General features: G+C 51.0%; 1 protein-coding gene across 1 annotated transcript; it reads right to left on the bottom strand.

The window, feature by feature from the left end:
- Window positions 1–3,628: 3,628 nt before the first annotated feature.
- On the bottom strand, window positions 3,629–57,448 carry Abcg1 (ATP binding cassette subfamily G member 1). The gene is made up of 15 exons (XM_005360310.2): window positions 57,280–57,448; window positions 50,773–51,016; window positions 23,885–24,002; window positions 21,322–21,454; window positions 19,594–19,644; window positions 14,488–14,633; window positions 13,046–13,169; window positions 12,533–12,647; window positions 10,847–10,995; window positions 10,629–10,730; window positions 9,659–9,827; window positions 8,392–8,492; window positions 8,043–8,201; window positions 6,363–6,481; window positions 3,629–5,332 (listed from the first exon to the last, which is right to left on the bottom strand). Exons 1-15 carry the CDS (start codon window positions 57,319–57,321, stop codon window positions 5,104–5,106), a joined length of 2,001 nt encoding a protein of 666 aa, XP_005360367.1. The 5' UTR covers window positions 57,322–57,448; the 3' UTR covers window positions 3,629–5,103.
- Between the last annotated feature and the right edge of the window lie 13,798 nt (window positions 57,449–71,246).

Here is a 71,246-nt window from a genome sequence, read left to right on the forward strand (position 1 = left end):
AAGACATGCAGTTAGTTTGATGCTAGGGGACAGGTACTGAGGATGCAAAGGCATGAGGCTCTAAAGCCTGGCCTGTGTCCCTTGGAATCAGTCATGCAAACTGCACATAGCATTGACTTCCTTGCTGCCCCCAGCACACTGCAGAGGCTGCAAAGATCTGCACAGATACAATGAAAGTGGAGCTCAAACTCTCTTCTTCCCAGGAAGCAAGCCAGAAGGGGCAGAGCCCTGAATGGTCACGGGAAAGCTTAAGACTCGCACAGCATCGGGGTGGGTCATCTCTGTGTGGGATATTGAGTACCTTCACCCAACCAGTCCAGTTTCAGTTATCCATGGTCAACCATGATCAGAAAATGTTGAAGCTACTTTGAAAGACTAGAAGGGAGACCATATTTGCCCGACCACTCTAATTTTGGTGGCTAATGCTGTCAATCTCTTGCAGTCTCTAATTTGGAAATAACTTTGTCATGGGCACATCAGAGTACGTCTAGGGCATCTGCAGTGGCACTGAGATCCAGGCATCCCATCAGGGTCCTGAGTGTATTCTCTTAGATGCTTTATTTCAGAACTACCAGAAGGCTCAACCCGGTATTGCGAGGTGGCTTCAGGAGGACAGGTGGCCTAGTGAAGCAAGAGGACACTGGGAGACATAACAGAAGCACATCATGCTCAACAATGGGCAAGACAGCATGTGAATGCCCAGGCCATGCTCACTGTGCTCACTTATCACCCTTCCTCCTATACTGCAGGTCCCTGCAGAGACCAGTGAAGTGTACCTTTCTGACCTCTGCTCTGTGTCCTAGAGATGGGAGCAAGGTGGAGTTTGAAACTTGACTTTAGCCACCACTGTTCTTCAAAGATGAATTCCAGCAGGTCACCTGGTTGAGAGCTCAGGGAATCCAGATCTCAAGGGGACCCCACCCAGTCATGTGAGAGCTGCTTCCCAGAACCCAAGCCTAGATGGAAACCTATCTGCTGCAGAATCAGAGCCCCGAGCAGGGCACTCCTTGAAGCGGTTGCCCCAATCCTGAGGAGGAGCAATGGGCAGGGCTGTCTTGGCTATGCCTATGGGGTTGCGGTGGGGGCAGCCTTCATGTTCCAGTGGTTCATGCCTCATCTGGTGCTGCTGGTGCATGAGCACATGATCACAGCAGAGGACATGGGTCAGGTATTTAGGGGAACACAACCTAGAGATAGGTTCATAGAAAGCGCTGGAGAGAACAGGCCAACTCTACAGTGGATCAGACCAGGCAGCCAATCAGAACCCTTACCAGGCAGACACATGCATCTTCAGAAGGCGCAAACGTGGATTTGACACCGAAAACACGTAAAACTTATATATAAAATATTTTATTAGCAGTCTTTATTTCTTCCAAGTATCTAACTTTATACTGACACAGTCCACTCCTCGAGCTCCCCTGCTGGGTTCTGCTTGCCTTTCCGTCACATTCTCATTCAGCTGGTGTTTCTCAATAGTCTCGATTGATGTTCCACGGGACGTTCCTCTGCGCCACAGGCATGGATGAATTTTGTCTTTCCTCCATGCAGTAACATGATGGGGAAGGACCTGGAGGCTGGTGTGCTACTGACACTCAGGGAGAGCCATAGAATAACACTATCCAACATGTGGGGGGGGCAGGCCTGCATGTGTGCACATGCGTGTATGTGCAAACTCATGTATCGACATGCAAGCCGAAGCACATGGACGCCAGTCTCTCTGACCTGAAGTGGCCCGCTAGTGTTGCCTTGGGAAGCTCAGACAGGAAAGAACAGGTCTATTGCCACTAAGACACAGGCGAGGTCAGCCCCTGGGCCGGCTAGAACAATTCATCACGGGCACTTGGATGTGAGTCCCTCAGACAAAGAGCAGACCGGCCTCTCGTCTTGGCCTTCTCTCAGCGGTAGAATGGCCGAGGAGACAGCCACTGCAAAGGTGCTGCACTGTGCACGAGTCTAAGCACTTCCCGACTGTTTGCACCGTTGGAACAATGACAGCTGGGAAAGCCAGACAGCGTGGACGCTGGTGTGTGACACGGACTCTGATGCCCCTCAGCATCGTGCCAGCACCTCCCCGCCTCAGTCCTACCTGGATAAGGAGAGGGAAGCAGCTGCCCACTGGGGCAAGGCCTGAGGAAGGTCCCTGCCCTGCCCGAGGGCTTGAAACAACCTGGGGAAAGCAGATCAGTGAGGGAGTGACGGAGGAACACAATGTGGAGAAGCAGAAGGCACTGCGCAGTGCCCAGACACTCCCAAGGCTAAGAGGGTCTCACCTCCACACTGGTTTTCTGTCCTCACAGACATACCCAGAGGCATTTTCTGATTTGTGGATGTTGTCTGTCCCTGGCCTCAGGCTGATAAAAATGATCTTTCTTTAGGCTTCTAAGACGGGTTTTTACTAAAAAGTTGTAAGCTCCATTTTCTGGTCCTAATGGTGCAGCTCCCCACCCCCAGGTGAGGAAAGGAGAGTCTGGCTCCTATTTTGTATGTGGTTCTCATAGGCTCATCTTCTCCCCTCCCCCCAGAGTTCAACTCTCTCTTGACAAAGGGTATAATAGGAAGCAGGAGAGGCTGGGGTGGGGGAGGTGGGACAGGATGGTCAAAGGAGGGGGGCTGGACAGAGGATGGCAGCTCCACCCTTGCATCCAGCCTTTCCTGAACCCCAGCGTGGCAGGGCCCCACAAGCCTCTCTCTCTGATGAGGTCTCTGCAAATGCAGTCTTTGAACTTTGGTTTTTTACCTCTGCTAACATGAGGAGAGAGTACGGCCTTTAACCTGATGGAATCTTCCGTTCAATTGAAGGAACTTAGCCAGAGATAAAGGAAGGCCCTGGTCCTCAGAGCCACATGGAACCCAACTGCAAGGGAAGTCTAACTCGAACATCAGTGTCAGGAAGGACATACTGCCAGACACCTCCGGATACCTCCTACCATGACAGAGACAAGCAGGAAGAGGAAGAAGTTCAGACTGCATCTCTGGAATCCAAGTTATGTATGGTGGTAAGAAAAGCCACACATCAGGGCGCCTGTGGACACTGGATGAGGGACAAGGATGTAGCTTCCCCTAGAATGGCTGTCAGCCTTCCTCAAGTCTGCAGAACAAGTGAGCAATGCTGTCCTGTGGGGTGACTTCTGACCTCTTGCCCATTCTGGTCAACATTCTTTAGCAACTACGCTCATCACCCTGCCCATCAGCAGGGAACCAGCTCTTGTAGCATCAGCTCAGACTCTGCTCTATGAAGGGACCCCAACGTACCCTCACTGACTTAGGGGTGGTGACAAGCCGCTCACAGTGGCAAGGAGAAACATGGACACGCAAGAACTCTTCCAGAGGGCGAGACACTCTTCCAGACATGAGACATGGACCACTCTGCCTCTTTGATTGATAGCAGAGCAGTCTAGTGCAGGAACCCAGCCCCTGGCACATCTTGCCAAGCATGGGCCATTACACTGAGCCGTCGGTGGAGACGGGAGGAAAGGGTTCCTTGGCACTGACTTTGAAGTGACCACCCGACTCCCATTCCTTTAAACTTGCACTTCGCCAGCTGACAGCCCGCAGTTCCCCTCTGGAGTCAATGCAGTGCCCCCCACAGTTCCCCACGGGAGTCAATGCAATGCCTAACATCTTGAAATTAAATCAAGACTTTTTTTTTTAATGAAGACATTTTATAAAGGCGAATCGTGTCCCTGGTTAAAAGCTGAATCTAGAAGGCAGTGCCATGTTTGTATAGAACGAGCAAACTGAAAATTACATTGTAATATGCATTTCATTTGTCTTCTCTATAAAAGATCTAGGAGTGAAAAAAATAAAAAGAATCTCTAAATATTTTCAAAGCACATCCATGCGTTTAAGTAAAATTCGGACCCTTATCATTCTCTACGAGGAAGATAAGAAAGCTTCAAGGCCACAACCGAGGCATCTCAGGACCTGTCAGAACACGACCTAGTGCAATTACTTACAGGTGTGGAAACCAAGGTTCACGGGGTAAATGGGCCTACCCACAAAATATAGGCTTTTGCAGGAGACTCCATCGTAGGACGGCGGTGCTCCAGAAGCAAGCAGCTGCGTGTCCTAAAGGGGACATCATGGCACCTCCCCTTCCACTTAGCCGGCCTGCCCCTCACTGACACCCTCACTGCACATGCCCTCGTATTTCAAGGGCCACACCCAATGTGTCCCCAGGCCAGCTTCCCAGGCTCAGTGGAGGTAGTTAACGTGATTCATGAAGAAAGGGGAAAGTGTTCTTTAAAAACCGACAAGGTCGATCTATGTACTTCTTGGGCAAAATGAAAGTGGCCAGAAAACTATAGAAGAAATCATCTATTTTGCTTAAAATAGAAGCATGTGAAAAAGAAAGGTCTGGAAAGAGCCTGCCAACATCCCGCTCCATACTGTTGGCATGGCTCTTTGTTCCTGCTGGCCCAGCACAGCTGGTGTAGGGGGGTCTCCCTCGCCTGGAGCCCACGTTTGACCTTCGGTGGTTGTGGCTGTGAGCCTCACTCGGTGGCTAGGTGGGACTCCTCTATTTCTAAGCAAAACACACCTTTCCTACCCTGAACCAGTCCTGAAGAAGCACTGGAAAAGGTACAGTCTCTCAAAATGAATGAAATTTATCGACTTTGGCTCGGAAAGTGACTTCATCAGAAAGGAGACGAACTTTAGAAAAGAAGAAACGACAGCCATCAAGTAGAGTCCACCATCTGTGGACTTTCCCCCCCCACAAGATATCCACCTCTCTGGGGACCAATGTGGCCAGCACTCCTCCTCCAGGGCCAAGGTGTCCTGGACTGCAGCGGGAACCTACTGAGGAAGCCTCTTGTCCCCAGCTGGATCACAGGATGACATTCTGTGTCAGCTGTGTTTTAAATCCTGCATATAAAAAAAAAAAATCCCAACCGTCCTACATCTTCCTAGTTAAAGCTAGAAAAGGAAACGAACAGTTCCAACCCGGTGGGCAGAGGTGCTGAGCACTGGTCGCCATCGACCTGCGTGGCCTCCAGGTTGGGTTGGGAGAGTCTGTGTCACCAGGAGCAGGCACATCGCTGTCTCCCAGCAGTGCCCTTGGTCACAATGTCTGCTTTGCCTCCTTGCTGGCCTGCAGGTGTTTTACCTCTCGGCCCGGATTTTGTATCTCAGGACAAAATAGGCAATGAGCCGCAGGGAGACGAAGAAGATCCCTAAGACAATGAAGTCCAGGTACAGTTTGGCGTTCTCCACATCCAGCTCCCGCAGGATGGCCTCTGACTTCTGGAAGTGGCAGGTCTCAGCAATGTCACAGTGCAGGTCCTCCCGGTCCAAGCCATAGATAGAGAGGATGACCCCCTCGAAGCCATATCTAGGGGAGAGGAGCACCGGGTGAGAAGGGCATCCTTGGCGGAAGGTCCCTCTGCTGGCTCGCCACTCTCAGTACCCGCCCTGCACTGCTTCCTGACCTCACAGCCATCTCCCTAAGACAACACTCTAGCACCCCCTACCTTTGCTTCCAATCCTGTTTCTTCCAAGGCCACAGAGAAAATGTAAAACAGAATGAACCATATTTAATCCACTGGTGCAATAAATAATAAAAGAAACATATTTGGCTTCCTTCCAATCCTGCACACCTTTTCACTGTCGGGTCTAGTTATGGGTTGGATATCCTGGCAAGAACCCCGGAGCATTTAAATAAAGCCCTTTGGGTCCAGCCTTGTCTTACAAAACAAAAGCACCAATCTTCAGAAGAAAGGCGCTGGGCTCCAGTTTCCCAGGATTGGCAAGCGCACGGGCAGCTGAAACTCTGTACAAGGGCTTTGTGTCTTCCTTGGTCTCTGGAACAATGTAGTGGGGCCTAAGCAGCACTTGTTCTCAGCATGGACCTTTGTGATGCAGGGGAATGGCTGCGGCTGGGGGTGGGGATGAGGATGCAGGCCAAGTACTAAGGATGGACACTGACTGCCCAGGGAATGGCTAGTGTGAGAGCCACTCAACAGAGGGGAGGAACTCTGATAGACCCTGGACCCGAATAGTCAGAAAACTCCTGCTGGAAGGGAAGGCGCTGGGATGTTTCAGAGAGGGCACAATGCGCCTCTGTTGTGCCTTGTTTAGATTTTGTAATCAGAATTTCATTGGGGATTTTTTAAATATAAAATATGGACACACCCTTGGAAATGCCCAGCATGTGAGGGCATGCCACAGCATCTACAGAGGCAGTCTGTGTGTATCTATGTGCACTGGAAGGGTGAGGCCCAAAACTAAGGGAAACATAAAGGCATATTCTTGGTGCCGGGATGCAGATGCAGTGGACAGCCAGGGAGTGGCTTCCAGGAGTCCCTCCTTCCAGGGCCACCCATTCCGTTCCTGGGCCTGCCCCGGCCACTGCCCACACGCACCTGACATAGGAGATGTAGGACATCCACTGCAAGTAGGCTGGGATCGTGTCAAAACTGACGAAGAATCCCGAGAAGAGCAGGACGGGGATGGCAGTCACGGGACCCACGAACGTGGCGACCTGGAATGAGACAGGACGGGGACATGAAGAGCACTCACAGGAGGAGGGAGAGGACATCCACCCACTCAACTGACCCCGAGGACATCCCCAGTGGTCAGAAAGGAGGATTCTCAAAGGGCCAGAGTCTTTCTGGACTGGCCAAGACCAGGATGGTGGCTAAAAATAGAATGCCCTCTGGGAGGGCCAGAAGCTAATCTTCTGAAGAGGGACCCCGAAACCCCAGTTGAGGAAGGGGATTGAATGAAAAATCAAAATAAACTATTTCCTGAGGACAGAGGTCAACAATTTCCAGGAATGGTCTCCGAGGGGCTGCAGTGAACAATTTCTAGCTGTCCCTGGAGCTAACAACTGGCTAGGACCACCTCTCTGGGGGTCCCACCCAGAGGTAGAGATGTTGTTGCCCACCAGCAATGGCACCAAATGCCAGAGCCAGGTTTCAAGGAGCCCATGGGACCCCTTGGAAGCCCCCTCCTCTCGGGTCTTGCTGTCCATGAGAGCTAAGGACTGACAAGAAGCTGTTCCCACTGGCCAGGCTCGGAGGGAAAGATTCTAGGGTGTCAGCATGTGTGCATATTGTGTGCGGTGTGAGTGTTGTATGTACATGAGCTTAAAGAACATGCAGTACCCAGTCAGATATACCCTCTGGGGTCCAGAGCTCTCAGGGGAGGGGTGGAGAAGGGTCTGAGAAGGTGAAATGGGTCAGGGGGCGTTTAACACAGGGGATAAAGTCATCTATGCAAACAGTACGGATCTGATGTGTGGGCGGGACTGGCAGGAGGTTCACATGGGGGTGACAGATGTTCTGCGGGCCTGATTTGGGGCTGGTGTGTCCCAGGCTCTTCAGAGTGTTGTTTTCTTGTGACAACGTTATGAGAAGGACACCATGGCTACTCCCATCTCTCCGTGAGGAACCTGGACCCTGGAGGCCAGGAAGCCCTTGTTGAGGACACTCGAGAGGAACTGGGAAGTATGTGGTACCCAGGAGTTGACATGGAACCTCAAGAGCCTCAGGTGACTTGGGTTTGTAAGGACAGGGAGGCAACTGGGGGCTGGAGATGAGACCAAGCTCAAGGAGACTGAGTAGGGCTACATGAAGCTCCCAGCGAGGTGAAGAGTGGGTACCCACCATTGGTGTGCCAAAGAGTGGTCAAGTGGACCTACAGAGGCAAGCATAGAGATATGGAGAGCTCGGCCTCTAAGAACACTGTGTAATGCCAACCAATCCAGGCATCTCTGGTCCTTAGTCTTCCCTGCCTGTAAAGTAGAGTCCTGGGCTGTGCTTGGTACTACATATGCTGACATTAGAAAGCACCGTAGAGTTCTCATGTCTGGGCATGCGCAGTGTGTAGGCACAGCCACTCTGCAAGTCTCTTCCTTCTCAGTAAGAATGTCGTCCTGATCACAGAGGGCACTAGAACTTTTTCCCTATGAGAATAGCTTTGTGAAGACACCTGGAAATTCAGGACAGAATTAGGATCACCGAGCCCCACATGGGAGCAGCCTCGTTAGAGCAAGGAGGCAGAGGGAAGCCCAGTGCAGCTCAGCACCTCCTTGGCTGTACCTGCAGAGATGTGGAGGCAGCTCCAATCAGCAGGCCTAAAGACTGGGCCACCAGTGAGGTCATGGTGCCAAGGGCAGCGAACAGCACAAAGCGCACGGCGTCTGATGGCTGTGACGTCATCCAGTACACGATGCTGCAGTAGGCCACGGGAAACATGATCTGCAAGTACAGAGCCTGTGTCCCTGGGGGCTCCGCTTGTCCCATCAGTGGACAGTTGTCCCCCCCCCCACAGATCCCACCAAATCCTGCTTTGCCTCTCAACAGGACACTAGCAGAAACCAGTCCCACCCGGCTCTGTGGGCGTGGAGATTTCCTGCCCCCTACTGCCAGTCACCTGCGGCTCATGTACCTGGAAGGGGACGTCAGCCATGGTCTTGGCCAGGTAGTAGGCCTTCAGGCTGTACCAGTAGTTCAGGTGCTCTCGGAGGAAGACGCTCATCTCCAGGGGAACTAGGGCAAGAAGGGAGAAGGGAGTGACTGGGTGGACACAGCCAGCGACTCACATACACGCACGAGTAGCCTTAGGCCCCATCCTAGCAGTTCTGGCCTATGTCACAGTGTGGACCAACACTCCAATACTTTCACTGTAAACAAAAGATGGAACCAGATTCATTGGTCTGGAAAAAGAAAATCACCAGCCATTTCTCTAAGCTAAAAACTTATGTGGTGGTTTAAATAAGAAATGTCCCTCATGGGCTCATGTATGTGAACACTTGGTCCCCAGTTGGAGCTGTTTGGGGAGGCTATGGAACCTTTAGGAGTTGGAGCTTTGCTGGGGGAAGTGCATCCCTGGAGGGTGGGACTTAAGGGTCTATAGCCTCAACCTATTTCCTGTTTTCACCTGCTGCTTCCTGTGTGCAGATGTGTGCCAGCAAGCATGCCATGCCTTCCCCACCAGCAGCAAGAAAGAAACTGATCCAAGTGGTCACATGAAGACCTAGAGTGGACCACATCCCTGAGAACACCAAGTGTTCCCGTGGTGGCTAGTGGGACCATTCTGATCAGCCTTGTCCCTGCTGGGTTCATCAGCTCTCTAACCACTAGGTTTCTGCTTTGTACCTAGCGGCCCAGAATGGCCAGGGTTGGCCACCCTTGGCTGTTTGAATAGCTGAACTCCACTGGTCAGGTGGGGACAGCCAGCAAGCTGGATCTGAGGGTCTCTTGAGCAGCAAACTTTGGGGACTTTCTCTCCATTGCCTTCTGCCATGCTTAGCTGGCTTTCATTGAGATGGGATCATCTGTTCTAAACACAGCATTTTCTTGTATATGTGCAAATGTGAGTATATGCCACCTGCGGGCAGGTACCCACAGAGACCAGAGGCATCGGAGCCTCTGGAGCTAAAGTTCATAGGTGGTTGTGAGTCATTTGACATAGGTGATAGGAACCAAGTCCTGGACCTATAGAAGGGCAGTATGGGCTCTTAGCCATCTTCCCAACCCACTACACAATACCTTCTTATGCAACAGTAAATACAATACAACCTGTTTGGTCAACGTAGAAAGGCTGAATCTGAAGCATCGAGGCATTGTATGCTGTAAAAGTCATGCCTGGTCAAGACAAGGCCTCAGCCCCCACGCCTTGGTAGGAGTCCTGGCTAGTGGGAAGGGACACTCACAGGTCAGAACAGTGGGCATGAGGGCGGCAAACATGAGGAAAAGCATCGAGAAGAACAGGAAGCCGGAGTTGCTCAGGACCTTCTTGGCTTCGTTCCCAATCCCCAGGTACAGCAGGCCAATGAGGAGGCCAATCCCGATGTGTGAGGTGATTCGCAGGTGTGTCAGGACCTAAGGGCAGGCACAGCTCACATTCAGTGCACAGGTGTGAGGGAACAGGCTCGAGACCCCTGGAGGTATCAGATCCTGACTCCCATGACGACAGATCATATGAGCCACCTTTCCTTTCCTTCAGGGAAATACTCAGAGCCTTACCAAGGCAGTCACACATGCACACACACACATGTATACATGTACATGCGCATGCGTGGGTACACACACACACACACACACACATGTCAAGCTCATGTACTACTGAGGCAGAATCACTACACTTTTGTTGATCCTTTTCAAAGCAGGCAAACAAGGCTGGTCTCCCTCCCAAAGAGACAAAGCCATGGTGGGGACGGCGCTACTGGAGACCCTCGTCCTGAGCTGCAGCTTGGGTTGCTGTGAGCATGAGCCCATGGTAAGCTACAGGTCCTCCAGCTCAGGACCCTGAGGTTACACCGGACTTCAGCCTCCCCAGGCAGGCTGCCTGGTACCCACTGGACAGGTGGTCCATCATCCCCTGTCTCCTTCCTGAATGATCCCAATCCTTTGCCTTCCTCTAGGACTTTATGCACGCCCATATGGAGGTTATCCTTTGTTGGGCTTGGAGTGAGAAGACAGATGGGGCCAAGCCCGTCTTGACCCACAGCAAATATATGACAGCAGTCAAGACACACATGGGGTCTTGCGGATACAGGTATCTTGGGGCCTTTTGTTACTGCGACACAGCGGTAATAGCCGACTGATACAAGCTGAGGCACAGCAACTTAAAAGTGTGCTTGGGTGTGTGTGTGTATGTGTGAGCATTGAGGACACCCTTACCGAGTCCCGCATGATGCTGAGGAAGGTCCTCTTGAAGAGGATGCAGAATTGGGTGAGGCAGCTGGCTGAGAAGCTGTGACAGCCTTCCATGGAGGCGGAGTCCTGAGGACACACAGTGCAGGGGGTGAGTTAGTCTCCTGTCTGCCACGCCCCCCTTGCTCAGGAAGGGCTCTGCAGGACCCATCTCCAGACCACTCCAATCCCTTCATCTCCATCACCTCCTCAGCAGGCCGGTGCCAAAGAAATGGGTTCACGTCCGTGTCGCCTCCGAGATCCCTCTTATAGTCCGAGTCACACATGCCCTCCCGCACAGCTCTCACCAGGCGGCTGTTCTGGTCACCGTATTCGCCTGACGCCACTTCCATGACTGCAGGAGATACAGAAGGTAAAGTGAGAGAGGGGCTGCTGGGAACTGAGGGTCTCTGTCACTTGGTGACAGCAAGGTCTATACGGTAATGAGAATGCTTTCAAGTGAACGATGGTGGTGCCCGAGAGCCACGGCAGCGGCTTGCTGATTGACTAATGTTCGCTCAGAAACCCCAGTAAGCCATTCACGGTACCAGGTGACCAGAGATGCAAACACACAAACGTGCGTCATGCTGTCAGCTCACCTAGGGGCCAGGAACTCATGCATCTACGCCACGACCATCCGTACAGCGTACACTGAATGCCTGCTCTGTCTGGACCAGCAGGGCCTAGAGTGTAGGATCAGCAGGAGGAAGCTGGCCTCCTTGCTCAAGTGCTGAGTAAAAGGGGCGCTGCATGGTCCACAGGGAAGGACTCCCCACAGCACACAGGGTCCACTGCTCCGAGGCTGGGGACCATGGGCCACACCCTTCATTTCCCAACAAGCAGCTGCTCTCCTAGTTTTCCTCACTTGCTCTACTTGCGTCCTCTATCCTCCCTGGACCCCATCAGGTTCCCTCTTCCTAGACTACTTCTGTGACTGCTGAGTGGTCCTCATTCACTCCATGGTAACGACAGTGTGTTGCTGTCTAGAGACCTCTGGGACCTGTTCCCCTTCCCTGTGCACACACCCCTAATCTCTGTACCATGCGACTGATTCCCCTCCTCCCCTGTACCCCTCAGCAAACTGGCAAAGCCGTTTCTAAGTGGCACATCGAGCTGAAGTCGGGACACCCTGGGCCCCTCTGGGAAAGCATCACTTGCAGCATCGAGCAAGTCCCCAGAACTGCCTGGTCCATTTCTCAACTCCTTGGGGGGTGTTCCCAGCACTCTTAAGTGCCACAGTCCCCACCTTCCCCTCCAGAGGACCATCAGAGGAGAGAAACCCCTGGGAAGGGACATCCTCATCATCCGCTCTCTCCTCTCTCTCTCTCTCTCTCTCACTCATGAGGGAATAAGCCAAACAAGATCTTTCCCTTGGCTTTTAAATATGCCCTTCACGGAGCACCTTCCCTCCCCCGTCTCCTCCCATCCCTTCCCCACTTTGTGGCAGTATGCCTCCTGTGGGTAAGGACCATTTCCAGGATCAAGGACTCCTGGAGACAACTTGGGAAATGACATAAGGAGCCCTGAGGGCTGAGGGGTCAGACATTTGAAAGAAACATTTGTGGGAGAAAGGCCACAAAGGGGGGCTGTCCAGCTGGGATCTCAGAGTGGCCTCGAGTAGTAGGGTTCTTATAGAGAAGAAGTCATGGATGCAGAGTTGGTCCTACATCTAGTCATAGAGGCGATGACTAAGAGGACAAGCAAAGATGGGTGGAGTCTGGTCATTAGACAAGTCCTCCTAGGGAGAGGTCTGCCTGAGGTTCCACCATAGGACGGTCCTGTCCCATTGGTGAGACAAGGCAGTGACTCCAGACTGCAGGCATCATATCACAGCGGAACACACAAGACGGGGCGGGGGTCCTTTCCCTTTCCTCTGGGTGGGTTCTACTCACCAAAGTCTGCAGGGTTGTGGTAGGTAGGGCAGTTCAGACCCAAATCCCTCAAATACGGCACGAGATTCGAGACCTTTCCCCGGTACACGCACTGTCCTTGACTCAGGACGTAAAGCTGAGGGGAAGGAAAAGAGAAAGGCATCAACCACAGCCTTCACCTCTGGAAAGCAATGGAGGCTCTCATTCAGTCAATCCTTCATCAGTTGGTCAGTCAGTCGACCAGCCTACCCATTGGTCCGTCAGTCAGCTTGTCAGTCAACCAGTCAGCCTGCCCACTAGTCAGTCAGCTTGTCAGTCAGCTAGTCAACCAGTTGTTCAATCAGCCAGTCATTAATCAGTCAGTCAACCAGCTAGTTAACCAACCAGCCAGCTAATTACCCTGAAAAGCAGTAGAAAGAATAAGGACTCAGGGTCTAATTTCCCCAGGCTATCTCAGTCCCATCAGAGATCTTGGGATGGACTCTGGGGAGGAGATTTAGGTCAAGGTCCCGGACAAGGGTGGGGCCTACGTACCTGGTCAAAGAGCTCAAAGAGCTTGGCGCTGGGCTGGTGGATGGTGCAGACGATGGATCGGCCACCCTGGGCCAGGCCTTTCATCAGTGACACCACCTGGAAGCAGGAGGCGCTGTCCAGGCCACTGCAAGTCAAAGACACCTTGAGAAGCTGAGAATATGAGGGAGAAGCCCAGGGCCCCAGGTCACTACTGAGAGAGGGCCTGTCACAGGGCCTGTAGCTGTACCCCAAGGTCCTGCTCTTCTCGGCCTGTGTAACTGTTCAAGGGTGACACTTCGGTGGGGGCTGCGTGTGCTGTATGTCACTTCTGGCAAGAATGCAGGAGCCCAGCAGATTCCTGAAGGACTGGCTGTGGAGTGGGGGAGAGAATCCCCACTTGCCTTGGCCAGAGACATCAGAACTGTCTGGGTAAATAGCTGGACTCCAAATTGAGCAAAAAGGCCTGGCAGTCAGTATCCCAATGCCATCCTCTTTGGCCCACTTGGGGAATGTTAGAGGGGGTGGGCTGGGCTGTGGCTGAACTCCTTCTGATGGTCTATGGATCACATTGATGCCTTTTGCGGGGAGGTATCCTGAGGTATGCAGGGTTTGACCAGGGTCTGGCACTCTGGGGGAACTCTCTTCATTCCTGTTTGAACACTCCCAAACCCGGCTCACTTCTATGCCACTCCCCACAAGGGAGCGAGACACAGTGGGTACCCTGACTGCTCGCTTCCCCCAGGGCAGTGAGCCTACAAGAGGCAATTTTAAGGGTCCTGCAGTTGTCTTTTGGGCCCTCCTAAGTACCACCCAGTGTGGCCTCGGCACTTGGCTGGGCTAAGGTGGATGTGACCGTTCCTAGGATGCTAGAGACAGCTCTCAGGTTCAGTGGGCATCCACGAGATGAGCACACGGTGGGGAGGAGATGACGAAATCGAGAGGGTCAGTTAGGACAAGCCCTGTGTGGCCAGGCTACCCTGTCGGGAATGCCTGAATACAACATGCTCAGAAGAAAGGCTGGATGACTAACTAGTGACCAGGGTTCTCCAGAGCCAGGACTCGAGGCCAGGATAGGAGTCAAGATTCACATGGTCACACAAAGGCAGTGAGCCCCTTAAAACTGGAAGGGCTGTTTAAAATACAAGACACCAAGCCCCTTCCTCAGAATGCCCCAGAACACTAGCCTTTAGGGAACTATACCACTGGGAGAGACAAGCACTATGAAGCTGTTTCCAAACTCCAACAGTATCTCCACATTCAGTACCCCACGTCCCCAAGTACACACAAGCCTCTGGGCTGGTGGCTTTGTCCTGCCATCCCACAGACAGGGAAACCTTTTGCATCTCCTCCAAGGCCATACCAAGACGTTGGGACCGCCTCTAGGAACCTCAGAATAGACTCTAGAAGGAACTCTTCCCTGTCCCTTCTCTGGTCACCAGTCCAGACACCAGCCACAGGCTTACCTGGTGGGCTCATCGAAGAACATGACAGGAGGGTTATTGACCAGCTCCAGAGCAATGGCCAGGCGCTTCCGCTGGCCTCCTGATAGGCTCCCCGTCCGTGTATTGGCACAGGGCAGCAAGCCCAGCGCTGTCAAGATCTCCTTGACCTGTGGGCAACAAACCCAGAGTCTCTATTAGGAAACAGCCTTCCAGCACCAAGGCTATAAGGAACATATGCTGAGCTCTGTGGGATGCTCTCCCCTGCTGGGCTCAACCTCACTAGTCCATACACAGATGTCTTCACTGCTGGGCGGTCCAGGCCATCCCAAGCCGAGGGGCAGGTTCTGCCTCTAAACCCGTGGCCCTGACTAGAGAGACAGGAAGAGCTGTTGAGAGGCAAGAAGTGGCGTTGGGAGTTCAAGTCAAGGGCTATAGTCTTCTCTCAGCCTCTGGCTGGTGACCTCATGTCATCCCCACTTCTAAGCTGAACCTAATGTCTGGCACAAAGAAATGTCCTGTAAATATTTGATGAACAGATGGATTAATAAACACGCGAGTGGATGGACAATCAGGTCTGTGACTAGCACAAAGGGTCACTGGCCATCTAATGTAGTCATGCAAAGTGCCCTGTTGGAACACTGGGCGCACAGTAAGTACCCCTGACAGCTATCATCCATGTTTCTCATCCCACATAAAGAATGCCACCAAGTCCCCTGACATCCACCCCTCCCCCTCAAGCCAGCCCTTTCAGGAGGCCACCTGAAAAGGTGAGTGGCTCAAGGCAGCATGCAGATCTGTACTCTAAGTGGCACTGTGGCCACCCTGTGCTCAGGGCTATGGGATGAAGGCTGAGAACAGAGACAGGCACAGTTGGCTGTGTGCAGAGCCCTCTGACTGGCCCAGGATGGTGACCTAGTGTTGGCTCCGGGAACAAACAGGTCAGCAGGCTCTTGGGAAGGAAAGGCTCATCCAGGTGCCACATCCCTGCCAGGCTCCTCTCCAGGGGGCTCAGAGATTCCCTCTAGAGTCTGCCCAGAGGTGGGATAGCTCTGAGGCAGCCAGTCCCTGGTGGCCATACCAGGAGGACTTTGGCCAGTGGCTTCTCTAGGGAGATGAGGTCATCCCAAGAGGAGAACTTACAAAGAAGAAAACTTTCCACTCTGGCCTTCTCAATTATTTACACATGGTCAGTAAAGACTGAAACTTTGGGGGCAGAACCACTCGGGATCCAGTGCTGAGGGGCTGGGAGCAGGAGCAGAACGGGGCCAGGGACCCAGGATCAAGTCCTGCTCTGCCTATTCTTGCTGATGCTCTCAAGCCAGCACCACGGTCTCCTTCTGGGATGCCATGCCTTTGAGAGATGGATGCCAGTTAGGAAGAGCTTCAGTGTGGCTGTCCGGGCAGGACCAGGAGGTAGCACCACAGTGGACAGGTATTTCTTTTTGGCATTTTTGCTTCTTGTCACAATGTCCTTATCTTCCCTGCGCAAGGCTTCTGGGCTCTTCCAGACAGGTGCCTGATTTGGCAACATGCTTGGGGTCTTTCCTCTGTGGGGGCATTCCATACACTAAGTACACCCTTCTTGTTTACTTTTATGCCAGAGAAGTGGAAATAGAGGCCACCACTGGTGGTTGTCCTTCTGCCCACATGACCATGTTTCTACAACCATAAGGCCTGGTCCGTTCTCTCTAGTCTGGTCTTAGAAGTAAGTAACACTACCTGGCTTGGTTTTGGTTTAAAAGTAGTCAGAAAGAAAAAAAAAACAACATTGTCACTTTTTAAAAATTATGTTTCCCTTCTCTAAATAAGCAAACCAACAAAACAAAACGAAACAAAAAGTTCCCACTGTCACTTGTAATTCAAAACCTCCTGGGGCCTCACTGGGTAGGGATGGTCTCAGCAGCCCCAGACTGGCCCATAGCAACCTCCCTCTCCAGGAAGCCGCTGTACCAGAGGGCTCCTCAGGGCCAAGGTGCCTTTTCTGGGAAACAAGGGAGTCTGCGAACAACATACTCCATGATGTACGAGAACATTCCATTCCATTGTTCTTCCACACGCTACCCACAGCATGCACTGAGGTACTGTGGGGGCTGCTGGGAAATGAGTCAGGAAGTGTCCAGCCGTAAATCTGCCCTTCAGACGCCTGTGATGGGTTCTTGGAAGAGCCAGGAACTGTGTTCAGCTGAGAAGAGGGCCGTCGTCGCAAGTAAGATCTCTAGTAAACAAACACATGCAGGACACACCTATCCCTCAGTCCTATGAGGCTGGCTTACTATGACACTCAACACAAAGACCATGACTGGAGGAAATTTTAGGCTTGGCACTCTCGGGGACATTTCTTGGATCAGGGTGATGGAGCTTGTGCACATGTAAGAGTCCTGTCGGTCTGAGGCCTAGCTATGACTCCCAGAAGGCTCCAGGCTTCTCCAAAGAAAGCTATCTTCTCCAGCATCAGAGTGGGCTCCTGAGGCCCTCCCAACCACCCAGAAGAGAGGCTGGAAGCCAGACTCAGACAGTACCAAACAGCATCACAGGCAAAGATGGGAGGCCAATTGCCTGCCTCACTGTGGTCACTTGCTCAGAGACCTGGGTCATGTGATGTCTACTTCTTCAGCTACACATGTAAGGCTGGCCACAGAGCCACAGCTGTGGAGAAACAGCCCCGCCTCCATCTCTCCACCCTACACTTACATTGATCTTAGTGGCGTAAAGACTTGAGCCTGAGAGGCTGGTGGATGGGAGGTGGTCCCAGGGCTATCTCAGTCTTCTGATCAGTCCTCAGGTGCCATGTGGATGCTCCAAACGAAAGAGCTCCACCTGGACTCACTTCCAGCTTCTGCCTGTCCCACGGCTGTCCCAGTGCCTTCTCACCAGTGGCAGGTGGAATGCAGGGACAGGGAGCAGGAGCAGGTACAGATGAAGATGGAGGACCCTGTTCCTTGTCCATTGGTGCAGGTCATCTCCAGGCTCACCTTGGCACACTGTGTTCTGAGGCTTGGCTTCCCCTCTTTCCTTCTTCCTTTCCAGAGCTTTCCTTTGTCATCCCCATAGTTGCTTGACTTGTGCCAACTCAGGCTGCCATGACAAAGTGTCCCAAACTGAGGGCCACCTCAGAGTCTGATAGCTGGTTGGTCAAGCTCAAGGCACGGTGGCGCTGGCTCTTCCCAGCCCCTCCTGACTCCTCTCTGCTGGGTTTGCTGGTGGTGTTTTCTCCTCAGGTCCTCAACAGCTGTCCCGAGTGTGCTTGTGTCCTGACTTCCTCTTCTTGTAAGGGCACAGTGAGATTGGATCAGAGCCATCCCAATGACCTCCTGTTATCTTAATCATCTCTGCAAACAGCCAGTTAATTCTGAAGGACTGGGGTTAGAATTTTAGCATATCCCCTTGGTGGGGGAGGGTCAGCCACTGGGCCTGTCTCTTCTAGCTTTCACTCTCAGGGACAGTGGCGGTAGGTTTGAGGATGGGAGTCCAAGGAGGTGTGGGGGGATGGGTGGTGGCCCTAAGTCACATTATTCAGAAAAGGCCAGTGGTGTAGGAGGTGCTTCTGTCTATGTGTTGCTTTCATTGGTTTAATAAAGAAACTGCCTTGACCATTTGATAGGGCAGAACTTAGATTAGTTCGGAGTAGACCCAACTGAATGCTGGGAAGAAGGGAGAGAGAGAGAGAGCCGCCATGGAGTTGCCAGGTCAGACATGCTGAATGTTTCCCGGTAAGCCACGACCTCTTGGTGACATGCAGATTATTAGAAATGGGTTGAATCAAGATGTGAGAGTTAGCCAATAAGAGGCTAGAACTAATGGGCCAAGAAGTGATTTAATTAATACAGTTTCTGTGTGATTACTTTGGGTGTAACCTAGCCGGGCGGCCGGGACCAAAAGCAGGCGGTCGTTCCCTACAACAGGCCAGCGACTAGAGAGGCTCTTGAAGCCCACCCGACATGACAAGGTCCCAAGCCCCATTCTGTTGCCCACAGGTGACCCCTGAATTTTTCACAGGGTACAAAGGGTCCAGTTTCTTCCCCTCAATCTCAGAATAAGAGAATTCCCCAGGAAACATTTTCAGTAGTAGCTGTTTTCATCTCAGAAATGAATTCTTCCTCTCTGCACTGCACACCCCACTGCCATGAGAGAGAACCCCAAGACTGTGAGGGTGCTGTAAGAAAGGGGAAGGGGGAACCCTCAGGCTGCCCGGAGCTGCTTTTCCATGCCAGCCTCAATCTACGCCCTAGGAGGATGCACGTGAACAGAATTATAAAAACACTTCCTTAGGTAAGCATTTAATAATGTCCATCTAAATGGTGCGTCTCACACCACACTCTCAATGTCCCCAGAAACTGCACCACCCCCACTGGCTGGCCTTGGAACAGATAACACCATGAAGGGGGGCTTCTGCTACAGTTATCTTCTACAGAGCATCCCAGTAGCACTGGGGACAGAAAGGAGGAGGCAAGCTGAGCTTCCCTCTTGTAGCCCATGAAGAAGGATTGATCAGCACTCCTTACCTCTGCCCCCCACGACCTCCTAGGGCTCCTGCTGGGCCCTGCTTGCTTCCTTCCCTGATCCTTAAGGGCTCAGGGAGCCAGGAAGACTGATAAAAGGGAGGAGAAAAGTCTCAAATAGGCTGGGAATGTTTTTCTTTTCTTTTCTTGAAAGACTGGTTAATAACATGCAAGAGCCCACTTTCTCGTTGCAAAGGTATGTGGGTGGAGGGGGTTATTTTTAAACCAATGACTAAACCATCTCCAATGTCAGCATTTCATAAAAATTTATTTTAATCTAAAGTGTATTAAGCACCCAAGGGGGTGGAGCCCTTGGCCAGGCCCTGAGGTTAGCATCTTCTGCCCGTGGGTGGGTGGGATGGGGGTTGTGAGGCTAAGGCAGCAGACTGCTGAATCTATATGTCAATCTAGCCCCAGAATCATCCTTCCTGGACACCAGCCACTGCACCCCACCACACACTTTCTGATGCCCCCATCTCTAACATACACACCCAAGAAGAGGCAAAGAAAATCAACAACAACAACAACAACAAATCTAGAAGAGGAATAAGCCCTCCCCGCCAGGCTCCCTCATGCATGTGCTTCCATCACATTCTGGACCACGTGTGGCTTGGAGCATCACACTTACCATCTCCCGTCTGCCTTCATCCTTCTCCTGCAGCTTCAGATGTGCAGACACCTGCAGGCGACAAGGGCAACAGTGAGGCGGCTTCTGGAAGAACAAGTCTTACGGGATCCAAGCATGGTCCAGGGGTCATGCCCTGGCCAAAGCCAGCACGGCCCAGAGTCCCATCAGCTTTGTAAGCTGCTTGACGGATTCATAGGACACTTTCCCACTCCAACAGCCTGATGGGTGCGGTCTTGGGAAAGCCATAGGGGCTGCTATGCTTCTGCTTATCTCAGGTGTCCAGGAGACGTCTCTGGCCCAGCACAGAGACAAGGAAACCTTAGGCAGCAGGGTGTGAAGACCGCCAGGGAGGGGACCCATTCAGGACCTCCACAGATCAGGAGATAAACCATTGCTGACTTGAGGTTGTCACCCTGGAAGGATCTGCAGATAGCAGGTGTGGGATAGCAGGGTGAACTTCCTGGCTTGTTTACCAGGATAGGATGAGGTCCTCAGCCTTGCAGTATAATATGGGGTCCCTAGCCTTACCTGGTGAAACCCAGAGCCTGAATTACCCAATCCAGGTTCAGCCCTGTTTCAGTTATACCAGACTCTGTGTTCTTGGGGACACCTGGCCCTCAGTTTCCTTACCAGCATGAAAATAAGCTTAAAATCTACCTCATTAATTGATGAAGTTGCTGAAGGGGTCAGGTTAGAGACTGAGAGGCAAGGGAGGGGACTGAAGAGGCCCCAGACCTCAGAGTGGGACAAGGGTAGGCCTACATCACCTCTGTAAGACTAGCTGCCTGTCTTGTGACACTGGGTGTCACAAGTACCTGTCACAGTGGACATGAGGCAAAACAAAACAAAAAACACATAAAAATGTACAATGCCTGTAGGTCAGTAGCTGGCGGTCAAGAAGTGGAGATCATGGAAGACAGGATCTCGAGGGACAGAAGATTAACGAGAAACGGTACCGTGAAAGCCCTCAACTGAGGATCTAACCATATGTGTTTCTGAAAGCAGATATATTTCACAGCAAGACCTAGAAGACATACAGTTACTCCAGAACAGAAAAGACCTAGAAGACAGACAGTTACCCCAGAACAGAAAAGACCTAGAAGACAGACAGTTACCCCAGAACAGAAAAGACCTAGAAGACAGACAGTTACCCCAGAACAGAAAAGACCTAGATTATACCAGCTTGACATAGGCAAGCGTCATTTGGAAAGAGGGAACCTCAATTGAGAAAATGGCCCTACCAGACTGGCCTGTGGGCAAGTTCCAGCCCTGGGCTGGTGGTCCTGTGTGCTATAAGAAAGCAGGCTGAGCAAGCCAAGAAGAGCAAGCCAGTAAGCAGTATTCTTCCACGGCCTTGCTTCCAGTTTCCTGCCCCACCCTAGATGATGGGCTACAATTATAAGCTGAAATACCTCCCCCCATCATGCTTTTGGTCATGGTGTTTTATTATAACAATAGAAACCTTAATTAAGAAGAGGGGAAGTTGCTTAGCCCAAGGGTAAATAGGAAGTTGGTTACCATGGAAACAATCATTCAACCAGGTGATCGATAATCTCAGAAACTTGATTGTGACTCTGCCAAATGAGAGCTATTAAAACTTCTAGTCTGGGGAATTATGTTCCACAAAGCTGTGTAAGCAGCAAGCCTGGGGCAGCATCTCAGAGGGAGCGAACTGGACGTGGCCAGGTGCAGCAAGCCTGTGTTGTCCCGAGGGCAGGGGTGGCTCACCATCATGGCCTCCTGAACGGTGAGGTGAGGCAGCAGCATGTCATCCTGCATGATGTAGCATGAGACCTTCCGGAAGCAGCGCAAGTCCCGGGGCATGCCATTAATGAGGACTGCCCCCTTCATGCCGGTCTCCCTGCAAAGACAAGCAGAGAAGTGGCTGCCAACCAGCTCCTTCAGCATCCCACCTTCGGGTGGCTCGGAGAGGCAAGCAAGAGAGGGGGCCTCCCTCCCTCGTGGGCGCCTTCTCAGCAGAACCATTCACCATGGCAACAGGATGGGGCAGAGGGACCAGAGACCCAGAGAACCACACTAGTACTCTGCCGGGAGCAAGTGGCCATCAGGGAGACAAGCCACACACCAGGCCTTTCCCAAATGGCATGTTTATCACACCAGAAGGAAATGGCTTCTCTTTGCCTGCTACACAAGCATGCCTGGGAATGTCCCTCGATACAGCTACAGGGCAAGGATGTACACCAATGGCTACTCTATTTGCAGCCCAGACGACACCAACTGTTCCAGGATCACAGGTGCACACAGCGGATGCCTTGGGTTGCTCAGAGACAGCATCCCAGGCACGGCAGTTCAGACCCATGACTGGTCCTAATGCAAGGGGAGAACCTTCTGACTGCAGGTGAGAGGTTGGGAGCCTCCTTGTCCTAATAGGGTCAGAGGACACTGCTCTAGTAGCCACCTGTCAGCTCCTCAGGCATGTACACACTGGGCCTTTCTTCCCAATGACACATCTTCTCAGCTCTGCCTCCCTGTGCCATGGAGAACTGTAGTGTTATGGAACCTGTGGGGACTGATGGAACCATTCTGAGTTCCAACTTCCTGTGGCCCACTGTCAAGGCAGAGGGCACTCCCAGGCAATGGGCAGCTCCCCTGGCTTCCTCTGGGTATCCAGCCTGGCAGGGCTGCCTCTGCACCTCTGGAATGCATAAGCACCCTTGGTCTTCTAGGAACTGCTGTGCTGTTCTCAAAAACAGCCAGCCCCCTAAAAATACCCGACTAGGCTCCCTCCCTGCCTTGACTCAGGGAGTAGAGACTTTAGCTTTGATCTTTTGATGTGAATGTAATGGACAAGAACTTGTCATGGTGATTATTTTGAAAATCAGAACCTCTGATATTAAGAAGCAATTCAGAACTCTAAGGAACAGTGAGGTTTATCTTTCACCTCCCATCCCAGTTACTGAAATAATTAGTATTATGGGTGTCCATTATTAGTCTCAGGGGTTATAGTATGTTCAGGCTTGTATCTGAAATGTCCCCCCACCAGATCCCCAGTTTGTGGTACTGAAATGGGGGTTGTGAGGCCTGGGTGGTAGAGGTGAGTCACTAAGGACAGGCCTTTAAAGGCTGAAGCCTGGCTCTGCCTGTTTCAACTGCTGTGCCTTCTTTCCCATGACTGTTCCCTCCGAGACCGAGAGCCAGAACAAACCCTTGCTCCCTTAAGCTGCCTCTGCTACAGGAATTCGGCCACAGTAACAGGAAGGCAAGTGATACATTCTAGCAGATACTGAAACCATGCAGAGTTTTGTACTCTATATGACCATGACTTTTCCTATGTTGTGTGTGCTAACACACAAATTAAGCATGGTAAAAATTAATAATAACAACTAATAGGACAGTTAGAATGTGTTGTAATGAAATTGTCAACATGTCTGTTCTTGTACTTTGGGGACGTTATTAAGAAAAGCAAGGGTTCCTTGAACAAAATCCCACATCTCTCCACCAATCTGGTAGCCTAGGCAGTTAACAGGCATGAAGTGTGGCTACACCAATCCATGTCCTGGATGGAACAAAAGCGGCATCAGGTCGCATCATATTTCTTTTTAAAAGATGTGTGCAAGTAAAAGTATGAACTCTTTAGGCTGGAGTTTTAATTTTTTTGGTCCATGGTTAACTGTGGATCATTGTTGCTGCCATTTCTTGCTCTGTGAAAACAGAAGAGCAGGATTTTAGAAAGCCTTTCTTAATCACTTCAAAAGGTTCCACTTTAGAATCATTCACCAATGAATGACCTTGGTGTGACCTTGGGAATGGTGATTCCCTAAAGCCCTGAACAACCATGGACACCACAGGCCTTGGACACAGCAGCTCCTCATTCTCTTCTGCCATGCCTCATGTAACTGTCCAGCATGCCGCCCTACTGGCTCTCTGTCTTCTGACCACTGCTCTTCCAGATCTTGACCTTCATGCATGTTCCTGTCCAGAGGATATACTGAGAGGCCAAAGCTAACTAGGAAACTGCCTTGTCCATCTGCCAGGGGGTCTCTTCTTCATGGCCTGTGCAGCCATCAGCAGGTACAGGCTTTCATCACTGTCTTCTCTGCAAGACTTCCCGCCTCGACTCTCAAGCTCTGGAGACAGCATGCACCACACACAAACACACACACACACACACTCACACAGGCACACATGCACACATATGCTCGGTTTCCCAGGAGTCCATGTGAGCACAGCTTCCGGTAGCAAATGCTATACATGATGGAATGCTTTCAGGGACGACAGCCCTGAAGTGGCTCCGCCCCTGACACAGCTTTCTCTGCTGGCATCTGCTCACCTGTATCCCGCCAGAATGTTCATGAGTGTGGACTTCCCAGCTCCAGAAGGACCCATGATGGCCACCAGCTCTCCACTGTTGAATTTCCCAGAGATCCCTTTCAAAAGGGTCTTGTATCCTGCAAAATGCAGAGTGGATTCATTTTTCTAATTGTTGCATGCTCTGTTTGGCCCCAACGCTGAGCTGCTTGGCTGCAGCCAAAGGCAGAGTCTCCCACAGTGAATGCAGTATGAAAGATATGAAAGACTTAAGGTGCATTCTACGCTGGAAGCAGACCTGGGTCTGTTTCATGATACTCTCTTCCAAGAATGACCTCATTCTGTATACCCACGTTCACAGCACGTATACATTGCTTAGGGTGTTCAGAGCACGTGTTCAAGTGGAATCTAAGTCTAGGAAGATCCACCAACCTCATGTCAAAAGGGCAGGTGGACAGAGCCTATTCAGCACTGGACCAAAGACCGTTTCCTCCTCCTGATGTGGTACACAGGTCCCTGTACTGACAAGCAATTATCTCAGCATTTCATTTGCGAGTTTTTTTCCTTACCCCTCCTAGACTTACAGAAACACAAATAATTTGTACACAATTCACAAGCAATTGCTTTATGATTAAATAATATAATCAATGCATTGTTAATCCCCCTATGAATGATTAAAAGGGCTTATTGTCACACAGTCACATCAAATGTCTAGGGAAGGTCTGCCAAGTGTCTTCTGCCAGGATCTTTGGGAGGGGGGGACACATCCGAAACAAAGTCAGAGCCCTGTAGTTTTCAAGTAGACTGTGGAAGTGTGCTATAAATGACAAACAGAAGCCAGCGGTTCAGAGATAAAGATGCCAGCTCAGACATGTCCCTTGGCATGGTGTCAGGTAAGAGCCCACCCTCGCATGGCAGGCTCCTTACATTTTAGCTCTTGTTCATAATGGCTAAAGAGACCTCCTGAGCCAGGGACATGTGGGGAACTTGCCTGGTCTCCCCAGGCTCCAGCAAACACCCAGACCTGCAGGCTGAAGAGAACTCCACCCCACGGGGAAGGCTTATCCACACGCTCACTGTCTCTCACAGATGGGACACTTGGACATTCCAACCTGTCACCAGGTGCCACCTTAATTTGGAAGAGGAGTCCCTGGAGCCTTGTTTAAGCAAGGCAGAGAGAAGCGGAAGCTAGAGCCAGGAAGCCAGCCGCTCTGAGACTGAATCATTAAGAAGAGGAGGTTGGTTGTCAGCTGCTGCTCCAGAGGGCTGAGAATCATCCCAGTGGGAGAAGGGGCCCAGGAACAAAAGGGAGGGGCGCAGAAGGAAGCTCAAGCTGTGGAGGAACCCGGTTTCCCTACATGATGGCACTGGAGAGCAGAAGGGGATGCGTGAAGGGGGAAGTGCAGGAACTGTGTCTGTCTTCAGTGGACAGACAGACGAGCAGGTGGGTAGACAGACGTACAGAAGAGCCAGGGACACTTTCTGCACAAAGCCAAGTGGCCTGTCCTGCAGGCTCGTCAGACAGAGTTCTGCCACTTGGGGACAGATGTGGACCTTCAGGGGCCCTGAGTGACATCACCAAGGGAGCGCTAAATATTCGGGTGCCTGCACATTACCATGCTTATCTATCTAGGCTGCAGCTGGGGTTACTGTCGAGCAAACAGTGTTTCAGGCTGCTTCTATTCCAAGACAAACACTCAGACCCTGCTGAGCTCCCATGAGCTGGAAGCTGCTCAAAGCTGGAGACAGGTCACTGTGATAGCCACAGGCTGACTGAAAGCCAGATGTTCTGCAAGTTCCCTTTGTGGAGCTCACATGAGAAAAACACATAGACGGCTGGATACAGCTGGACCCCCATCCCCCGATCAACAGATGGAGTGTGTATGACCAGGTGTAGAAGCCACTTCACACTTCTAACAAGGCAAGCAGCTGTTTAGAGCCCTGTTTTTACACAGCCAGGGCAGGACCAGAGAGTATTTTCCCTTAGAAATCAAGACCACATTCCTCTGCCTATGAACAAATCGGCCCTTCCTCTTTCCCCCCCTAATCTATTTTTATAGGTATGCATGTTTGCATGTGCATAGAGCATATTTGTAGAGGCCAGAGGTGGATGCTGGGAATTCATTCTCCTTCACTCTTCTACCTTACTGAGGCAGGATCTGTCATCAAACCCAGACATCAAGCCGGGCGGTGGTGGCACACGCCTTTAATCCTAGCACTTGGAAGGCAGAAGCAGGCAGATCTCTGTGAGTTCGAGGCCAGCCTGGTCTACAAGAGCTAGTTCCAGGACTGGCTTCAAAGCAACATAGAGAAACCCTGTCTCAAAAAACAAAACTAAAACAAAACAAAATAAAACCCAGACATCACAGACATGGCTAGTCTTGTTCTAGCTAGCTCGCACTGGGGATCCCTTCTCTCTGCCTCCCTAGACCGAAATTACAAGGGAGCCTGTCATATCCATCCAGCATTTACAGGACTTCTGGGACTCCAAACTCTGTCCTTCATACTTGTATGAAGCCCTTGGGCCACTGAGCAACTTCCCTGGCCCAAGCCTTTCCTCTTTAGATAGGAAATCACCCCCTAATAATCCCATGAGCCTCTGCTTGCCATGTGAGATGGTCCCCAGCTAAACAACACCTCTCATAGGACAGCACCTCCAGGATGAGCTAATGCTGTGCCAGAAAGCAGGAAGCTGTGCACAAGGGGGATGCAAGCGCTGTTTCCATCTCCTGCGCTAACAACGCTTTACACACTGAACCCTCCCGGTCCACCGACTAAGGGGATGCAGGTGGTCTAACTCAGGATCGGGACTGCCTAGCTTGTTTTCGTCGGACGTGACTGGCTGAGTGTTTGAGTGTTCCTGAAGGCAGCCTGGCTCACTGGGGTTGGACATGGTACCAGCTTTGCTCATAGCGTTGTTTGCCTGCCATCGTCTTCTGCACATTTCACACACACAGAAGAATTCAGAGAGGGCTGGGGATGGCTAATTACACCTAGCAGCCCAGTCAAGGAAACAGGGCCCCAGTTTCAGGCGGCCTGAGGCAGTCTGCAGACCTGGGGCCGCCTGCGTTTGTGCCAACCTGTGCAGAGCAGCCTGTAGGTCTCAGCAGCCGCTCTTCTGACTCCCCGACCTGTGAGCAGACTCAGTGCTCATTGAGCCTGGCCATTCAACGCAGTCATAAAACACGCCAGGTGTGTTATTCCCTTACTGGCGCCTTGTGGTCAAAGGCCACACTAAGGCATCGACTGTCAAAGGCCTCTCTTCCTTTCAAGTCAAGGGCTTAATCCACAGACACCATGTGGATTACATGACATCATGACTGCGTGGACTAAGGGTCCTGTCTGTGTCCGGGGTACTTGCTGGGCACCAGCTCCCACCAAGAAGCATTCACAAGACCAGACAGTTCCAATCCAGCTGCTTATGGCTGTGATCATCTTCAAGGAGCTAACACCATTCCTGGCTGGGATCGCATGGGCTTCTCTGTACAGGAGGCTGTCAGTCTGGAGGGAATCCTGTCTCCAGTGCCTGCCCCAAGGTTGGCTTATAGCTGTGAGAACCTGCCACTACCACGGTGGATGGATGGTCACTCCAGTAGGCCTGTCTCTGATGACTGGCACTCCCAGGGCCCAGAAGACAGAGGCCACCCCTATGAGTGGCAGCTAGAAAAACCCTACTCCTGAGGAAGGAAAGGGAAATGTGTGTCTTGATAGTATGCTGTTAGCATTTTGCAGATGGGGGACCATTATGGTCTTCATGGAGCAAGCTGTCTCCAGGTAGAATGCAATCTACTTCTCTGATCTCAGCAGCCCCCAGGGAGGCAACTAGGAGGCAACGGTTTCTGTTTGGGGTGGGGGAGAGGCTGCAGAGGCCCTGACCTACCAGGGGTCTCAGAGAAGGAGAACCCGCACTGCCTCCAGGTCCAGCTACTTTACAGCAAAGGCCACTTGCAAGGTTCCAACCACCCACTCCTCAGGGTCAACAGAGAGATAGGTCAGGTGTGGAAGTAGCTGCCTGACTGAGGACAAAAGCTCCCAAGGACTGGATCAGAAACCCCAGCCAGACTCCCTGTGGAGCCAGACAGTCTAAAGTCACCTGCTAAGAGGGGAGTTTATAGGGTGTGGACCCCTGAGCCTCAGGGACCAGAGCTGGCAGAGCCTGAAGATGGTAGGGAAAACAGGACCACTCCCTCCCCAGGCAGATGTGTGGCAGAGCCCCGACTAAAGAAAATCCATGCTGACAAAACAAATAAAGACCATCAGCTGGGGGCTGGAGAGATGGCTCAGTGATTAAGAAGTCCTGAGGTCCTTCCGGAGGTCCTGAGCTCAATTCCCAGGAACCACATGGTGGCTCACAACCATCTGTAATGAGATCTGGTGCCCTCTTCTGGTCTGCCAGCACACATAACAGGTAGAACACCGTATATATAAAAAAATAAATAAATCTTTTTTTAAAAAGACTATCAACTGGGCGGTGGGAGGCTGAGGATTTCTTCCTATCTAAATATGTCAGCCTTAGGTGGGGAAGAAAGGGGCAGGCAAACCTAAGTGCTAACAGGATTCCAGCCTACTGGGGCTCTCTTCCTGTCACACCCACCAGAAAGAGCTCATGGCAAGCCTGTCCTGTGTCCATGTACACACATGTGCAGTCTGTGTACACGCTGCCAGCACGGACACAGGGACATTCTCCATCTAGACATGAACATGCCATGTGCACACACACACCTGCAGGTTATTATCAGCACCATGGGTGCAACCTCTCCCCTCTGGTGGGTACACACTCACCCACCACAGACACACACCTCCAAAGCACACGGAGTGTGTATAGACAGGCTAGGTCCTCAGATCTCAGCCTGGCCACCCCTGCCCCAGCAGGGAGAGAGCTGGCAGTCACTCATATCAGCCCACATGAAGCAGCTTCCCATTATACGGAATTTTTATGCTTCTAAAAGTGAAGATAGTCTCTCTCTGAGCTTCCAAGCCTGGCTAGAACAATCTGAAGCAGTTTTCACAGTCCAAACGATGTCACAGCACCAGTGAGGTCTCCAGACGGGCTCCAAATGCCACATCAACCTTAGCCTAAAGGCTATCCAGCTGTCCTGGCCCCCATACCGGAGGCCCAAGGTGACTCTGCATAAGCCAGAGTGCCTAGGACGAGCCTAACCTCGCTTCCCTGCCTCCCCTGCTCATCTTCCCACTCTCTTAGCTCCTACCTGGGGGGATCTGACTCCAGAACAGATTGCCCGCCTCTCCTGATGTTTTACACTCTCTCTCCAAGAGTAAACACAACACCTAATGATAGAGGTACATGGTTTTTTTTTTTTTTTGGTTGTTGTTATTCTTATTATTTCACCATTTTATATGTGTGAGCATTTTGCCTGCATGTATGTCTGTATACCACATGTATGCCTGGTACCCACGGAAGCAAGAAGAGGGCTTCAGATCCCTTGGAACAGGTAGTTGTGAATCACCATCTGGGCACTGGGAATAGAACCCAGATTCTCTGGAAGGGCAGTCAGTGTTCCTGAATCCCCAGCCATCTTTCCATCCCAGAGGTACATAATCTTTCAATACCTGGTGGCATTCTTTTCTTACCCTCTTTGGTACCCCCAGTGCCCAAGGACCTTCTGAACTGCCGGTCAGCGAGAGAGTGAGACAGACCTAACCCTGCCAATCAAACTGATGCTCCTGGCATTCTGTACTTCCTGGAGGACAAAGGAGCTTTGGACCAATGACAGTGGTGGACATGGAGTCTGGAACACTGTGCTGGTAACAGAAATGGGGACCTGAAGGTACACAGGGAGCTGTCAAAGTCACAAAGTGACAGAGGAAGGCACTGTGATCTGTCCCCAGCTGTGCAAACAACACACTGTCCCCTGGGCTGTCCCTCTCTTTGGAAGAGGAGCAGGTCTTCTATTGACCTATGGAAATCCACCAGGGTCTTAAGCCAGCACTGTGCTCGAGAAAGTAATGAAGTAATTGATTCCTCTTTCTTTCCCTTTACCATCTATTGCTGTAGATTCGCTGGACCCCTAAGTGTATGCAGAAGCCCCTCCTGCTTCAACCTTCCAGCCTGGATTCAGTATATCTAGTTGTAACTGGCCCCTGTATGTCACTAGGCAGCTTCCATTTGGGTCCCAGGAACCAGGCAGAAAGGCTCATGGGTATTAGTTAGGCCCTCCAAATACCTATCTCCTTATGAGGCTACACACCAGATGCCCAAGGCACATAATGGGTGTGCTTCAATGACGACATTGCTCTCCCATGCAGCTCAAGGGCTCTTTGTGTAGAAGGTTCATGGAAGAACAGGAAGTCACATAGCTACAGTGCCTCATTCTGGACCTAGCTCAACTGAGCCCAGTTTTCTAACTTCCAGCTCTCCATGGTAGCTAAAGGATGTGCTGGTCACCTGGCTTAGGCCTTTGGTCTGTCTCCAGCTCAGCATCTTCTGCCAAACAACCTTTTCCATACTGCAAGGCCTCCTGCCGGGAAGGCCTCTCTTCATTCATGCCAGGACTCATGCATACCCTCAAAACAGCCTGTGTCTCACCAGCCGTTGGTGCAAGGCCAGCATTGTGAACATGCATGCTTCTTGCCTGCTGCATGTTGAGGCTCTGACAGCATCTGATATGGCCTGCCAGGACATGGAAGGTGCCCTGCAGAACTGTGGTGGTGGCTGCTGGCATAAGTCTCCCTTCTATGGCAAGACCAGACACTGGCTTCCCCACCTTTCCTAACACACTTGACTTGCAATGACATCAGGAGGGGCACTTTCCTCTGACGTCCTCCCCAGATCAAACACTAAAACAGGATTAAAATCAAAGCAGCGAGCCGGGCCTGGCAGCACACACCTAAAATCCCAAGTGCTCAGGAAGTTGAGGAAGAAGACCTTACGTTCAGGGCCTTGCATGGGCATCTTAGTGAGACTGTGACTCAAAACAGAAATTAGTAAAGAGAAAGGAATGTGGCAGGGGATGTGGCGCAGTGCAAGAGTGCTTGTCCAATAAGTGTGGAGCCCTAGGTCCAAAACCCAGATAAACCAGCAAAACAGAACCCAAGCTCAAAACTTCCAGGATCAGAGGAAGGGCCAAAGGAGAGAGGCCAGGCGAGATTAGGATGCCCTCCACCCTGCAGTCACCAAGTCAACTAGGGTCTTGTGTTCCCAGGCACCTCTGCTGTGAATAAAGGTGTGTCTTGCGACACATGTCAGAGTTGAGCTACATCAGAGCCATGCTCCACTGAAGCGCGGCCACAGTACGGCTTCCAGAAGCACGTGTGGACTTATCGTGTTCCCTTAGTATTTACATAGAGAGGTTTCCCAGAGGAAAATGTCAGCTTAGCACTCTCCTTCTCCTGGTGGCCATGGCTAGTGGGAGGTAGATACCCAGGTAAGCTGTCTGTGTGTCATGTTTGGGAAGCATTCCAAGGACAGGTACAGAAATGGCTGCTCGAAGTACAGCTTCCACACCTGGGTTCAACAACCTGCCGTCAGGGTGGGGATGGGGGTTTCCTGCACCCAGCCCCTGGACCGCCCTCCTCTTCCTGTTCCAAGTGAGGCACACATAGGGAGAACACGGTACGCTTTGTAAGATTACGCGGGCCTTCCGAGGGATGCTTCTCCTAGGGTGGCTGCTTAGTCTTTTAACTCTAACTGCTTCAGCCCGTGGCTCTGGACATTCTTTCCACCCACCGCTCCTCACCCTGAATGTTCCCTCAGCTCTCCATTGGGCCAGAATCTCCCAAACCGAGTTCAGCAAGACACTGGGTGTCTCAGGAGGCAGGGACTAGGGAGCAAGCTCAGTTAGTAAGATGCTCGTGCACCAGTGTGAAGACCTGAGTTCAAGCACTAGACAGAACCCTCACCCAAAACATACTGTGGTGTGCACTTACAATCTCAGGGCTGGGGAAATCTCAAGACAAGATTCCTGGGGCTTGCCAGGTAGTCAGCCTAGCCTACTGGGAAAGCCCCAGGACAGTGAAAGATGTCTAACAAAGAAAGCGGTGGTATATGAGAAAAGACACGAAAAGTTAATCTCTGGCCTCTATAGTTACACACACACACACACACACACACACACACACACACACACACACACACACGCCAGCACGCACGCACCCCCACCAGGTCGACAGGTATTAAGGCTTATGCTGTTCCCAGAAAAAGTGACTTGAATAGGCTTTACCCGAGTTGGCAGGGCAAGGGAGTTTATTTCAGGTGTCACCAACATGTCTAACTAGAAGCCACCAGCTTTTCCGTCATTAGTTCCTCTCCTGTCTCAGACTTAGAACTCAGTCTTCTTGAGCCTCCGCTGCCTGAGGGAGGGGGCCATATGTGTACAAATACATTGCCTTCTTTAATTTTTGATGCATGCTAAAGGGCACTGTCAATACATGGACGACAGAGAGGAGAAATGCTGAAAGAGTGTCCCCAAGTACCTTACCAAGTACTGAGGAAAGCCAGAACCTAGACAGAGTTACGTGGAGGCCAGGCCCAAGTCACCTTCATGAGACACCAGGAGAGAACAAGCGGATGTGCTGGATACCAAGGGATGAAGGGAATAGGGGTTCTGGAAAACTAACAAGAAAGTTAAAGACGCTCTGAGTTACAAGGCTCAAGAGGCCGGCCCCTGAGGCTATGAAAGCAGTGAGTGCCTGCTGGGAGAAGAGGAAATCTCAGGTGGAGTTGTTCCCAGGCTGTGCAGGAACCTCCAGAGACGCAGCTTTTGTGCCTTGTCCCACACAGAATGGGGTGAACATTTAACAATACCACTGGCTGAATCGCCTATACCCCTACATAGCCCCTTCCCCATGCTCCCATTACAACCCGAATAATCTCACCAAGCCAGATTGCACGTAGTCATTGGTTTGTTCTGCTGTTAGTGCCCTACCGGAGGAAGCCTAAGGAGCTAGCTTTAACAGTCAATACGACCCAACCCAGAGCCATCTGAGAAGGGAGTCCATGGAGGGTCCGCCCAAAGCAGACGGGTCTGTGGGTCTGTGGGGACTGTCTTGTTAGTTGATATAGGAGGGTCCAGCCCACTGTGGGTGGCTCCATTCCCTAGCAGTAGTTCTGGGCTGTGTAAAAAGCAGGCTGAGTATGAACCTGCAACCGAACAACCGAGCAGTGTTCCTCAATGGTTTCTGTTCCAGCTCTGCCCCAACTTCCCTTAGTGATGACCTATGACTTGGAAGTATAAGCCAAACAGATACTTTCCTGTCCAAAGTTGTTTTTGTCAAGGTATTCTTAACCACAGGTCCAGGAAGGAAACTAGAACAGAGGTTGAATGGTGTTTGATCTTATTTCCCCAGGAAAACTCACACGACAACCAGCCTGTCTCCAGTCTGAGGCACACACCTCAGCTCTTCCTGAGTCTCAACCCTTCCTCATCACAGTCTCCAACCCTGCCCCACACATCACCTCCACTGAAGTATTTATTCTCCTGTGCTTCTCTCTTTTTACTGTCTAACTATATTCATCCTTAAAGAGCTTAAGTAATTGTTGCATGTTTCTGGAATTTATATAAATGGCGCCGTATTGTCTCTTCCAGGGGTGGTTTCTCACCACATATATAATTTACATATACATATACATGTGTATATATACATTTACATATATATGTATGCATGTGTATATATTGTCCAAGAGACAAGGCTCTGCTTCTTTGCACAGTTCTAGAATACTCCATGCTGAGGTTATCTGTGGCTTGCTAACTAACTCCTCTTTCTAGTCATGGCACATGGTGCTCAGTATGGACAGGGCTGACCCCAGCCTGGGGTGCTTCAGCAGCTGAAGGGACCTGCAGTGCTGAGCACTCACTGTCAGCACGCTCATCATGGGCCTCAGCCACGAGAGTCACCATAGCAAAGTGCTCCATCTCTCCGCCCCTGGGCTGCAGCCCCATGTCTCCTGTCTGTGATACATGGCCCATTTCAGGCTAATGCTGGAAGCCGCCTGCCACCAGTCCTGCATGTGACATGCTGAGCCTCAACAGCTCTGAGCCTGCTGTGTGTCGAGCCCCCATCTGACCCCTATCTATGGAGACCCTCCTTGTATCTGAATCAGCCGTCTGTCTCCTCATTTAGGGTAATGTCTCTATAATTGTGTGAAGACTACTGTATGCCCTGAGGATTAATATTAGCAATTAAAACTGGAATAAATGGGGGGTGGCTAAAGAAATAGCCCAGTAGTCAGGAACACTCATTGCTCCTGCAGAGAATGGAGTCTGGTTCCCAGCACCTAGGTTGGAAAATCCACAACTATGTGGACCTCCAACTCCAAGGGGCCTGATGCCTTCCTCTGGCCTTGTGAGTACCAGCACACAGGCATATACTTGAAAATAAAAACATATGATTAAGAGCATTGGAATAAAAGGATCAGAGATTGCCAAAGGTCATAAAAGTCTAATTCTGCAGTAGCTGGTGCATCTACAGGACATGAAGGCGGGGTTACTGTCGTTTATCGTAATTCAATCAACTCTGCTTCTGCAGAAAGACAGACGTGTCCATCTATGTTCCTGACAACGGGCTCACAGCACTTTGCAATCTACGAAATAAGCATGACTAGACAAGGGCTTTCCTAACTTAAATAAATTATAAACATGGCTGTGCATGTACAGACACACACGTGTCACTGCATCAAGGTGACACTTCCCACGTTCTACAGGTCAGAGCTACAAAGAAAGGGAGACGCTCATGTAGTTAGTTGTTTCTCAGCCCCTTACTTCAGACTTGAAGCTATGACCGTGAACCCCTCCCTCCCTCCCGTCACCCCCCCCCCCGCCTCTGTCTCCCTCTCTCACTGCCCTGGAGCAGACCTGCTCTGGTTATTGTTTGTGCACATGGACTGAGATTGTTTTATGAAATATTTATTACCAAGTGAATTACTAGAGCAGCTTGGCTGTTCTGCCCGGATCCCTCAGAATTGAAACGCCTCAATGATAATTCCTTTCAGAGCTATTCTAGATCCACAGAAGACCTTAAGAAGCTGCTTCCCACAGGCACCTTCTGTAGGAGTTTGCAACTCAGCTCTTTGAAGTGTTCACATGGCTGGTTCACAAATGGAGAGGCCTTGCGATCTAGAATGTGAAGAAACCCCCATGCTGGCACTAATTCAGCAGAGGTGGCCCCTCCACAGCTCTTCGCTTCAGTTGTCCACACCGATCCAGAGCAGAGTCCCTCACCTGCCCCGCGGCCTCTGGGATGTTCTTTCTAGGACACAGATCTTGATCAACTTCAAGGCCAAGCCAAGAAGGGGCAGACTTGGAAGTGTATTGCTGAAGCAGCCCTTTTTCTGGCTTTATCCTGACCCTTCCATTAGCACAACTCTACCACACTTCCCTGTGAAGACAGTCTCCAGAAAGGGGAAGTCTCAGGAAGAGAGAGGGAAACACATTTGAGATGCTAGGTTGCTCCATCTTGGCCTCAGGTTGCTCCCTCCTCTGGGCAGGGCTCCCACATGTATATATATCCAGGCTCTAAGGGAGGGGGGAGCTCCCACCTATGATCTAGGCTCTGTGCTTTTCCATGCCTTCTTCTCATGCATGGCATGCTGGCTTCACTCTTGTGGCTGCTCTGTTAACTGCCCTGATCTCCTCCTAGCCCCACAGTTAGCAAGGGAAGTCACCTGGCCTGTACTTCCTTACCAAGAGTCAACCACATACAGAAGGCCCAGTTGGCCCAGGAGGCTCCCCTGGGCGGCCTCTTGATCACACTGGGTGAGGACTCTTCCTTTTTCCAGCAGTCTCAACTGAGAAGACAAGAGCTTTCTAGTTCCCTAAGCATGTGTATAAGTTCACCAGTCACCTGACGGGCTAGTCCACGGTTCATGAAGAGGTACATCTCGCTAAGAGAACCGTCTTTCCTTTGGTTGCTTCCTCTGTCCTCTTTCAGGGGTTCTGTGACTGAGTTCATCCCGCCCACTCCCTGGTACAGAGCATGGTCATGTAGACTTCTCAGGAGGCCTGCGGTTGTACCAAGGTACATAGGGTCCATCAAACTGCCATTCACTCTGGGTACCTGACGCCTCCTCAGGGCCTTGAGGACAGCCATGGGCCAGCAACTGAGGAGTGCTGTTGCCAGGCACGGGGTGTTTACATCTGTTTCTCACCCACCCCTCTGAGTCTGACTCAAGCAAGTCACCTTCTGGTACCTCCTTCAGGCCCCTTGCTGGTTCTGTATGTGAAGGTACTTCCCCCACGTAAAGGTCATCCAGGGCCTCCAGTGGGTGCTTTCCACATTATTCTGGGTAGGAACATGGGCTGCTTATAAACAGCCCCAGATCTCCATCAGCAGGAATAAGAAGCCTCCATTGCTGTTGTCCGATCCCCCCCTCCACACACAACCCATCTCCACAACTAGGACCAGTGTGGCCATATCTATGATCCAATGGCAATCTTCAAAAACCAGGGATTAGGATCCTTATGCATTGGAATCTGCCATTATTTAAATAAGGAAAAACTGAATGCATTGCCCAAGAGTGAGAACTGCAAAGTTAGACAATATGGAAATCAGGCTGCAGGAGACATAGGAAACGAAGCATCCGGGGCTTCTGTTGCAGAATTTTGCTGGCAGGGCACTGACTGTGCCAAGTATCTGCATACTTTCGTTTTTCTTTTGTGCTAGGCACTAAACCCAGGGGCCCTGCTAGAGAAGTGTGCTCTACCACTGACCCATCCGCCAACTCTGCCTGTTTCTTATCTGATCCGAAGAGACTGGACCAGAGGACTGTAGGAATGCCTATAGTCCTGATGTACTATAGTCAAGTTCTGAGAAGTTGTCTCTGTAGGACTTGGCACTGAGAGAGACCAGCGAGGCACGGGGTCTGGATGCTGTCTTCTCAACACCAACCCTGCCCCCGCCTGAGCTCCATGACACATTCTCACCCTGGGGGCCACCTGAAGCTCTGCAAATATTTCTGTCACTTGCAATAGAGGGCTAGTTTTCTTCCAGCCAGAGATAAAGAGGGTTTACAGGGAAAAGCAAAGAACTCCCTAATGGAATGGCTCTTCTTTAGGCTTCCCTCCTGCCCCTTCTGACAAGACAGGGCCTTGGAATTCAGGGAGAGATATATCTCCCCAACCCATATGATGTCCTCTGTGACCATCCTCAGTGCAAGCTGGCAGGCAGGGATGGGGATCATAGCCGCCTCATCTAGGGTTTAGGCAACATGCTTCCCCACTGGCAGATGGACCCCACCACCATCACCACCAAGGGACATTACAGCAGTCATTCACAAGGTGGGGTTAGAATGTCTCTCTGGGGTAAGTGAGACAGAAATAAAATCCATACTCTGTTAAGTAATAGTAACAGGAACTGCTGAACCAGGTGTTTTATCCCACACTCAGTACCGAAGTCTGCTGTCCCTGACAGATGCCCTGGGGACAGCAATCCACAACCCAAGTCCCCAGGAAGGAACAGGGCTGAGCAGGGCCTTGGGGTCACACTGGTGTCAGCACCAGGCCCTCTCCTCCTTTGGAGGGGAGCTTCAGCATCTCTCTCTGACCCTCCAGTATCTTCTAGGGCTAGAGGAGCTGCTGACAAGCAGGGGCTGCCTGGACCACTGTAAGTAAGACCCAGTCCTCCCCTGACTCCAGGAAGATGAGAAGCAGGGACGCTTCCTGACAGTTTCTCCAAGGATCAAGTGTGGATCCCAAGTGAGCAAGCCCTCCTCAGTGGTCTGAGGCAGCACAGCTCAAGATGAAGTTCCCCAGTAGCAGATGGGAATTGGGAATTCCCCCCCCCCCCGCTGCACGCCCCATAACTGGAAAGCGCTGGAGCAGCACCAAGTCAACTGCATGCCAAGCCCTCGAGACCACACAGCAAAAGTACACAGTACGCAAACAGCTTCACAGGTCGCTGCCCCACCATGTCCGCTCCGAAGGGCGACAGGTGTGGGACTGTGGAACAAAATGGATGAGCTTCTGGGGGCCACGAGTCTTCTCCAGAGGGAGTTACACCATTAGTCTGTTATTAACCCATGATGCTTAGCTTTTCCGTTTCATTATTACCCATGCTGCTTAGTTTCGCCATTTCATTCCAGGGTCAAGCTCTAGATGGGTCTAATCTCAGCCCACGACTTCATGCAGCTCCAAACAGCTATTTAGACAGCCCAACAGAAAAATTGTAAACTTACTTAGAGCATTGTAAATGTTTTGAAAAAAAAAATTCAAACTTGGTTGTGGAATTCTCAAGCGTGAACTCTACGGGTGACCATGTCAAAAGGTTTGACATGCCCGTGAGGTGCTTCAGTGTCTTTTCTCAGGGTCCAGGTTTGGTAAGACGGTTTTCCCTAAGGGAATCTCAGAAAGTCAAAGTATAGGGTGAGAATGGCACCTGCCTCTAGAACTTTCTACCTCAACCCTGGCTGCCCAAGTCCTGGGACTTTTCTCCCCCTTCTGCACTATCCCCAACAGGCCAGTCTATGAAGCAAGCACAACACTGTGGCACTCATTTCCTAGGGAACACACAGGCCTCTGGGTCTGACCGCCCCATGGAACATGTCCCACTCCCACCTGTGGCAAGCTTGGGGACAGAAAGGGATCTATGGCACCTGAACGCCCTGAATCAATGGGCTCTGAGAGCTGGTAGACTAGCCTGGGCTCCATCAGGATCCCAAGCTCAATGTTCTCACCACATATCTATGAAGCTCAGAGTGTAAGGTTTTCAGAAACCCATACTCCCCTTGCCAGGCCTAGAGAGTGCTAGGGTAAAGGCCACAGACACCCACACCAGCCAAATTCCTTCTGAGCCTGCTCACACCCTGATGCCCTCTTAAACCTGCCCCCTGTGCCTTCAGTCCCATGGGTGGAGCTGAAGGTCATGCCAGCCATGTGTGAGTAAGTGTGGAATGTTCTGGTCTTGGCTGTTTGTTCTCCCCAAGCACGGCTTGCAGGTGTCACCTGGGGGGACCTGTTGGGGGCCTCCACCCCTGGAAGCATCCAAAGCTCGCCAGACTTGTCTAGGTTCTCTGTTTCCTCCTCGCTGAGAGCTACTGTAGGCAGCAAGCACATGTGTGTTCAAGGTCACTGGTGGCCATGATCATAGCTGGTCACTGACTGCTTCACATGACTTCAAGGATCAAATGGAAGGACTTTAGGAGTCAAGTCTGGGCTTTGCCTTGGGGTCCCTCCTGTCATGAGCAGGGTCTCTGAAGCGTCATGCTGTGGTATCTTCTTTGATTGGGGGGAAATGGTGCTGGGGGGACAGCCTGGCTGGCATCCTGTCCTAACGCTGCACCATCATCCTCAGCAGCCTTCCTCGCTTATAAAACCCCGCTCCTCTCACAGCCTATGATGACGGCACACAGGATTCTCAGCATCATAAGAGGGTACCACCTGGAGCAGAGGTGATGGGATGTCATCCTCACGCACTACTTTTCTGGGTCCAATTTGAGGAATGGGGTGCTAGAAGCCTGGACATCACCAGATACCCCCAAATGACCAGAAGAATGTTCTAGAATTGACGGCCAGCTCTGCGGCTCTGAAGATACCATTGAGCCAAGGCTCCTCCTCACTTGAATGCCCTGAACATCTGCCTGTGGGAGCTGCATGGTAGGCAGGCTGGAGGGCGTCTGTTTGAACAGTGGAGATTACTCTAGAAGTCCATGTTACACATAGACATATTGAGGTAAGGTCAGAATGGAGATTGATCTGGGGCTTGGCAGGTAGCCACCCCGATCACTTTGGGCTCTACCACACACAGACCTGTAACCTTGGTTGGGTCTTGAACACATCTCTTGTGACAAACGCAGTGACTTTGAGGACACATGGCCCACAAAAGGCTGAGGCAGGATCTGACAGCAACCACGCACTGGCTCCTTGACTTCTAACACATGGGATCACAGCAAACTTTCGTTTAGAATGACTAAAGGGCTTTTAATCCACTGCAATGATTCTATTATGATTGGTTTCTGATGTCATTCACAAACCCTGTTTATTCAGCTCTGCCTGTGGAACATTAGGCTTTGTGGGTGTCAAGCTGTTTGACCCACTGAGATAAGGCTTATTGCTGTTCTGACTGCCTGCTTTATAGAGTAGGTAAACTCACCCAGTGTCCTGCTGGTGAGTTGAGGAGTGAGTTTTATAACTCCATTCCCAACCACTGGACTCCTTACTTGGCCTTATCCTTGACTGGGATGGTGTTAACTGGTGTTAAGACTTGGAGCCATTTTATTAAGAAGAGAGACAAAGAAGTAAAGTTCAAACCAAATGCAAAAGTTGTTTAATTTATTTTAGCCTCTTTTCTTGAGTAAAAAGGGAAATGCATTTTCTATAAATTTGTAAGATTACGGAACTTACTGTAAACATCTGTAAACCCTGGCCTCAGGTGTTGAGGCTGCTTCTCTGCTGACACTTTTGCCGTCCTCACTGCGGCTACCAGATAGAGAGCGGGTACAGCTCTCTCCTGTTCACTCATGAAGATCCAGCCACAAGACAAAAATACACAGGGCCTGAGAGTCTCACATCCTCCCTAGATGACCTACATTAACCTCTCTCAGGAGGCAGGCTCTGAAGTGTAATGTTGCTTACCCAGCTCCGTTTCGGTGGCGGAAATTTCCACCTGGCCACTCACGAAGGCCGATGCTTAAATATAAACACTCTCCAAGATGCAAAACTCATCGTTCAAAGACCTGAAACTTCTCAGCGGGCCACTCAGGTGTGACTTGGCAATGAGCTGTCCTGTGTAAGGCAGTGCCAACTCCCAAGTAAGCCATGTTTATCAATGACTCTGAAAGTAAGGCTAATTCGGTTCTGATAATGGCCACCGGGAAGACCCAGCGTAAGTCTTAGAAAGGTGGCTCTGAACCTCCGAGAGGAACGTGACTGCAGTTGTTAGGGACAAAGACCTACCCCTGTGGTCCTAACAAGCCATGCTCAGCCACCTACCCCCAATATGCTGATTAAAGAGACAAAATAATAGTGAAAAGTAGAGAAAGGAGATTTACTCGATATAGTCTCATTGGGAAGAATAAATAAAGAGGCCCAGGGAGCCCCAAGTCCACCTTTAGGGCATGGACAAGAGGCTTAGGTGTGAGAAGAGGAAAGGAGGCGTGACTATAACTAAGCAGCCCTGGTCAAGCATCTTTTTTTTCTTTAATTTATTTATTTATTAAAAATTTCTGCCTCCTCCCCGCCACTGCCTCCCATTTCCCTCCCCCTCCCCTGATCAAGTCCCCCTTCCTCATCAGCTCGAAGAGCAATCAGGGTTCCCTGACCTGTGGGAAGTCCAAGGACCACCCACCTCCATCCAGGTCTAGTAAGGTGAGCCTGGTCAAGCATCTTGCCACCACCATGAACCCATCATTGTCTGGGCTCTGGGCTCTCCTGCACGGTGGTCTGATACATCAGTAGTGCGTTCAGTTCAGGCCTGGGGAACAAGGGCCTTTTTGGCTTTTCCCTTATCCTAGCCTGAGTTTCTTGGGGGAAATTCCAACGTCTTGGGGACCAGTGTTAAAGTCCATTGGCCGCAGGGAAGGGCACAGGGTCTCTGGGAAGCTCCCCCAGACTACTCAGGTAACAGAGAGCTCGGAGACCTATGTGGCACAAGGCTCCAAGGCCCCGCATCCCTGTCCCTCACTAGATGGAGCTAAGGACACCTCTACACAGGGTTCTGGGCATGCGTTCATGTTAGTACCATGTGTGTCAGTGTCTTCAGCAACACTGTAGTTATCACAAACGCACACTTCCCTCTTTTGACAGAGGTTTCCGCCCACCTCCCTGACAAGCCCCACTCCGGAAACAGAAGGGGGTTCACTGTACCACTGTTACTCCCCACCATCAAGCTCCAGCTTCCGTCAGTCTGCCTGCCATCAGTTCTGAGAATTGACACTTAGGAGCCATTGTCTCGTTTGCAAAAGGTTAACTCTACAACCACAAAACGAGGTAGAGAAGCAAGCCGGGAAAACACAACCCAGAGAAGTCACCAGTCCCAAGGGGTCCCCTAGCATTTGGGCACGAACCCCAAAGGTTGAGCCAGCCATAGGTATGATAGTGCTTGGTACTTCACAAGGTGCCTAAATTAAGCCCAAAGGAGCCAGCAGGCTGGTGTCTCAAGAACGTCCTGGTCCCCTGGGAGGGTGTGACATGGCCCCTCCTGTTCCACCCATGTCCTGGGCCTCCAGTTATCCGAATGAGAGGACCCGAGCTTTCCTCACATCTGTGGGTTCACAGACACAGCTTCAGACACTACAAAGTGCAGCCCTGGAGTTCAGCTATTGTTTGTTCCCTGCCATGCCCAGGATGGAAGTGACTCAGCTGGGCCAGGGAAGCCCTCCGGATTCCAGCTGGTTTAGCAGAGCCACAAACCAGTCTCAAAGGGAAATTCCAAGGCTTGGGAACCCACCCTGGTTCTTTTCCAGACCATATCATAGAGAAGAGGTGTGCCTCTTATGCCTTCCCCTGCTCTGAACTTGAAGCAAATAAGACCATTTCCAAAGAGTCACAGGCCAGCAGTGTCTCTCAGAAAAAGGTGTGACCTGGAGCTATGAGCTCTCTTTGACTTTAAACAGTAGTTTAGAAGCCTCCCTCCCCACCCTCAGCCTCCACTTATACCTGGAAGTCTGATTAAACTTGAAGGGCATAGCCAGCATGCAAAAAAAAAAAAAAAAAAAAAAAAAAAAAAAACCCAACAACAAAAACCCAAACCCAAGCATTCTGTTCTGGTATCTGCTGTGTTTTCCCCACCCAGTCACATCCCCCAATTAAGCTTAAACAGGAAACAACCCTATGTGTGTCAAAATATTCATCCAGTAATATGTCCTGCTTCATCTGCTTCAGCGCATTCCTGTTGGGAGAGTTCTCAGTTCCGGGTGCCTTTTGGACCTGGAGTAGAGCGTGGGACCAGGGGCTTTGCACTCTGCAGAAAGGACCACTTGAGCCCCCTAGAGCTGCAACATCATCCTCTTAGCAACAGTGCTGCGGCCGACAGCCAATCCCGCAGCTCCTCGCTGCTTCCAGCTAGAGGTTACTAGCGAGCATTGACCGATAGTAACCCCAACGCTGGCGTCGGTGGCGGGCAGGCATGCACTGCGCCTGCGCAGCAGCTCACACCTGCCCCGCCTGCACCTGCCCACTGGAGGAAGCAGCGCCTTGCTGTGTCTCTTTCCAGTCATTGAGAATTCAGTTTCCTAAGAACTCAAAGATTCTGCAGGCAACCTCCACTGAGCCTGCAGCCAGGGTTACATGTAGGCAATGGAGCCAGTGTGTCCTGGCCGCCTGTAGGAAGCACACAGGACCACAGAAGGAAGGGAGGGGTGCTCTAAGCAATAAAACCCGTGATAGGGCTGTCACTTGGCTGGTGCCTCCAATACTGGGCCATGAAGATAACAGTTGGCTGGAATGAACTATTCGCTCATTCATATTCATATTTATTCTCTCTTGCACTCTTTCTTGCTCTCTCTCTCTCTCTCTCTCTTCCTCTCTCATCTTGGAGATCAAACAGAGATCCAATGGGTCCAGCAGGCACTGACGGTCAGTGTTCTGGACTCTGGGCAGATGCCAAAGCTGCCACCTGTCCAAACCTAAAAGACTCCCCCACCCCTCCAGGACCTCCACTGACACAGGCAAAGAGGCCTTCGTGGGGACACCTGACAGTGTTTATCTCCTGAACAAGGACACGACACAGGTCATCCTATGTGGGTCTGGGCCTCCCGGAACACTTTGAGGCAGAGAGCTAAGCTCTGAGGTAATGAGACAATGTGGGAAAGCACACGGTAAATAAACAACAGCTATTTTTAATTGCAACCTAAGCACGACTCCCTCAAAAGTGGGAGAAGAAGCGCAAGACTGAGACACCCCACAATTCGTGCTTGGATGCCTGGCCCAGGCACTGCGGGGCAGAGAGTGACAGACAGAGAGCAGGTGACTCATGCTGCTTCTCCACCGAGCACCACCCTTACCGGTGACAGAGAGCAAGAACCTTCAGGGAGGAGAGCTCCTCTCTGCCCTGTTACCCACAAGTGTCACCACGCTGTGTAATCACGAAGCAAAACTGGGACCTTGTTTCTCCACCGGCCACATGTTCCTCATGTCTTCTGTCAAGGTTGCCCACCCTGGTGCACTTGGTGACTGTCTTGTCCCCGGTCCGTTTCTTACACTGTCCAGTTTGTAAGCCCATTTCAAGACCAAGATGAGTTGTCCCGCAGAGTTCTAGAAGCAGGACCTGGGCCAACACAGGAGCTCAGGCTGACTTTAGTGCACAAGCATGTTCTGAGAAGGAGCCTTGGGCAAGCACGTCCATTGCTGTCCAGGAGTCTCAGTTCCTGGTGATTGAAGTGAACGAACAGGCTGATTTGTGGGCAGGGATGGTGCAGACGACTTGCCCCTGTACATGGGAGTTCAGACTAGGGCAGGCCCAAGACGCCTGCTGGTTCCACGATCTAGATTCTATATATAGGTCTTGACTGGATATAATCATAGCCTTGATAGTCTTTCTAGCATATCTTACTGTTGACACTGAATGCCATTTGCCCCACTGCACAGAGGTAGCTAACAACACAGCTGGCGCAGAGGGAAGTGAAACCATTGGCTCTGGATCATGTGGGACGGAACCAGCGGGGCGCATCGGCCGTTCTTGTCTCTGGAAAGGCCTTTGACACATTTTCCTCACAGGGGCAAAGCACCAGCATCGGATACATGTAATTTGAAGATGCATTTTCTTTCGCACACAGTAGGGTTTTTTTTCTCTCAGCATTGTCTCCTGAGGGACGTGCCTTGTGACCATCACCTCGCTCATGTGGCGTAGCCTGGACCGTATTTAATCTGACCCACGTGGTTACCTCTTTTCCTTAAATAAGCGAATCTGTTGGTGTAAGAACTGAACTCAAAGAGAGCAGGTGTACAGTTACTAAACATTGTTTCCCTGCCAGTTTACAAACAAAAGAAACGGTTTTATGTTCAGCAAGCTGTCAGCTGTGGTTATTTCTTGAACCAGGAGACCCGGCTTCAGTTTAAAAGGACTTTCCATCTCAGAAGGTGGACATTTCTGGATACAAGCCCACACTGAGGTGCTAAGTGCAAGCAGGGTGCAGGGCGAGCACGGCAAGAATGTCCTTGGAAAATTAAGTAGTGACACCAGCGTCCGTGGAGCAGCGGAGCACAGGCCTGCAAAGCCACCCTGCAGAGGCCAGATGGCTCCAGAACGGGGACATTCTTGGGAAAGTGACAATGAGGTCACATGCCCAAATAAAGAAATTGCCCAAAAAGAGTGCTCAGGAAACCAAGAACTCAGGACCAATGTCATCAGGGTGCCTGACCCATGCCCAGAGGTGTCAGCCCTGGCCACACAATGCTTTGGATACACACACCTCTCACCCCAGTTCTCGGCTGGAGAGAGCTAGCTTCTCATGTGGGGGGACAGAAGGGAAAAGGTGTGCCAGGCAGAAGACAGGAGGCACAAGAGCCTGGATGCTGAGACGAAAAGCTAGCAAGTCGACGGCACCCAGCAACCACTGCCCTTGAGTCTGTCCCGAGAGTCGCCCTCCTTATAACCAAGGGTGCTGCTCTCAGAACCCTGAACAGATGGCCTGCCCATCTGTCCCCAGGAGTCACCAAATACTGAAGAGCTAAGAACTGGCTTCTGGGTTCACCAAGGCAACAGATGGCCATTGGTAAACTCTCAGAAACACTAACACCACAACAGAGTCTCTACAAGCAGGTTGGGGCTATCCACTGCTGGACAGGGTTAGCTACGACCCTAAATAAAGCAGACAGTGTCTTAAAGCAATTTCCTTTGGAAGCCAAAAGAAAGCCTAGCATAAGACAGGCCTTGAGACCCAAAAGAGTTCCTCCATGCTAGGGGACCGTGAATCCCCCTTGAAACCTGAGCAACCTCATCGCTGTCTTGGGGCTCTTTGGAACCTTCCCTTGCTGGTTGGTAGAAATCCAAGCTCCCTAATGGAATTCCTGAAAGGGGTTTATTAATGGCACATTCCACTCATTTTAGCCAGCCTGTAATGACAAGCCTTGGGAAGCGTGATGGAAATGAGGAGAAAGCAAACCTTAATCTGAGAAGGGTGTTTAAAGGCCTTTCATAACCCAGAAGCAAACCAAGACAGATGATCGGCTTGGAGCTGCCCAGACTGCTTCACTCCTTCCTGTTTTGGGGGAGGGGGGCAGGGCTGACACTGGGGGACTCAGTCGCAGCACAGACTGTGGTGCGTGCTCTACTCTGTCTACGGAGTGTGGCGACATAGCCTGGCCTGGCTGAGGGACAGTAAAGAAAATGTACTGAAGGCCCAGGTGTGATTGTGTTTGTTCCCAACCTAAACGCCACCAGGTGAACTTTGTAGGTGTATTTAATTCCTAAGAGCCATGTCACTTGCTGGGGAGAGCATGCTCCCTGCCATTAGCTCCTTCACTGGCATGGCCACGAGACAGGAGCATCTCACCAGAGGATGGAATTGCAAAACCCTCCAGATAGCCTTATCAATGACACATCCACCAGGACCATGAGATAGGAACCACGGCAGTCACTCACAACTCCATCCGTCCTGGAGTTGTTCAGGGTGAATCCCCCGTCAGGCGCGATGCGCATGAGGTTCCTTACAGGCAGCCAATCTTAGTTTGAAATTCCACAGGCATGGTTTTAAGTTGGTCCTTCCTACTGCCATGACCTTGAGATGGGTAGAGGGGTCAGAACCCCTCCTGAAATGGCCTCATGGGCCAAGCAAGCTTAAGAAGTTACCTCATGCAGCCAGCTAAGCAGGAAACCGCCCAGATGTGCTAGAGTGGCAGAGGGGACAGTCTACAGAGCACTCTACATTAGCCAATCCATCCTAAAGAAATAGAGACCACTGTGTGGGTGGCATGAGCCTCCACCCCTCTCATCCGCTCAGTTTTGCCAGGGGGATCCTGGGCCCAGGCTGTCTTCCAGTGTCGTTCTGGCCCGAGGGCTAGACCTCTCCCATCAGTCCCCAGTCACAACAGCTAGTGTGACGGTACCAAAGGCGAGATTGTTCCGAGTCATTTGTCCCATCAGCTCACACTACGTGAGTGGGTTCCTTGAGGGAGAGTAATTAGCAGATCAGAAGCCGGTGAGGTGCTCCTTGGGGTGTGGGGTGTCCCCCCGAGACTGGTTCCTTTCACAATTATGTTCCCTACCAGGAATCTATTACATGATCTAGTTTTTCCTCCAAAGACATCATTAATCACAAGATGAAAACCTAAGTACAATTGAAAATACATGTTTGCCTAAGCATTGTCAGGGCTTAGCGGTTTGTCAAGCTTCCCAGATGTGAGCCAGAGTGCCCTACGCAAAAGCCCCGGATACCGTCTGTCCCTTTCCAAATCCCCTTCCCCCTAGCAGCATGAATTTGACATTCTTCTCACTCTGCCTGCTTTCTTTGAGATGACAATGTGCTTACAGTGTTATTGTCTTCAGAAGGCCCCACATTCTGGGAGAAATCGTGGAAGAAAGTGGTTCCCGTGGAGGTCTACAGAGGGCTCCAGCATCTCTCCGGATAAGGGAAGAGAGCAGCTGGGTCCCCTCTCTGACTCTGCCTTTGGACAGCCTCTGCTCCTGGACTCCTGTCACCTGCACCGATCTATCCATCTGATGGGCCAGATGCTCTCAGGGTTCCTCATTCACACAACTCAGGAGTTGTCCCTCCAGCAGTGCGGTGGCCGCCAGCCCCAGAGTCACAGTCAGCCCGGCACATCACGGTGAATCCCAGAAGCCAGCAACCAATCCACTTGATATACAGACAGCAAAGCTAATCAGGTGGCAGCAAGAAGTGCCTTCTACTCTGAAGGTCACCTTGGAGCCACACAGAGTGGATGGCAGATCCAAAATCACTATGATGGAGAAGGGGAAATGGAAAGAGCGGCCAGGAAATGACCTCACAGCTCCAGTTACTGCTGGAACCTGTGAGGGTCGCTAGCTATTGGAGGGGCAAAGCAGCAAAGGGCCCACATGGGGGGAGCAGAATCCGTGGGCATTCAGGAGCAGAGGTGGGGGGGGTCATGTGGCAAACGGGTAAGGAATGTGGAGCATGTCAGCCAGCCCGATGCCTCGTCCTGGGTAAAATGCACACTTTATTGACTGCCTGCTACAGTGGCGGTTCCGAGGCTATTAAGCCCCTCGATCCAGAATCACCAGGATACAGCTCTGAAGAGCACACTGGAGAGCACACTGGAGAGGTTACAGGGGCCTGCAGCTCACGTCATTCACAGCTGATAGAACAAATGACCGGCTTTCCTGCCTGCAGCTCTACCAGACCCCCAGCCTCCAGGAAGAGCCCCATTTCCCTGCTGGCTGCAGGAAGAAGACCCAGATGGCTCAGAACAAGGCAAGGCCTGGCCACCATGTTGGGCTTCACAGAATTCACAATCACCACTGTGGTCTCCGGACCACTTCTCTCTAGATCAGGAGTCCGGCCAAGCCCCTTAACCACTCTCTGCCTTAGCTGCCCCCGTATTCAATGAGAAGAAGATGGGCTCTTCTTTTCCATTTCAGCTTCATGCTGACATGCCAAGGCATCTAGATTCTGAGTTGTAGGTCTAGCAACGAGGGAAGGACAAGGCACACGGCGGGGAGGGCCCCTCAGTGATGCCACTGCAGGGGAGGAAAAGGGAAGCTATGGAAGAGGTCAGCAAGCCACACCTCGCTGGTTGAGCAACCGACAACAGGGACACACCAGACGGAGCGTGTCTGTCATCCCCTCTGACTCATGGGCAAGTCCCACAGGGCTCGCGTTCGACTCCTCCCATGCCTGAACCCACAGAGGTTACTACAGGGCAAGTGGCCACCTGGCTGAATGTCCATGAAGGCACTGAGGATGCACTCTGGCTGGCTGACTCTGAAGGTGAACGTGACCTGCTCACCATCAGAGCACGTGAGGTGGAAACAGCACGGGGGGAGCTGCCCCTCCTGGGTCAAGATTTCTGTGCTGGGTCTCAACTCAAGACGCTGCGATGGTTCATCAGATGCCAGCTTGCTAGGATTTAGAACTACCATAGCAACAAATGTTGGGGCACTTCCGTGACGGATTACCTAGACTGCGTTAATGGAAGTGTGGAGACCCACTCTAAATGTGGGAGACACTGTTCCACGGGTTGGGGTCCTGGACTTCATGAATCGGAAAAAGAGAGTGAGCACAAGCCCTCATCTCTCTCTGCTTCCTGACTGTGGGCACAACTGACCAGCTGCCTCATTCTCCTGCTGGCATGACTTCTGCTATGGTGGGCTATCCCCTGGACCTGTGCGCCCACACAGACCCCTTCTTCCTTAAGTTCTTTCTGCCAGGGACTTGGAAAAGTGACGCACGCCCAAGGCTGCACACATCCAAACCGCCCCATGGCAAACCGCCTTCACCTACAGCATGGGTTTCCAACCCCCACCACAGCATCTCCAAGGCCACGCACAGAGCTCACTGTGTGTCTCACAGGTCTGCCACGATTTACCTGCATTAACCAACGAGGCCCACTTAGTACATTTTTCTGTAAAATCTGTATATCCCTCCCTTGCCATTCCAGTAGGCTCCACAGAATGGGCTTGTGGCCGAGCCCGGTGCAGTTTCCTTCTTAACAAAACAGGCCGACATCTGGGAATGTGGGTGTCAGGTAACATGCCCTACAATCAGCCCTCGAGAGGGGACAGGGCCTGTTCCCTGGTTGTGCAAACCCAGACATAATCGTTCACAACCACGGAGCTCAGAGGTCCTGGGCATTGACTTCTCAAGTTTCCAAAATTTTGTTTACCACCGAGACCAGATTGCCCCTGCAAATGATCTCACAGGCTTAGCTTCAAGAGGCAGAAAAACAAAACCAAGGGAAGAAAAGAAAGAGGAGAAGATGAAAACCATGAAAAGGCTCCAACTTAGCCCTCTTAAAAAGCAAGGTTGTGCCAATATTTAAGAGCTCCTCCCTTCAACCCCTCCCTCCCCAAACTGGTCTTCCAGTGGCACCTGATGTACTCTGGATGTCTGAAGTTCCTTTCTGACTTCTGATTTGTACAAGGTGATACAGTGGCTGGCAGGGAATGCCTGGTCTGTTCCACGGCTACCCCCTACAAATAGACGGCTAGACTAGGAGCCAAGAACCAGCCGAAAAAGGCGTGTGTACCCAAGCTCTTTCAGCATCAACAGGGTCCCTCACCATATGGTGCTCCAGAGGCCTCCGAGGCTCCATTTTCCCATTAATGGACACAGTTCACCAGCACCACACACTGGAGAATCCTCCCAGGAAGGCCGTGCCAGACCATGGAATGCTCTTGAACAACTGAGTGTTGGTTGGCAACATACACTTTCTCTGAATGGCTGGAGAGCAATTCCACCCTGAAAGACGGGCATAAGCTGAGCATCCTTTAGGGAGGCCCCTCAGAGCACAAACCCATGCTAGCAACAAGTAAAGCTGCTGCTGGGTGAGCCCTGTGCAGTTCTTTATCCAGGCCCCAATACTGGAAATCCAAGGTACTGGAACTCACTCCTCTGAGCACTACCAGTGGAAATTTCCATATGACTGAGTGTGACAACTCACAACCAAAATATAGATCGCATGAGAAAAATGCGTAAAATTACCTTCGGGTGTATATATCCCTAAATTGTCCAAGAAACAGATGACTGTCATGGTCACATTTGACTCCTGTCCCCAAGGTACCTCATTATGGATATGTACATATTGTCTAAATCCAAAATATATATGCAACCAGCAGCATTCCAACAAGGGACACTCAATCTGTACCAACATCATCAAAGTTTAGAGCCACTGTGACTTTGAGACTGTCTAATCTAACTGTGTTAGATTTCACAAGAGAGAAGTGGGCCGTGCATCAGTGAAAGGAAACTGGCCAAGGCAGGGCTGCATCAAGAACATATCTCAGCCTTCCAACTGCAGCCCGAGACTCTCCCCAAACACGCTGTGGCTTCCTTCATAGGCTCTCCCCGAGCACCACCACCAAGCCAATGACTTCCTTCCCTACCTTTCTTCCTCCACCAGGGTCCCTCGGGAACGGAGTAGGAAAGGTCCTTGAATTCGATGTTGACAGCCGCCCTCCGAGGCAAGGAGGAGAAGCGCTGGGCCTCTGTGAAGTTGTTGTCCACTTTCTTCAGATGACCATTTAGCAGATCTGTCTCGACATCGTCCACGTTGCTGGACACAACCTCGTCCACCGACACACACACGGACTTGGGCTCCGTCATCGCTGCAGAGTAGCTGCTGGCATTCTAGGAAGCAAAGTGGATGCGGTAAGATGTGTTATGTGCTCTCTGGGGAGAAAGCATCAAGAGACCTGCCGCTGGGCTCAGGGTCATCGATTATCCATAGGGATACTTTTTAAACTTGGAGAGTACCTTTGTCCCCAGAGGAGAGAGAGGCCACCTGCAGGAATTGTCCCAGCTAACCATCACTCTTGCTTCTAATAAAAAGGACACCGAAGATAAGAGGCTAAACACACCTACAGTCTTCCTTCAGGATCACAAAATCTGATCATAAAACTTCCCAAAGTAACTCGCTTTCCTCTAGGAAGAAGGGAATGAGTTACCATGGAAAGTCACCTCTTTCCGGTCTACTCAAAAACCTCAGTGAAGACACACGAGGCCCTGAAGAAGGTACAACTGACACCGGCTTAAATATTTAGAGCAAGCTGTTGTCACATGTTCCCGTGTCATCTCCTGACGTGGCTAGGGCAGCATTACTAAAGTCCTGGTATGTGGGGGCTGGCCGCATTTTACTGTCACACTTTCTAGATCCCTTGTAATTTCACTCCACTGTATCTTCCTAATACTATTGGAGGGCCGGAGGCAGAGAAACTGAGGCACAGACGACTTAAAACACAGTGAGGTGCTTCCTATATTACCAAGGCACCGTGTGGCTAGCTAAGTAGGGCTACAGACAAGTGCTGCAACTCTCTATTATATGCAGAGCCCAAAACTTTAGCTTTTAAAGCTGCAAGGCACCAAATGCACATAGCGGGTAGGCCAAGACCCAGGAGTATTTATGCAAAGCAAGGGGTTTGCTTTTCTAATGGCTTGGCCGCCCTGGCCTGATCAATACGCCTCAGGAACCTCCAAACGCAGCAGCAGAGTCCTGAGGGGACACGTTGTTCTAAAGTGATTCTAGCTGTCTCCTGAAGCTAGGGGGAACGTCCAAAAGAAAGAGCCTTCTGCAGGCTCAGCCAGCTGCTGATAACCAACAGGGGTGGGAGTGGGGAGCTCACCCCTCACCTCTTCTGGTCACCAAAGCTACCGACTACCCCAGGACTGGTGAGGCACTGCTGTTGTCCTCTGTTCTAGAGAGGACGCACATGCCATTCTTCTTCTGTTAGTTTACTAGCTATTTCTCTAAGATTGCTTACTATTTACTACTATTTCTTAAAAAAAAAAAAAGCTATAGTGGATTATCTGCAGAAAGTCTCACAAAGGGATGGGGAGGTGACTCAGTTGGCTGGATATGCTTGCCTAGCGTGCACAAACCTCTAGGTTTCTCCAGAGCACCCTCTAACTCTAGCATTTGGGAAGTGGAAGAAGGAGGGCTGGAAGTTCAAACTCATTCTCCGCCGTGTGGTGAGTTCGAAGCCAGCCTGGCTACATAAGACCCTACCTTAAGGATAAGCAAATGACCCAACAACAAAAATCTCTACAAGCCCAGCAATTCAACCCTTCCACATACCCACCAAAAACGTGCAATTGAGCATAGAAGAGCTAGGTTTACTATCATGGCATTTGGGGGTTCAGAGTCTAGTGGTAAGCTTGGGGGGTTGTATATTTAATACAAATGGGGTATGAGAGAGGTAGACCCAGGGATTCAGGAGCTGTTGGTGATGGAAAAAGGAGATTGCACTTAAGAAAAAGATATGAGAACCACAAACATGCACTCACCTTCATGAGCATTTCCTAATTCTCACTGACATGCCTACCGGGTGAATGAAAACCAAGGCTGGAGGGAATCCTTGAAATCTAGCTCGGGGCAGCAGGCATGGAGCATGGATGCTCCTTTCAGTACCAATAAAAGCGAGTTCATATGTGCCCACAACCATGGCTGTGCTGAGACCCACAGAGACCAGTGGAGAGCCTCCCAGACAGCCTCTGTGGATATTCATCAGGTGCCTTCCCTGACAGGGCTCTTGTAGAGATAGGTCACTCTGTTATAGCTCTGAGGTCCTGCAAGAATGCACCCATGCAACTCAGAACCTACCAGCAGGCACAGGGACCTTCCCAAGACCCATCCACTGCCATGGCAGGTTTATAACCACAAGGGCTATGGAGGAGCCTGGGAAGCACCAGGTGCTGGCTTCAGGGCTAGGGTGTCCTATGGAGCACCAACAAGGCAGTCAGCCGAGGCCAGGTCCCTCCCACCCTATCTTGTCATGAAGAGGAAGTACCACAAGCTTGGCTCCAGCCCTGAGAGAGGGGGGATAGCCCTTCTCCATCATGGCCCCTGAACTCTATCCTTAGGTTCCAGCTGCTGTGGGTAATCCCTCCTTCTCCCTCTCCACAGACCCCCATCATAGGTGTTCAACCTCAAGGAAGCCAAGAAGGGATTGTTGCTTCCTTTCCTGTTGAAAGCCGCAGGAACAAGGGGGGCCTCACAGCCATCACCCCACCTACGGGCTGTGGCAGATATCAGACAGGCATCAGGCCAACATCCCGGCCTTCTCCCCGGACTCTAAATGCACATGTCCATTCCCTTGACAGACTGAACACCGAATAAAGCCAGCCAGCTAGCCAGACACAGACACAGACTCAGGCCCTCACAAGCTCAAGTTCAAGACTGAGTCTAGGGAAGAAAGCAGCCATCACAACAAGATTAAGTAAAGGCCATGGAGGCGTATTAGATGCAGACCAGACCCTGGCGTGGGAGCCCAGAACAATGTCTGCAGAAATAGTCCAGGCTGAGATCAATGAGATGAGATGGGGGCCGGGTTGTGGGGGCTGGGTTGTGTGTACCATGATCCCTGCAGGGGGCCTCTGTGAACAGGGAGCATGGACCACGGAGATGTAGACCTATATCTGGAATGTGAGTTGTGGGGTGCAGTGTGGGAGAAGGCAGGAAGTAGGGTACTTGGCATAGACGAAATGAGAGAGACAAACTCTAGAAAGAAATTATGAAGATCAGTGGGGTCTCTCTCTGACCTGGCGTGCCAGGCTCAGAAGGCTAAAGCAATCACCTGCAGAGCTAGGGATGGGGGTACTTAATCGGCAGTGGTAGCTAGGGAGGAAGAAGCCAGAGTCAGCTACTTAGGATGTGAAGTGCTCAAGAACGAGACCACGTGCCTGTACTTGCTAGGCAAGTGGCTGTAAACAGCAGTGGCTAAGATTCAGTGTGTTCAGACCACTCCAGCCTGTAGCCTGTGCTCTTAGCATTTGCACAGCATGGGGCGGGTAGGGGCAACTCCAGTTTGAAAGCGGGGGAGGGGGGGGAAGCAGCAAGGTGAGCCATCTAGCTCAGAACCTCTCAGTCAGAAGGGGTTCGGATCCTTGTCTTCTCTCACCCAGCCATTTGAGCATTGCTCACTCTATACAGCATGGGTGCTGGCCAAACTGTCCTTTAGAGTAACCGGCACAGCAAACAGGAACTCAGGCAGCCTCTCCCTGCCCATCCCCCTTCAGCAAGGACACTGGCCCCACCCTTCCTCCACTGGTGTCCAGTGGCCTCACCCAATTAATAAAATCATAAAAACCGATGTGATGAGGCAGTGGCCTGTCACTCCAAAATAGACCAGCTCTCTGGAAACACATCCTCCGAAGAGAGCGGCTAGCTTGCAATGTAGGTTATTGCGAGCTCTGCCTCAGCCTCCTGAGCTCATTAAAAATAAAGCAAACACCTATTCCCTTCTGCGCTCTCCATTGGCTGGTCTGTTCCCCTGCCTTCCCGTCTGGACACTGTGCCCTCTCCTCGTGGAATGTGTTTTGCTGATAGAACAGATGGTGAAGGCAGGAAGTCCATTCCTGGGGACTCTGTGCAGAGCGGACTCTGTCCGGACTGTTGCTAGGGGCTGCACAAGAGAATGCTTCCCTCGGCACGGGGGTAGGGTATGAAGAGTGAGGGCTGCGTGGATGCTAGGCATCTGGGGACACCAGAGTAGTGGGGAGGAGGTCACATACAGCCAGCAAACCTCACTCACTGGGAGACCCCTTTACTGGGGGCATCCAGAGACAGAAACTTCTCTCAGCACACTAGGGCAGGGGTGGTTCTCTTCTCTCTGTGCTTCCTTGCTGCCAACTACGACGCTCACCTAGATGGCACTTCAGGACATCCTGGGCACATCAGAAGAAACTACGCTAACCCATAATCAAAGCAATTCCCCACAGGAAAAGTGTCCAAATGTCACAACCCAAGCTAAGCTTAAAGGGCAGGTTACACTTGAGTGACCACTCACAGTGTCACAAAGCTGTAGTCTTACATCTCTTGGGGACACACGCCCACCTTTTGTGGCCCTGCAACCTCAGGACCTTAGTACTCCTGGAGCTCTGGCCGCCCTCCAGGGCTCTCTCCAGACTTGTAGCTCGCTCAGCCAGCATGGCAGGACCTCAGGGCAGAGGAGACTAAAAGCAAATCTTGAAGTCTTGTTATAACTGAGATAGAACAATAAAAAAAAATAGCCTGGTCTTTGACTTGTGCCAGTAGCACCTGGTATTCCTAGTCATTGCCACCTCTTACTCCCAGCCAGGTCCCACCAGGCTGGTCCTGTCTGGTGTCCAAGATTAGGCAAGATCGATGGATCCAGAGAGGTATGACCACAGGCAGATGGATATCTTAAAATTAAAACCAAAGTGCCAGGTTTCCAGGAAGAAGATTCTTTTCAAATATATCAATAGATTTCTTGGGGAATTAAAAAAAAATAAGCCCAGCCATTATGATATCTGTAACCTCACAGCAGAGGTCCAGGCTGTATCAAACCATAACGTTATAAATCAGCATAAAAACCTGTATCCTTCGGCATTCTGGTTCATTTATCCACACGTTCAAGCCAGTTCTAAATGACGGTATGTCCCGTGCAGAGGGAAGCCACCAAACTTCCTCTATTTGCAACGATCATCAATTAGCTTAACTTTCCATTGCCAGCAGAATCCCCACATTGATAGATAAACGCGCAAGGGGCAATTTTTCAGTGTTACCCAAGACAGCCACTAGATAAAAGCGAGTATCTTGAGGAGAAGCGATTCCTGTTCTCATTGATTCTGACGTGTGTCAGAACCAGAGCACACACCTCAAGGTTGGGAATCAGCTTGGGGGGTCTTCCTCCCTGCCTCACCCGACCCCCAGCTAACCACCACTCCAGAGCATCTTCGCTCCACTCTGTCGGTTCACACAAAATCATTACATAATGAGTCGGCGGGCTGGGCTCGAGGAGAATTCTACAGTAACCTGTTTGGAATCATCGGATGCAGTTGTCAGAGCAGAGCATGCGCACAAAGCCTGGTGCTTTTTTTTTTCCCTCTAGAGCTCAAGGCAAGAGGTAACTGTCGGTCAAATCCTACTGAGCCTTGCTGACTTCAAATACAGGATGCTAAAAATGAAATAAAGGGGAGGGACTGTGCGATGTGGGTTTCCAGCGTATGGGAAGGCGCAGGCAAGCTAGTAACAGAGCTGGGAAACACAGAAAGGGATGATCCGGGTGGGAATACGGAGGGCTAGCTGTTTGTACTCCACACAGTCTGAAATCAGCTTATGAGGATATTATCCGCAACGTCCGCGTGTTAGGCGGAGCCGGTAGGGCCAAGTGTGAGACCAGACTGGTGGTGGGCTGTGGTTTTTATTGTTATGTTCGCTTTTTTTCCTGGTGCACTGAGGGACCGTGAAAGAGGAGACGCTTGCTCACCTCTGGGAACAGAGCTTGTCTAGCAATTAATTCAGTAGCACCCGGTTTTTGCCCTAGGACTGGTACCTGGGGTGGGGGTGGGGATGGGGGAGCACCCTGTCCTCACCCCTGCAGGGATCGCCCTCCTCTGTTTCCCCTGGGACTCTGCTGCCTCCTCTGAGAGTAGCTGTCCCTGGGGAGAGCAGGAGAAGAGGGTCTGTTTCGTGGGGCACAGCTCCTCTTTTTGTCCCCCACTATGCCCAGTGCTCCGGAGGGTGGCGCAAGAAGTCCCCGTCGCCTGCCTGCCCCTCAGAACTCCCCAGGGAGATCCGACTCTCCCTACCCTCGGGCTAGGTCGGCATCCCTTCCCTGTGCGCCCCAACGTCCCGAGCCCCTCACCCAGAGGCAGACAAGTCAAGGCCATCTGTCCACTTGTGAGGCTGCTAGCTGCCCCGCGCCCCACTCCGGGTTCCTCCACCTTCCTGGCGCCCTAAGCCAGTGCAGAAGCACCCTGATGCTCCAGGTGGCCGGGGCGGAGGCGAGCGGAGCAGGGCACCTCTCCAGGGCGTCCGGGTCAGCGCCCAGAGGGCGCGCTCCTAAGAGGTTGGTGTGAAGACCAGTGTGCGGGGTTTTGTGTTTCCTGTTTCCCTAAACCCCTGCCGCTAGTGCAAAGGATGTGCGACTCACCATGGCGGTGCCGACCGAAAAAGCGGCCATCAGACAGGCCATGCCCCGGGGGCGGCGGCGGTAGCAGCGGTGGTGGTGGTGGTGGCGGCGGGGTGGAGGCTGCGGGCGGCGGGGAAGAGGTTGCAGGAACGAGGCTGCGCTTGCTCCAGCTCCACGACGGCGCTCGGCGCGGGTTCCGACTGCGCCCTGGCCCCGCCCCGGTTCACGATTGGCCGGCGCGGAAGGGGCGGGACGCCGACAGGTGCGCGTGCTCTTGTTTTGCTCCTGTTGCAGAGAGGCTGGAGGATGCCTTGGACTGGGAGCTGTCGGCTAGGCCTCTAGCTGGGTTTTACCACCTGGGCCTGGCAACCCCAATACAGTGACCCCACAACAAGGGCTGGGCCAGCGCAACTCTAGGCGAGTCAGTGGGGGTGCCATACAAATCAGGGGTCCTTGTTTAGGAAACCTCCTGGGGTAGCTTGAGGAGCAAAAGAACGGGGAAGAAGGCAGGTGGCTCTTTTCTTTTGCCTTTGCCATGCATCTGTCTTCAGGTGGATGCCCCAGGGAACAAAAGAAAGGGAGAAAACTGTTGCAGGGCCCACCCCACAGCTCCAGGGTCGGGTGACCCCTACCAAGCTGCATGGGTATTCATACAGGTAGCACCTAGGCCTCCATCAGCACCACTCCATCTCCAAATAAGGCACAGGGGTCTTTCCTGTCTCTTACATAGCCATGTTCTTGTACCCAGAATCTACTGAAGCTTCCTATTATTTCTAAGTGGGCAGTTTCCTGATGCCCATGGTGGCATCCCAATTGCTGAAGCAATATTCTGTAACCCCCAGCACAGTAGAGCCACCTGCTCCAGCATTTGGGTGTGCCAGGACACTTCCTGCTCTATTAGAAGGGGACAGGCAAATGGGATCAGGCTATCAAACCCTTGATCTTGACCAAGGTATTCCCTAGAATCACAGAAAGGAAAGTGTCCTAAGTTTGGGGGAAGAGTGGGCTTCCACGCCCCAGGGGCTGATGTCCTTATCTGGTACCAAGAAGGCTGACAAAAGCCAGGGCTTTCTGAGAAAGTTATGAATACAAACCACCCAGGGAATGAGAAAGGTTTCTGCTGTCTGCCCTGGTGCCTACCCCTGCTCCTGAGGCAGCACAGATAGACAAGAGGAGACTCAAACAACATGATCAGTCCAAAGGTCATGACATCATCACGCCCATTTTCACAGATTATCTACTCTGCCCGGCATCCACTCTTCCTATTTCCAGAAGTCTGCCCAGAATTTTCTTCTGGAATTTTTTTCCTCAAGCCCTCGGCTCAATTTTGAACCCCCATTTCTATGCCCTTTGATTCATGTATAATTGATGAACCTTCAATACAAACATAGGCCAGTTAGCTTCAATCACCAAAGAGGATAGTCAGGAGCTGGAGATGGGAGACAGTGCTTTCTGGGCTGCCGAGAATGAGCAGGAATCAGCATGGAGCATGAGGAGGAAGTCAGAGAGGGCAGACATCCATGCATTAGGTCCTCTTTGGTGTGGCTTGTGCTCCAGAGAAAGTTCCAAGTCGTATGTGTGTCCATGGGGCCGTGATCCTCCTGACCATTCTGGAACCATGTGATCGGTGCTTTCTACCTACAAACAAGTTATCTCTTTCCACTCATGACATCCCACTCATGCCGGAGCATGGAAGAAGTGAGCGGTGGAGTTGGGCAGACTTGTCCTGTAAGTGACAGAAAGCCAGCTTCAACTGGCAGAGTGCATTGCTTTCTGTAGTGAAAGGTTCAGAGAGGCTAGTTTCAGGCTTGATGGAGCCAAGGATAAACACACACACACACACACACACACACACACACACCTCGCTTTCTCCATAGCCACCTTCATGTGATGGCTCCTCTCAGGGAATGTCGCCTTCCTCCAGCTCCCCCATCCTACCAGCTGTGCCCAGTCCTTATGCCCAATGGTGCCTAGTCTTTATGGGCCCTCCAATGTGTCACATGGAAGGAAACATAAAGTAGCTGAGTCCCGAGGCACCGCAGAAGACCCGGAAGCCCAGGTGCTTCTGTTCCACTTGGAGGCCTTCTGACCACAAGGGTCAGTACCAGGCCAGCAAATGTGAATGGGGTGCAGGGTAGCACTGTCCAGTCCAGACACAACCCCAATGGGGATTTCTACCAAGACATGACCATAGGTGGGCCTGTTTAGCCTTGAGGACTTCTGATAGGAAGCCACTTCCTGTTTCAGTACGAAGGCTGTCTGTTATTAAATATAGTCATTTTTAGTGTCTTTGGGAGATTGGTTCCCAGACCCCCATCCAATGTCAAAATTTGTGGAAGCTCATATCCCTCATATGCAAGGATGCAGGGTTTGCTTATACCCACCCATTCCCTCCTGTGTACTCTGAACCATCTCTGACTCACTTCTAACATGATGTAATCACATCTATTAAGATGCAAGTGTCATTTTAATGCTGGCAGTATTGGTAGGAATCCTTCTTAAACCGTGGGTCCATACTCCATCTGGGGATGTATGACTGAATGTGTGGGTCATGGAGAAGTTGGCCAAAGTTAATTTAAAACCAAAAAACTAGTAAACCCAAGGTATGTCTATTAACACTCACCTGTGTTGTATCTCAGACATCACCGCAGCTCTGACCTTTCACATCCAACACGAACACTTTGCACTCCACAGGCCATCATACTACCCAACACTCCCTGAAACATACTACTTCAGATTTCAGGAACTGTATGTTTAACTTTCACTGTGCATGCAAAGCTGTGGGCCCTCACATAATGGTTTAATTACAGAAAACAACATCTCAATATTTTCCTGCCATCCTTCTTCTGCAGGTTGTTTTGTCAGCTTGACACAAATCTAGAATCATTTGGGAAGAGGGTCTCTATGAGGGACTGTCTAGATCAGGCTGGCCCGTACATATGCCTATTGGAGACTGTCTTGGTTGCCCTGGCTGATACGGGAAAAACCTAGCCCACTGTGGGCAGTGCCATCCTCTAGGTTTGGGTCCTGAAGTGATAGGGATAGAATGAGCCAGCCAAGCCCTAAAAGCCTTCATGCATTCTGCGTTCACTTTTCTCCATGCTTGACTGTGGAAATGGTGAGGCTAGCTGATTCAAGTGCCTGCTGCCTTGGCTTTTGTGCTATGGAAAACCTGTAACCTGGAATTGTGGGCTGAAATAGACCCCTTTCCCGTTGAGTTGGGTTTTGTTTTTGTAACAGTGGGAAGTGAAATCTGGGCCTCCGGACTGTTAGACAAAGTTCTACCATGGAGCTACACCTCAGCCTTCCTCAAGGTGGTTTTGGTCAGGGTATTTTTGTCACAGTCATAGGAACGAGACTAGGACAATATTTTAGTATCAAATCTGTGTACCTTGGGATTGGATTAAGTTAGATGCATACTTTTCTCATTTGCACCCAAACTTGCTTTCCTCTTTAATAGATAGTAAGATGATATATGTAATGAATTGTTTAAAAATAAAGTTGTCATTTATTATCCATAACTGTTTGATTTATATACCTATTTTGTAAAATTAGATACCCACAGTCATGTAAAAATGTCTCAGCCGAGGAAGGGGGGGGGACGAGTGGAAAAAAGTTCCAGAAGCTTATTTTAAAAACTAGCTGCCTGCTCTCAATCACAAGGCTGTGTGGTTGGCTCCTGTCTGGCACCACAAGCCCCAGTGAGGCAACCAAGCCATGAACCATCTGTCCAGGCCTCTGTGTCCACATGCCCAGTTCTCCAGCAAGGCTTGGCAGGACATGCCTCCTGCCTCTCCTTGTCTGGATGTGTGCCAGTTCCTCAGCATCCTGTGTAAAATGCTGGGTCTACTATGGAATGCTGGTCAATGTGGTCTGATCAAGACTGGCAGAGTGGCCAGGAGAGCCCATTCTCAAGTCTATGTGTTTTATTATGCTAGCATCGCCCACTCTGGGTCGATGTTGTGGGCAGCTGCAGCAGCCAGGTGGTCTTGAGTGACATCCAGCCCTCCAGGGCCAGTTCTCTTGTCTGTCCCCAACCAGCCAAGGAGATCTCAGATGAGTTATCTCCCATGACTATAGATAACCTTCTTTGCAGTTGGGTGATGTTTCAACACTGACCTGCAGTTAACTTTGTGGGGGTGTGGGTGGGGCAGGCCGCTGGATGGATGGGAGAGAATGCCCATGGCCCACTTTCCTCTATTGGCTCTAGATCTCTCAATCAACCGTTCACTTTTCTCTGTTGGCTGTAGACCTGTGTCAGTATGAGCAACTCTTCCTGACGAAGATTCTGACTTGGGCTCTACAGATCCAGATGTGCGGGATGCCAGAGTTGTTCTCAGCACTGGAGACATGGGTGAACCACACAGAATCCCATCCTCAAAGGACAGTAAGGTTTTGAAAGCCAAAAAAATAGCTCTGATTCCTTTCAGGAACCAAACGCTCTGGTGGGCATCTCAGCTTACAGTGGGAACTGGTGCGTGCGTGTGTGTGTGTGTGTGTGTGTGTGTGTTTCAGGTAGAGGCAAGCTGAGGGTGTGGCTCTCTCATCTCTGGCATCCTCAACTTTTCAAGTCCACCCTCCAGGCATCCATCCTGGGGACTTGATCGCTGGGGCTATCTCCTGCAAGCTACCTCACCCCTATGTAGTATTCTTGCAATCTGTGACTGCATAGCATCCTTTGAGTCAGCTGTGCCAGTCATCCTTCCTGGATGTGAGCCTCAAGATGCAGGCATGTTTATCCATAGCCACGTTTCCACCATAAGACAGTGCCAGCCTGGGGAGCGATTCTGCCTGGGCTGGAGTGTATGGATCAAGCTTGTACCCCAAGTCTCTCTGATTCCCTCACTCAAGTAGTTACTCTGCCACTGGTGTGAAATCTGCTAGTCAGGATGGATGTGTGTCTGTCAGTGTAGACATGGCATGTCAGGGTAGACACATACCTGTTGATACAGACACATGCTCCTCAGTGTTGACACACTTCTTGGTATAGAAGCATCTCTGCCAGTGTGGACACTGCCCAACCGTGTGCACACACACCATCAGGCATGTGTAAGTATAGACACATACGGGCCAGCATGGACGGTACCTGTCCTGCTACTGTGTGCTTTGTGTAAACACATAGCTGTTGATACAGACACATGCTTCTCAGTGTTGACACACTTTCTGGTATAGACACTGTCTATCTATGTGTACACACACTGTAAGTATAGACACATGCTGGCCAGCATGGACGGTAACTGTCCTGCTACTGTACTGTGTGTTTCACGTATGCTGGGGACATTTCTTCACTTAGCTACTCAGCGTCGTTTGAAGGAAAACACAAAACTAAAGAGACCTGGTCCCTGTGTGCCCTAAGCATGTTGCTCACTGCCTCTGACAGTATTAGGCATGGTGGATTGGAAGGCTATCTTTTTTGTCTCCAAAGCTTCAAGCCTGGGCCAAGGGCTGGTCATGGGGGAGTTGTTTGCATATGTGCTTACAAAAGCTCTGGCCGCCACCCTTCACTCCCGCTCCCTACCACACCTCACAAATGTCCAGATGAATCCCTTTGTCCCCAGCACAGATAGGCAGCCTGAAGGTCAGGGATGTAAGCCTGGAGAAGAAAGAACAGGCATGGGACACATGGGAAGAGCCTGGAAAGCAGAGACGGGAAGGTGAGGTTAACTAGAGATGTTTTCAGGGAATTAGAAAATACGTATAACGCATTTTTCAGACCAAGAAAGAGGCAAGCTGTTTCTATCCTTATTAACCTGGAACTCAGAATGCCTGGGAAAGATCCAGAAACTGGAATCTTCAAAGGAAGGAAGAGGAAGCACCGACTGACAATGAGAGGAAGATTAGGACAAACTCGCCAGGATGGACCCTGGAAATTCCCTGGAGGCCGCCTTCCCACACATAACTGGAACCTCTGGTCCCCTATAAAAGGTCCTTGCTTCGAAGGCATTGGTAGCCTTCATTGGTACTCTTCTAACCTAACTCTAGGGATACAATCCACACAGAGCTAGGCAGCATCCCACAGCTCCAGCATCGCTGGGGCCCATAGATTTGTAAGGTCAGGAGGTCTTCCACTCTCCAGAGACTAGCCTGGTCCCCATAAGGAGGCTTCAAGCCAGACACAGGGGCCCTCTTGCTTGCCCTAAGGGCAACGTGGAGCTAAGAACAAGTGAAAGCAATGGTCCCATCTTCCCAGGGGACTCTTTGCAGAGGCTCCTTGATACCCGAAAGTATATACCCTCTCTAGCTGGTTTTTCCTATCCATCACCTAGAGCAAAGTTTAATTTATGAATTAGGCTCAGTGAGAAACAGCAGTGACCAAGAGTGAAGTAGGACAGTTACGATGATGCATGGCCAGGAAAGATAGACCCGTGGCCACTTCTTCCTGTAGGGGTTAATGTAACCAGAACGCCACAGCTCCCACAGCCTGCCAGCACAAATGCCAGTGAGCAGAGACAGGGGCTGAATCTTTAAGTTGTGCTTTAGTGAGAGAGCTGGCGATCTGAGAAAGCAGTGGGTTGACACCCCGAAAAACTGCCTCATTCGGGTCTCCAGCCTGCAGTTTTAAAGGCAGGGAACAAAGGTAGTTGGTCACGCTGGAGCTCCGACTCCCCATTCTGGTCCTGTGGTCAGTTGTCAATCATTTCCGAGATGTATGCTGTCTGTGCGCACGCACACACACACACACACACACACACACACACACACACACGCCCCCATACTCTTCCATCGTTCTCTGCACGTCTGGCCTCAGGCACTCTGTGCAATGCTGGGTCTAGTTAGCCTCTGCTGACGTCAACCCTGGGCCCTCCAGACTGGAGCATTAGCTCAGAGCAAGCCAGTCACCACGGGCCTGCATGCTCTGAGTGACTAATAACATTTATGTGTGGATACGGGATAGGATATGAAAGTATTTCTACCATCTCCCTTATCTGCCATCGTTAAGACAAACGATAAGTGTTTTCAGAGCACAGGCAATGGTGGGTAGCAGAAACTTCGCAGTAATGAACGTCACAGCTGTCTGCTTCGCCATGGTTAAACACACATCTTCTTCATTCTTTGGCAGTTTCAATCTTCCATACAACGTGTCTTGACCCTATCTATCTTGGTCCTTCCTCCCAACTTTTACCACTCTTATTCAGTAGTGCTAGGAATAATAGCCAGCATGATAAAGCAAGAAGAAGAAATAAAGGGCATATAAATTGTATCTATACTTCCAAATAAAGTGCATGTCTGCATAGGGAATGCACAAAACACCCCTGGAGTCATGACCTCACGAGGGCTGTGGGTTACAAGCCAAGCATTAAGAGGAAAAAGAGAAATCTCTCTTTCTATGCTAGAGACAGACAGTGGAAATGTTGCAGCATTTACAGTTGCTCAGACAAAACTACAATGCATGGAATAAAACCTCATAAAACAGACCTGGGCTTCAGCTAACAGTAACTTCAAATTCAGCTTGAAAGTCAGACAATAACTAGTTTAATAAAACAGGAGAAAAAAAATTCACAAAGAGAATGATCCATGAGATGAACTGACTAACTGGGCTCATCAAGATGAAAACTCTTGACTCTGAGAAGGGCTCAAAAAAAAGTCAAGAAATTAGTCCAAGAGCAGCAGAAAGTGTCTGCAAATCTCACAGCCAGTGAAGGGCTGGGGCTGAGAATAAAGTATCCTCAAAGATTGGCAGTAAATAGTCACTTCTTGCAAAATGGGCACAATGCAGCAGCTGACATCTTACAGAAGGAAGCCAGATGCCAAGGAGGCCAGAAGTCCAACCTCATTAGCCACTCCAGGAATGCAACCTTAAAACACAGTGAGATGGCAGTCCACACCTACCCAAATGCTGAAATAAAAAATACTGGGAATCCAAGGGCAACAGCCACAGGTGCAAGGATGGGAATGCCCCATCGCCTGGGCATCGCTGGACACGTCAACAATGCAGCCGCTCTGGCAAAGTCTGGCTGTCTTTTTAAAAGCTCATAGAATTACCATCCAACCCAGCTCTGCACCACAGAGACGTGGAAAGTCCTATCCCCACAAAGCCCTGGACACCTATATTTAAAGCAGGTTCACTTGTGATAATCAGAAATTGGAAACAGCCCACCTGTTGCTCATACTGAAGAGTTAGGCTCTGGTTCACCTAGGGGGCAAAGAATACTATGTAGCAAGAGCTCTGGAAACAAGAGGCAGAGTGAACGAATCTCCCGAGAATTCACGGGGGAAAGGGGACTCCCAAGACTACATGCTGTAACGTTCTTGAAATGAAGATGGTACACAAATGGGACATGTTAGGGACGGGGCTTGAGAAGGAAATGAAGATAGAGGGGAGAAGGTGTGATATAAAAGGGTGACAGAAGGAACCCCTTCAGGGCAATGTGTCCCGTCTCTAGGCTGTTGTCAACGACAATATCCTGATTATGACATTATATTACAACAGGGCAAGAAGTTACCGTTGACGAAACTCGGGCAAAGGCTATATGGCTGGTTTTACTGCTCGTTATTAAAACTTCAATTTGAACCAACCTCATCTCAAAAATAAAAATTCAACTTCTGAAAAGTCAAAGGACATTGAAGGGAGTCACACCCAGCCTGGGGAGGTTAGACCTCACATGGCGTATGGTGTTGGGACAGGACGAAGGAGCTACTGGAAGACAGAGAAGGAAGGTACCAGGCTAGCCAGTACTAGACTAGGTGTGGGCCCTGGGTCAGCACTGAAAGCCACACTTCCCATAGTCACAGGGGCCACACTCACTGGACCCCTCCTTAACTGACTAGGGCTTGATGGGGAGGCTGGGTGCAATGGCTGTTCCTGAAAATTTCTCTGGAAGGCCACTGGACCTGTTTCTGGGGCCTTCAAGGGAGGGAACAATCCAAAAGGCCACATCGGCACTGCGGCTTCGCCAGCTCCCTACAGATACCAACACCATTGTGGCAGGGACCCCTAGGTGTCCTTGGTCAGAACAATCCATACCACACCAAGTAAAAGGTCCTGGCACCACAGACCAAGTCCTCGGGGGTCCCCTTCCTTCTGTTTGTTCTCACTGGGCCAGTGAAGTCTGTACATGCTTCCACCTGGGCAACTCTTACTCCATTTGTTGACTGACTTAGAGAAGTCATAGATCTTTGCATGGCCGTTAAAATTCCCACAGTTCTTTGCTGCCTACACTGGGACCCACGACTTACCCTTTCCCTGACCACATCTAGTTAGTTGTGAGGGGAACATTTAACAGGTTTTTCTTTTACTAGGAATCATCTTGCCTTAGAATCAGCTGCTTCTCATTACACTGCACCGTGGCAAGAAAATCACCTCTGCTCTCCCATCCAGGACCCTGCAAGTCACCAAGGGAAGGAGACCCTCCCTGTTAGGTGGGACAGGATTTCACTTTTCTCTGTTGCAGACACACGAAGCAAACCCCAAGCCACCCACGAGGGTTCCACTTCTGCTTTTGTGCTTCGTGGAGAACAGTTTTCAAATGAGCCTGGTGCAGTCACGTGTGTGTGGTGTTGCCTAACGGGACTATCTCTGAACAGGCAGGAAGGGCCGAGGTTACTCCAGGGCAGTTCTGAGGCAAGCGAAACCTAGTCCACATCTCCAGAGCCACTGGCTGAAATCCACCCGTGTCCTGTTGTCACGTTCTCACTCAAACAGTACACTGTGAACATGGCAGGCAGCTTTCATACATGCTGTAAGCCCACGGTTCTCAACCTGCAGGTCACAACCCCTTTGGGTGTCAAACGACCCTTTCTCAGGGGTCCCATATCAGATCTCCTGCATATTGGGTATTTATATTATGATTCCTAGCAGCAGCAGAATTATAGTTATGAAGTAGCAATGAAAATAATTTTATGGTTGAGGGGGTCTATTTTCTGCATGTCTTGTGTTCTGCTGTGTGAGTTGGTCAAGGAGGCTGTCTGAACCACCTTGGTCCAAATATCTAGTTGCACTTCCAGAACGTGCACCCAGTGTTTTCCAAACTCAGTTCTCTCTGAAACACTCTTTGCACCCGTCGTACCATTTGAGCATATCACCGTTATTTCTAAGTCTTCAGCTGCTAGATCCATTCTCTGACTTCTGGACTCCGTGCACACAGGCCCTGTCTGCTGGCAAAGGGATGGGACCTGTCACCCATTGCCGAGTGGTCTCTCACCCATTGCATGGTGCTGTCTGGAACGGTCTCGTCTCTCTCTTTGGGCATTATTTCTCAGAGCTGTTGCCAAAGTCCAGGAACCCAGATGGTAGGTGCGACATCTTCCCTTGAACTGAGGTCAGTGACTGCGGCTCAGAGTCAGGGGATCTGTCCTCTCCCACAGCCAACTGGGGAGCCCATGTAGGGCAATGCTGGGAGTGCGCCAAAAAGTCGCTTCTGCCACTTCCCTTGAATTGGTCTGTCCACAAGGAAGATCACCAGCCCACCCAATTACATAAAAAGAGTAAAGTGTTCTTTATTTTCAAAATTGATTTGAATTGAGCTTGGTGGCTTTTGTGGGTTTTTTATTTTTCGGGTTTTTTTGTTTTGTTTTTTTGGTTGTTTTTTTTTTTTTTTTTTTTTTTTTTTTTTTTTTTTTTTTTTTGGCTGTTTGTTTTTGCTTTGTTTCATTTTCTTGAGACAGGGTCTCACTGAGTAGCCCAGATTGGCCCAGAACTCTCAGTGTAGATCAGGCTGGCTTCTATCAGTGACAAATTAATCATCAGAGCTATAGCATATGCTCCAAACTCCATTCTCTTAAAAGTGAAGGTAGCATCGCGTACAGCACACTGGGTGTCTTCAAAAAAGGTAAGCAACATCCCCATTCCCATTAGACAAGACTCTGAGGCAGCCAGCCCTGGGGCCTGGAGGCTTTTGTCTGCTACTGAGCAGTGCCTGGAGGGAGTCCTTTAAGGGTTGTGGTTGCTGCGGACAGTCTCACATACGCATGCTCAGTGTGCCGCAGAGACTGTGTGAGCAGCTCCTGGCCCTAGGAAAGAGCCCAGAGTCCTCCATCTCCACACTGCCCAGCTCTGAGCCTGATGCCGTACAAACGCCCTCCACCTCGTTAGGCTGTTCCTGAGCTCAAGCCGAGGAAGATGAGAGGTGCTGCTTGCGCTGGGGCACAGCTGTGCCCAGGAAGGAAGTCAGTGAGAAGATGAGGGCCAGTCTAGGACCTAGCTCTGAAGCAGAGTCAGCAAGGGCGATGCGGAGGGGCTCTGAGGTGGGTGTGGCGATGCTCACTATCCTGGAAGCCTCTCCGGGCTAATGGTACCACTAGGATAAACTCATCCTCTATAGTTTGAATCCATCCCCCGGAGTCCATGTGTTAAACTATGACAGGTGGGGCCTGTAGGAGGTGACAAAGCCATGTGAGCTCTGCCCTCCTAGATCAATGACCTTACTGTGGAAGGGTTTGATCTCCCCTTCCCTCCTTTTCCCACGTGCTTTCCGAATGCTGCTGCTCTTGGATCCTAGACTTCTGCCTCTAGAACCGTGAACTAATGCAGTTGTGTATTTAAAGTGTATCCTGTCTGAGGCATTCCATGACAGCAACACAAACAGACCCAGATGCTGAACTGCCCTGGCCTTGCCCCTGGCTGCACACCAGCACCTCACCATCCCCATGCTGCCCCTGTGCGGCTTCCGTGTGGCCACACATGCCTCCGTCATCTATCCCTCAGAGACCAAGCTGTCAGGCCCTCGCCCTCCAGTCACCCTGCTCTGGAACTGGGCAGACATTCGGTCCCAGTCACACATGCAAGCAAGGACACAAATGATAAAATGTGACCGGGCACTGAATAGAGATTCGCTTTTCTCTTTCCTCCCTAAGCAAGATGTGAAGAAAGACTTGACCCAGCATTTGTATGTTTGGTGTGGTAAGGAGCCAAGAGATGACTTGCAGTCTGTAGAGGATGTGTGTGGGCTCTACGCAAATGCCACACACTTGAGAGAGGGGACATAACCCCTGTGTCCTGAGGGTGCCTTGATCCCACCCCTACAGAGACCGAGGGATGACCATGCACAGGAAAATGCCATTAGCGTGGCCAATCTGTTTCCACAGAGCAGAGCTGCAGGGCTGTCTGCTCCTCTGACCTCATCAAACATCACTAAAATTCACCCTGTCATAAGGCATTGGCTTCCAAAGGTTTTTGTCTTTGGGAATTGTGGAAACTTAAACTTTAAGCTGAACTTTAGAATCTTTACAGAATATGCTGGAACACTGGAGGAAGAGCCCTGAGTTGCTGCCATGAGAGCTTGGTGGCCCTCAACCTCCCATCACCCAAGCTCCAGTACCCCTCCGTTCTGCAGTCCATGCAGGCATCCTGGTCAGCTCCTTGGTCCATGAGCGATGCCTCCCGTCTGTGCCAGAGCGCCAGCCATCCTCACACAGGCTTGCGAGCGCTGCCGTGGGCGTTTTGTTTAGAATTCAGCACACACTTTCCCATCGGGTGGGGGTTAGGTTCCCAGGCCGGCCCATAAAAGCCCTGTTTTGTTCCGTTTGTAGAGTGTCACTGTGACTCTCTGTGGTACTGAGCTGTGGAAGTCAGGGTGGAGAGTGGTGCAGCCCTGCGTCTGTGGGAAAAGATGCCAAATTCAAGCTCCTGGAGGAGAGGCCCAGGCTCTGTCTGCAGCCCGGCACAGGACTCTGGCTGCTGAGGCCCAATTGTCTAGGATCCACTTGCTTCAGGTGGTGTTTGGTGTATGGCCAGCACAGCACAACACCCAGACAATATCCCAGGAACGAAGGCAGTTCCGGGGCCAGGGAGGTGACATGGGGAAGGACAGGTGAAAAGAGTCAGGTCTCAGGCCAGGCACCAATAGCAGGAGAACATCAGTTAGTCCTGCAATTTCTCAAAGTATAGACATGGGTGCTTTTTAAGTCCCTCCACTATAGAAATGGCGAAGAGAATCCAGACAGGGCTGCTGGCCAGCACAAAGGACCAACCCAGGGAAGAGGAGGCAAGGAGGGCTTATCTTGCATGCCTAGACTCATCGATTTTTAGGGCTGTTATTGGACCCAAATCCACACGCAGCAGGACCATACCCTGATCAATTAGTGATGTCTGCCATGGGAGAGGGTAGGGCAGTGTGCTGGGTATTTGCCAAGCCTGTTGAGTCTCACTGGAGAAGGCAGGATCTCTTATGGTCTTATGACAACAGCCCTCTCCTGTTTGGGAAGATGTCCTCTTACACAAAAGCAGACATGTGTGTCCCTTTCAAAGCCCATGTATCAAATGACATCTATGCAGCATTGGAGAGGGACAGGGAATCACAAAGTCGCTATGACTGGAGAGCCGGTTCAGTGGTTAAGAGCACTGGTTGCTCTCCCAGAGGATCCAGCTTTGATTCCCAGCACCCATATGGTGGCTCACAAGTGTCTGTAACTTCAGTTCTCTGGGAGCCAATGCCCTTCTATAGCCTCATATCAGGCTCTTACATACATGTAGGCAGAACACCCATCCACACAAGACAGAATAACTGAAGAATTAGTTATGCCCCGAGGAAAAAGTTATACTCTTGCTTCCTATGCACGTACTCAGGTCCTGCCCTGGTAGCTGAAGTCATGTGTGGGAAATTAAGTTTCTGGATTCAAGTATCCGGATAATCCCTGCCACAGAGCATGTGTGTAGACACTATGAATCCTGCTTGACTTTCCACCGTAACTTTCTCTCTTCACACCTCATGCTCCTAAGAGATTAATATATCCCAGAAACATTGTCACCAAAATGGTACATTTCTACATTCATTTGTGTTTGTTTATAATAGAGTCTCATATGTTCCCACGAGAGTTTGAGACTGACCCCAAACCTGGTATGTAGCTGAGTATAACACTGAACTCCTGGCTCTTGCTCCTACATCCTGAGTGCTGGGACCAGGGCCAGCACCGCCACGCCCAGTTATGGGAGGTGCTGACGATGGAGCTAAGCTTCGTGCACACAAGGCAAGTACTGCGTGAACTCAGGCACATTCCCAGCCCGTAATTCTAATGTCATTTCAAAGTGCTCCTCACTTGTACCTGCTCCC

Source organism: Microtus ochrogaster, linkage group LG2, assembly GCF_000317375.1.
Source record: "Microtus ochrogaster isolate Prairie Vole_2 linkage group LG2, MicOch1.0, whole genome shotgun sequence".
In the NCBI taxonomy this organism is placed as follows: Eukaryota; Metazoa; Chordata; class Mammalia; order Rodentia; family Cricetidae; genus Microtus; species Microtus ochrogaster.

Excerpts from the sequence above, each read along its gene's own strand:
- Abcg1 (XM_005360310.2), bottom strand. The coding sequence starts at position 57,321 with ATGGCCTGTCTGATGGCCGCTTTTTCGGTCGGCACCGCCATG. Across the intron at positions 21,455-23,884 it reads AACATTCTGGCGGGATACAG|GGAGACCGGCATGAAGGGGG; the intron begins GTGAGCAGATGC and ends TTGTCTTTGCAG. Across the intron at positions 19,645-21,321 it reads CCGTTCAGGAGGCCATGATG|GTGTCTGCACATCTGAAGCT; the intron begins GTGAGCCACCCC and ends TGTCGCCTGCAG.